The sequence below is a fragment of the Mesocricetus auratus genome, unplaced genomic scaffold (assembly GCF_017639785.1).
Source record: "Mesocricetus auratus isolate SY011 unplaced genomic scaffold, BCM_Maur_2.0 Super-Scaffold_100015, whole genome shotgun sequence".
In the NCBI taxonomy this organism is placed as follows: domain Eukaryota; kingdom Metazoa; phylum Chordata; class Mammalia; order Rodentia; family Cricetidae; genus Mesocricetus; species Mesocricetus auratus.
This window is the reverse complement of record NW_024429198.1, coordinates 56,846,370-56,918,458: the sequence shown is the minus strand read 5'-3', so window position 1 is coordinate 56,918,458 and position 72,089 is coordinate 56,846,370.

The following is a 72,089-nucleotide window of genomic DNA, read 5'->3' as shown; positions in this document are numbered from 1 at the left end:
ATTGCAGGATGAGTGATTTCTCTGTCATACATTCCCACTATAATTTCTAAAGAAACAGGGCCAACTGAACATAGATTAAAAACCCTTAAGTCACCAGTCAAATTAAATTACTTTCTCAAAAATTGTTCTTTCTTGATATTTGATATAGTAAAGTAAATCTGACTAATGGTTATAACAAGAGTGTTCCAGTGAAGGACTATTGGCAAGGAATCACATTGAAAGAGGAGTCATACAATATCAAAATACCTATATTATTAAATCAAACCTCAGACATGGAGTTTGTATTACAAGATATACAATCTTTTCCTTTGTAATTTTCTTCAAAGAACCAGTATATATGTTAAATTCTTGCTATCCTTCTCTACATGCTCCTTCCATTAATCTAAACAGATAAATATTCCACTTGCTTCTTGGGAAAGTGTGTGTTTGTAAAACGTTAAACAAGAATATTTGCATGTAAATATCCTTTCAATCATTCATTTGTTTAGTTTCTTATCCATATAATTTATTTGTTAAATATATTTGTTGAAGGAAATTATGATAGTCATTGAGATTTCTATGTGCCTAATAAGAAGTTTCATACCTCTTGTTCTTTGATTGACTGTGGCAACATTTTTACCTCTTGTAGATTGCACCATCATCCCAGTGTTCAAAAATAAAGAGTAATACACATGAATTCTGGATTGAATTTAAAATTTCTCATCAGTCTGGAAACATTGTTACTTAAGGGGTAATTTACTTTACTATTACTTCAATAGCTCTTCATAAACATACAATTCTCTCATTTCTCTGTTCTCCACATGTCCCAATTAACATTAGTGGTTTTTTTGACTCCTTATTTTACTACTAGTTTTATAATTTATAATTTCATTCTAGTTTATATAAGAGTTTTCTCACTTTATGTTTTTTGTTAAGTATTTTTATTGCTAAGTAAAACATTTGAAAAAAGTGCACATTTTCTCAAAGTTCTTTCTCATGGCATTCCATTCTGTCTTCATTGGTGCAATATCATCTTATCTAAAATATATAGGTTCCAGAAGGGTGGAGTTATACAAAATACAAATCCAGAACCAAGACTAGAACATATGTTTAGGTTCCCACACAATATTATTTGGATGAATAATGATCTCAGATGCACCTGGTTAATTTTAATAGAAGTCTTCATCTGTATCCTGCTGTATCACTGTTTTATGTGGTTTGCTGTACTTGTGAATGTTTCTTTGATTGGCTTTCACACAAGAAATTTTATTGAAGAATACCACAAAACAAGTAGGTGCTGGATCTCTGGTATCACCCCACATCTGTTCCTAAGGACAGCATTCTGGTTTTACAATTAGAAGTCAAGTGAGGCACAGGTAGGTTGTAGTACTTCCTTTTTTCATCTCCATGACAAAGTATCTGGCAAAGGATCTTGCAACTGTTTTACTTTGTCTCAGGCTTTCAAAAGATTTACTTATTATTGTGAGGTTAGGTGCATGGAGCGGCATCATTTCATATGTTGGAAAATAAGCAGAGGGAAAAGAGAACCAGACTTATAGGCTTATTATAGCCTTCAAATTCAAATTTCCAGCAATGTAATTCTTCCTGGGCATATACTGTCAAACATTTAAACCACTTCAAAAAGTTACCCAAATTGGGACAAAAATTGAAAACTACCAATTGGGTATATTTCCCACTTGAAACTTCACACATTTTGTTTCCCTACTGACAGTGATTTGATTGAATTGAAGAGATGTCTCTTTCATTCCCTTTGTCTTTGTTTATATATGTGAGTCCCATTTTCCTTGATGGGGAAGGAAACAACACAGAGGTCCAGTGCAGACTGTCTGAAATTTTATTGTTTAGGGGACAAACAGGCAGAATGAAGGAGATCCAATCAGCATCCTTTCCTTCCAGAGTACCACATAAAATCATTTAGTGTGTCTGCAAACTGAGCCGTGTGTACTATTGCACATATTTCTGACTGTGTCCTCAGTAATATGTACAAGACTCCAGTAAGATTAAAGGGGGTTTCTGTGTTTGCCATCTACATGTCTGTATTAATATGAAAATTTCTGAATCAATGATATTTTCCCACATACGTTAAGTAAAACAGAAAAATTGTTTTATATAAATATGCCACTAAGAGAGTAGTTTTATAAGCCACAGGAAAGCCTGTATTTAACTTTGGAAGGCCCTCCACATCACTGCACTGGCCTTCTCCTTCAACCACCATTTAAGGGGAAATCTGTTGATTCCTTTGGAAACAGCTTTCCAAATTTTGTAAGTTACTAAAATTTTCTTGTGAGATATGTTTAATTTATTTATGAATGGTAAGTGATGGATAGAGTCTTAAATCCAGCCTGCATTTTCTTAATGTGACCTCTGATACTGTTTCTGGAATCCTGAAGATCTACCTGAACTACCCTATCGTAGAATTTCAGTTCTAGAATCAGTCGTTAAAATGGAAATAGAATACAAACATGCGTAGTAGGGAAACATTAGCTATAACATATTTGATAACTGATTAAATACATCTGTTTTCTACACACCCACAAGAGACAGATTATGTGTGTGTGTGTGTGTGTGTGTGTGTGTGTGTGTGTGTTTCTTTTAAAAGGTAGAAAGGCTACCTATATTCGAATGAAAATATATGTTTTGTATTTTATGTGAAGATTTATAATTATGGAATGGATCATGCCACCTGTGATAGGCAGAAATAATGAACAGAAAAACAGAAGTAAAAGGCAATCTGAACATGGAAGGTGCAATTTGGGAACAATAATTTAACAATGATACCTCCTGATCTCAGATGTCTTATTTATTGTTTTATATTCTATTGGTTCAGGAAAAATTGTATCTTAATCTGAATTTAGTTGTATCCCCTGACCATATCTACCGCTTGAGAGACATAACAAAAATATCAATAACAATTTTGTCAGCATCTGCCAAGTGACTTAACATTCCTTGCTTCTTTTATAAACACACACACACACACACACAAACTGTTAAGTAACAGTATCATATACCTTTATAGTTGGCACTAAGTCCTTGTTTTGTGAATGGAGAATAGGAAAGGAAATGAAGGCTGAAGAAATGAAGACTGCATATCTAAGTTGACTTAAATTACATTGAAAAATGATGCTACATATTCACAGGCTAAAAGAAGATGGGAGACATTGGAAAACAGCTTGAGTGAAAACCTAAAAGAGGATGTGATGATAAAAACATGGGAGACTGATTGACCTCATAGGTGTTGGTGTAAAACCTCCACTATGGTTGCATAAGTTAGATAAATCTAAATATGTTCAGAATATTTGAGTGTAGCAAAAAGAGCCCAGAGAAGGGAATTTGTTTTCAATGTTATATAGTGAATTAGTAGTTATAAGTCATAAATCCTTTTAACCTATGCATCCCTTTTAAAACTTTGTATATATGTGCATGTATGGGTATGCGAGGGTGGGTGTCTTAATGCATGTGAATGTGGATATGTGTGTGCTATCATGTACATGTGGAAGCCAGAGCCTAATGTCAGATGTCAGCCTTTACTTTTTACCTTGTTTGAGACATAGTCTCTTGGCATTCAACCAAGTTACCAAGTTAGCTGCCCAGGAGCTTCTGGGGACTGCCTACCCCAATTTAGCGACCTTGGATTTACTAGTGTTTCATTCTGTGACTGTCATTTTGTAAGACCTCACTTTGGGATAGCAAGTGTTTTGCCCATTGAGCCTTGTCCCCTGTCTACATCTTTTAATTCTGTATGCTGCAGAATTAAGGATCCACATGACCTGCTAAAACATTTTTTGTGTAAGAAAAAAATCTACACATACATACAAGCTTACAAACAATTGGAAATTCCAAAACAAATGCTTCTAGCAAATATCACCTAGACCTTGTGAAGAAGTCAGAATCATTCCTGCAGTTTGATGATGAGTTGTGAGAGTCTGGAATTTTCTTTTTATTCCAGTTATTTTAAATTTATTGTATTTTTATAAACATTATTACTTAAATTAATATTTTGTGTATCTTTGTCTTTTTATGTTTTCTTTTATTTTTTAAGTTTAAATTTAGATTAGAAACAAGGTTGCTTCACAAGTCAGTTCCAGGTCCCTCTCCCTTTCCCTCCCCTCCTTCCATGCCTTCCCCATAACTCCCCTATTATCACCTTATTTCCCCAGGGAGGGTGAGGCCCTCGATGGGGGTGTCCATAGTCTGTCATTTCATCCAGGGCAGGGCCTAGACCCTCGCCCAAAGTTCAGGGTGAGAGTGCATCTCACATTGTTGGATGGGAGTCCAAAGTGCGTGTGTACACTCGGGATGAGTCCTGATCTCGTCTGTAATTTCCTGTCTACTTGGCTTGCATATCTCACAAATAACAAATCCCTAATGCAATATGTACGTGTGTACTTGAGTTCGTAATAGAATATAAAAAAACAATGTAAAATACACACATGTTTGATCCCCATATATAGGGACAGCCCTTTAACATACAGAACGCTTCAGAGAGCCTGAAATTTATCTCCTCACTCTGGGTCATAACACGTCCCATTTTGCTTACAATGGAATCCAACCTGTATCAACTAGGAATTCAGAAGAGAAAACCCAGAATAATACTTACTGTGCTGAATGAGACTTACTCAATTGACTTATACTAATCTGTGGTGATATATTGTTTATACAAATAAAGCCTGTCTAAAGGTCAGAGAATGGTTCTTGCCATAGCTAACCATAGAGACCTGGAGGTCTGCACAGACAGACAGGAAGTGAGATAGTTGGGCAGAAACAGGATATAAGCAAGAAGAAACAAGAACCCACTCTCTTGTCTGCAGAAGCGCTAAGGAGGTAAAGTGGTGGCAGCTTGATTCTTCTCTCAGGTCCATGAGCATACACGCAAGATATCACCACATTAATCTGATTTGGGTTATACTACAGTAATTGTCTACAATTTAGAGTTCTATGAGCACCAGTAGCTAATTTGTTCAGCTAATTTGAAGCCACAGGAAAAAAGGGACCAAAGATGCAATGACAGGTTGGGGTTGAATCCCTTGTATGGCCATGTAAATGAGCAAGTGTAAATACATACTCAGAAGCTGAGAAGTCTGTGAGCTGGTACCCATGGGCCACCACAGTAGTTACACACTCTGAGTCAGATGAATTCCCTATGAGAGCAGGGTATCTCCTGTTTTTGTCCTATACTGTGCTGGCCTTCTTCATATATATTACTCAACACAACCCAATCTTCTCTAGAAATATCATTAATGATACACCAGGACCTGACCACCTGACCAAGACATATCTGAATCTGGTTAAGTTGGCAACCAAAGTTAATAACTACAAACACGATTCCTATTAATTTCTCTTTCTAATTTCCATTTTTTTCATTTTAATCACCATTAAAATAATGCTAGGAGAAAGGACTGTTCCTGAATAGTGACTACAGTCTTCACATCAGGGTTTGTCACCTACATTCAGTTGGTTGTATGCTAATGACAAGTGTCTCTTTTCCATTCTCCTGAAATGTACATGTCCCCTGTGAGGCACTCTGTTAGGGATGTGTGGTTGATTCTCCAGACAAGCAAATTGCCCAGCCCAGAATTTGGGCCATGCAGAGTTTAATAACAGTTGATTGATTGATGAATCAATAGGAAGCAAAATGGGTATGACTAACTAAACAATTATCCTGATGGATGAAAGGAGAGAAACTAAAACTAATTAGTACATGCATTATTGTTCCCTTTTCTGCAGTAATTTTCCCTGTTCTGTTTACCCTCACCTCCTGTGGAATGTTGTGCTTGAGTTTATAAGTCTGAGCCCACTCTGCCTCCCATATGAGCTCTTGCCTGTCTTATGTCCTGTGGTGCCTCCTGTGTCTACTTGGGGTTTGAATTCTTAAAAGATCATGTAAACAGTCTCCTGTAGCCAGCTGCCTGCTAGAGCCAAAGGCTTTGTCAGCGACCAGCTAGCAGCAGCAGCTCAGTGCTAGACTGTGTTTTTGCAAGTACAAGACAGAAAATCTATGTAATTACTTCTGACGCCCAAGAATCTGTGCTGCCTGACAGAGCAGCATGTGAGCGAAGCAGTTTGTCAGACCTCCTCTGACTAATTCCCCACTCCACCTGAGCTAGTGTATAAGTGTTTAGTGTGGGGAGTGGTGGGCATGAGTACAGCTGTATTTGTAAGTCTCACGGGCATGACTACCAATATTAAGCTTGAGGACTCTAAGCCTGTCCTGATTTAGTGACAATCTTAACAGGCTTCACCACCATTCAGGAGCAACCTGGACTTTAAAAAGGTAATCATACAACATGGGGAATGTAAACCTACTCCAATGAGGAAGCCATGAAGCTGCCATTCGTTGCTATAGCTTAGAAGCAAAGTAATGTCACAGCAAACCATTCCAAGGCAAATTCAAGAGATCACTTATGGAAGGAAACCCATGTTGCCTGAAACCCAAGAGTACCTAATGGGTTATGTTAACCCTGGGCCTGGGAGGAGGTAAAAGCGGTGATGCATCCACTTTCAGAATATGTCAATTCAATCAAAATATTCAGAAACATCTTCAAGGGAACAACTAACACACATTTACAGCCAAAAGTCTAGACTTCGTAAGAAGTGAATTTCAATGTTGTCTCATGAGTGGTGAAGCAAGAATTCAATGTCTATGTCTTCATGTAGTTATGTGGGTGGTGTGCCTTACAATATGTAAGCATTTTATTGAATAATTAAATTATTCTTTTCTCCTGTAACATTCCTATCTCTTGTACATGTAACACCAAGTCCATCAGAAGACACAGTTGATATTTGCTACATGTAAGTCTGAACAAATTAACAAGACTTTTGAGCATTCTAAGTCTCTGCATTTTCATAAGTAAAAGAAGGCTACTAATACTCACTCTAGCAGGATGCAGCACAGATGACTTGTAAAAAGTAGATAGAAAGCTCTTTATGCAGGGGATGACTTCCTGTTGCATTTTCTCAAAATAAAGACAGCAAGGCTGTCAGAGACAGAAGGCCAGAAGTCTACTTGGAGATCTTAAACATAATAAGGAAGCTACCTGCAAAAGACCACAATAGTACGACTTCCTAAACAGGACCCTAGCAAGGATAACATAAATACACATGCTAATACAGGAAGATGAAATTTTCTGCAGCCCCACCTCTATACAAAAAGCTAAAGGCAACTAATAACTGTTAAGATAGGAAGAGTTAGTTATTCTGAGGGATGATTCCTTAATTGGTTATTTAATACTAAGTTATCATCCTTGAAATCATATACATACCATCAAGATTAAATTGACTCAGCTGGTTGCATTTGTATGCTTATGCATATATATTTATAACTTTATGCATGTACATATATGCATAAATGCATAAGTGTATACATATAGGTATAAATATATAAATGCAACTTGCTGTGTGTGTGTGTGACAACAATTATCCAAGCAAAAGAGTATAAAAAGGGGCATGGGAGGGGTTTCTTGGAGGGGACACAGGAGTGACAGAAAGGAGGAAAGGAAAAGGGAAAAATGATCTAATTACATTTGAATTTAAAGAAATGAAGATTATAATTAAAATATTAAAAAGTGAAAGGACATAGAAATTGCTTCACAGAGTAACATCCTTCATGTGATTCACTCTAAGATAGCTATGAGTTTGTAGTTAGTTTCCAGAAATGGACCTATCCCCCACAACTTAGACTCAAGGAGTTAAGAATGCTCAAAAACCTAAGAAGCTCAGAACATGACAAAATTCACAAGTCCCTCTCCAAGTATATCAGAGCATAAAACAATTGCAGGGAAAAGTCTCTGCAATGGAGCTACGTAAAAACTGGGCAGGGATGCATGCTTTGTCTCATGTCCCCCATGCTAGGGTGGGCTTTTCAGGGATGTATCTGCCCTTTAGTGATCCATGTCCCAGTAAGTGTTCCCTAACACATTCTCCCCATGAAGTTATAAGGGAAGTTCGTAGATTTTGAATGAAGGAAGGGAAATGACAGCACAATTAAGCTCATACTATGTCATCAAAGCTAGGTCTCTTTGTAGCTTGATATCTCAGTTCCACAACCTGTAAGAGTTCCAGTAGGAATCTATGAGCCAGTCACACAAAGTAGGGGGAAGTCAATGGAAGACTTGCTACTCTGGAAATCTTGGCTACAAATCCAAACAGGGAGCTCTGCTTTTCATCCATCCCTTTCTCACCTGACTTAACTGACTTAGTGTCATCTGCTGAGCACATCTACCCTAAGGAGTGGTTGGAGAGTAGAGAGGGGATGTGCTGCTGGAATATTTGCGTTTCAATAATGGCAGCCTTAAATTATAAAGTTGAGTTAGGATGAGTGATATTTATACCATGAGGGAAGAGAAATCTCGGGCTGTCTGTGAAGACATAAGAAATGGCTGCTATACTGCTAAGCATTAACCACCCTTCATGATGCCTGCTGCATCAGTGATATTGGGTGAACTGCATATTTTATTATCTCTTGGAACACTGGATCTGCTCACAAGTTACATCATAAGTGGAAACACTTACTTGCTTTATATTATTCCGTTGATAAGCTTCACTTTTTGGAAACTTCTTGTTTGGAAATTGCAAAACAAGTTTTTCATGTATAACATCACTGAAGTTAGAATTAGAAGGAACTATATGTAGCAACCCAGGTCCTTGCAATTACCGTTGATCAGCCTGTGAGTGTTTTGTCAACTCAATTGTGTATGACTTATGAACAGCACGATGAAATTACAAGAGCCAATAAAGGTAATGTTGAATAATTCATAAATAATAATTCAGTGGCCGCTACGTCTTATTCCAAAAGAAAGGTTTTGCTTCTGAACCAGTTTCAAATTGTCTTTACAATTGTACACTCTGCCTTTGCTTTTTAGGGGGAATCCAATATATACAAGAACTTCTAAACTTGTACAACAAACTTTGTATTAACATTTTCTTCCCTTTGACCCCAGTATCTAATTGAAACAACTATTTTTAGTAGGGATACTTTGATTTAAATACTTTTCTTCTAAATCTTTTTGTTTATAATATAAGAAGACTGGATTTAGAATTCCTTTAAAGACCAAGGAAGGAGCCCTAACCTGCTAATGATGTCCTTATACAAGAAGTGTGGGCAAGCCATTTGCTTACCTTCACTAGGGGGACATGACACTGCCAACACCAGACACCAAAGCTAGCAGCACATAGATCTTTGCCCTTTTTGTATTACAAACACAAGAAATGAATCTCAATTTTAACAGATTGCCCATTTTTGTGATTTTGTTATAGTGGTATAGATGGGCCAAGGCAAGGTCTAAAAATATGCAGTCTTCAGATTAACTTTAACCCATATTTACATATAGAAATTTTTCTTTTATTCTTTTTTCAGGAAGAACTGGGTAGTATGTGCTTTATCATTTTTCCATCTTTGTCAAAGAGGTATCAGTGTAGCCTTGCTTCAGGAAATCATTTTATATACACCCCCTTTGTTTCTTTATTAATTTTTAAATTTTACTTACAGTATAGCATTAAGGTAAATATGTAACTGATAATATTAATTCTGGCTGTATAAAGAATATGTGATTTATTGAGAAATTTTGTAAAGAGAAAAAAGCAAGATGTAGGTTGATGCAAGAAAAATGGTAAGCATACACTTCAACAAAAAATTTCTACCCATGTACTTAAAAAATACTACTCTGGGACCTTACGGGGAAACATAACAGCAGTCATAACTTCTGTTTTAAAGGATATGAGTTGATGGTGAATGATGTTAAGAAATATAATTACCAAGGAGGTATGGAACCATAGAATTAAAAAAAATGAAAGAAATACCAAGAGTAAGAGACAATAATTATTAAATAAAAAGCAGTCTAAAGTGTTACATTTTTAAAGTGGTTAGGCCAATACAAACTTAAACCAGTCACCATCTCATTGCATGCCTATTTACTGAGAATATTCATCTATTTAAGGTTGACATAAGTTCTGCAAATATTGAAAAAGCATCTGGGGCTCACTTAATTCATAACAAATTTCCAAAAGATATCCCGTAGATGACTGAGTTAACATGAGCAGAAGGATCATTTCATTGCACGAGTCTCCACAAAATCACCCCAGTCCCACAACAGCTAGAATATCTCCATAACACACAGGAATTAAGTGTGTAACCATTTCCTTTTCTGTCACTTAGAGTCTCTGTGGTCTTGATGACATAAGCACAATTCTCAACTTATATCCTTTTTTTGAAAAGGCAGAAGATTAACAGCTATACTAAATGCTATTGGAACTTCATGAAATGAGGTAATGTGAGAGTGTATGTGAAATCCCTTCAGTAATTAAGTATAATACATAATTGACACACTATGCTAATAGCTCTTGAACAATGCTGTATTAAAATGAACTATATATATATATATATATATATATATATATATATATATATATATTTGACAGCACAAGCTTGCATGTGCAAGGTGCTGGGTTAAATCCATAGTATCCAAGAGGATGTGGACAGAAAAATACAAGGAAGGACATGGGTACCTCACAAAAAGTTGCAAAATGAGGTGACAGGAAGTACTCCATTCAGTTTTGGTTGTTGAATTGCTTAATTTTTTACTGCTCTTGAAGAGTCCCATGATCAAGAAAACTCTTATAAAAGAAAGCAGTTAATTGGGGTTTTGCATAGTCTTCAGGAGTTAGCCCATGACCATGAGGGCAGGATTGCAGGCATGGCATTTTAGAAGTAGCTGAGAGCCTTTCATCTGATACATAAGTTTCAGGTAGAGAGAAAGTGAGACTGGCCTTGAATGGACTTTTGAAACCTCAAAGTTCATCCTCACTGACATACCTACTCCAACAGAGCCATACCTCCTAATCTTTCTTAAACAATTCTGCAAAGTGAGGGCTTCCAAAATGGGAAGTAAGGATGAAATATGGAGCTCACTCTCTTTCAAACCATAGTAACAATGAACACACCAACATCAGCTAAATATAGCCATGTCTTTCCTTGTATTTTTTTGTTCACATGCTTCTGGGTACTAAGTAGGGAACCCTGCTATTCTGCAGGTCCTGAGTACAATATCCAGAAACAACATGGTGGCTTATAACCATCTATAATGAGATCTGGAGACATTATACATAATGAAAATAAATAAATAAACAAGCGAGTAAATAAGTAAATAAATAAAGTTTTCTAAAAAGGGATACCGACAGAAAAAGTGTTCTCAGAATTAAAACAAGAGACTCTACCTTCATGATGGATTTTGAAATTTTGAGTATTTTAAACTAGTTTAACTTGTATTTCTTTATGTAAGGATTTATTGCGCTTCATGAATTCTTGGGTTTATAATTTTTATTGAATCTGTAAAACTTTCAGTCATTTTACTGAGACACTTTTACACTGGCTACCTTTTTCAGCTTTATGTAAGCTAAGCTAGAGTTATTTGGGAAGGAGTCCCAATTGTGGAAATATCTCTATATGATTAGTTTATAGACAAGCCTATAGAGCATTTTCTTAATTAAAGTTGATGTTGGAGGACTCAGGCCACTATTTCTGGTGGTGCCAATCTGTGCAGGTGGTCCTAAGTTGTTTAAGAAATAGAATTCTGGTTGGAATCCAAAATGAAATTTAAGAAAGAACTTAAAACAGAAAGCAGGTTGAACAAAATATGGAAATAAAGGCAGTTAGAAGAATTCCTCCATTGCTTTTCTACAGTTTCTGCTTCTAGTTTCCTCCTTGAATTCTTGCCCTGACTTCATTGCATGGTACTACAAATGTAAGTCAAATAAACCCTTTCCTACCTAAGTTTCTTTTGGTTGTGATTTCTTATTGCTGTAATATAAAATCTAACTAAGATCTAAGACAAATATATAGTAGCAAAAATATTTTGTGGTGTATCCATAAAACTAAATCTGATCGTACTCATGTATTAATTTATATATTATAAAAACTATAGTACAAAAGTTCATTTTTCATTTCATACTCCAGTCATTATTTTTTTAAACTTATATCCTTTCTGTTTTTGCTCTGATCCAAGAAAGCCAGTCATCTGTATCATCGGCTCTCTGAACTTCAAAATGGAATAGTCTTTGATTTCATATGGGACATTTTCCATTTCGTCCTGAATTCACCAATAATCCCCTTTGTTACAGGTCATGTCTAAGAGGCATCCAGTAGGTTTCTCACCTCAGACACAGACATTTCCAACTCTTAAATTTGATAGGTCATAATGAACATTGTTAGTTTAGCTTTGAATACTAACAATGAGTTATGTGCCAGTTTTCTCCTATGACTTAGTTTGGAGACTCATTTTGTTGTTGTGGCCTCTCCTCATTATGTATTGTGTTTTTATGGTTTTTTGATTGGTTTCCAATTATGCTGACTTTTAACATTTTGGAATCTGGTAGCTCTGTATTATATAGTTATATTTGAATGTTGTTATGGGGATCCAGTGTTACTTGGACCCAGGTTTCTTAGCTCCAGTTTATTAGTGTCTGTGGAAGGCTTACTTGGGAATAGCTAATTTTTTTTTAGTGTTCATCCTAAAGTGAGAGTTACACTCCAGCTACTAGAGACAGCCTTTTCTCTGTCCTCTGTGAGAACTTTACTTTGTTTATTCCAGATCATTCTTTTCCTTAGATTTTGTGGTCCTTTTATTGCACATGCTACCTAGCACTCTTCAGATAATCTGGTGTTAATCCTCTGCAGCATTTCAGTGTTCTCTCTTCATGTTGGGATAGCACTTTTTCTGCCTGCTCTGTCTTCACTGTTAAGACCTTGAGTTCTGCCTGCATTAATCAAGAATGTTTCTGTTATCTGCTATAAGGTCCTCCAAGAACTCAAGGAAGTCAAGTAGTCAGACTTAGAGGCTTCTTGCCTCTGCTACCAATGTCTCAGGATTCATTTTCTGTTTTGATTGTCGCCCACTAACTTCTTTAAAATGAGGATATATTGCCTGTCATTTAGGAAAAAATCCATTTATCTTTCCATGTCTGTCAATGTATACAAAGTTAAATATAATTACTATGAAATTATTAAAACTAAAAATAAAAAGGACTTGTAACAAATGAGACAGATGAGGCACAAAATGGAAAAAGGAATCAAACCTTTTTAAGACATACGCCTCTGTGTGATGCACATGAGAGTCATGGAGCCTGGAGGTGACCAGAGCATACCTTTTGTTACAAACCAGTTGTACCTAAGCTCCTATTTGCAGCGATATGTTCTACACACTGCATCCCATGCAATAATTCTTTTGGACAATAAAGTTCTGTTAACTGAAATGGTTTGGAAGTGAACATCTCATTTAGAAAGATGTGGTAGCTTGAATAAGAATGGTTCCCACACGCTCACATGTTTGAATGCATACTCCCTGGTTGGTTCACTGTTTTGGACAGATTAGGGGAAGTGTCCTTATGAAATTCATAAATCCTAAATTCTTATGATCCCTCCAGAATTCTTGTTTACAGTGGGTTTCTTTGCTTCTGCTTGTGACTTCTCCATATGTGTGATATACCTGAAAGTATTTTTTCTGTGTCCTTCTTCTTCCAATAAAATACTGCTCCTTTGATGACCTTGGACTCTCAATACTAGAGTTAGACTTGCATTTCCTAGAACATATTTCTGATTGCTTTCTTGTATCCTTATATCCTTTACCTATTACATTCACAAACTTTAAATAATGCATTCTATTTATAATCTCTATTCTACACAGTAACTCTGCCAAATTTATTGCTTTATTCCAAGTATATCTGGCACATTTTCTGAGGCATGCTAAATATTCAATAATGTATTTTTTCTTCTTTGGGAACATCGCTTTTATGATAATCACATGCATTACTTTGAAAACATAGTTTCTTTGTAATAACATGGAAAAATAGTGAAAATCCCTCTGTTGCTATCAAGTCCTCAATATTCTTGATATGGTGTATATTAAGATCATGTGCATAGCTCATATGCAGGAAAGAACAGTGAAAGTCCCAATGTTGTTGTTTGTCGTGTATTTCCTGCATAGGTTTCTCTCTTAGTTAGCTTTAACTGTCATTTTGCCAAATCCTGGAGTCATCTAATGAGTAAGTCTCAACTGAGGATTGCCCAGAATAGACTGGCCTATCTAGGTATGTTTCTAGAGGATTTTGATTATTTATTTGATGTAGGGGTACTTAGCCCACTGAGGGAAGCATCATTCCTTGGGCAGATGAGCCTGTGTGGGATAAGAAAACCAGCTGACCATAAGCATGGAAGAGATACAGTAGATAATAGTCTCCGTGCTTTCTGCTTTATTCCCTGCCTGGGTTTGTTCCCTTACTTCTCTTGATGATGGACTAATCGGGAAGTGAAAGCTAAATAAACAGTTTCCCCGTAAATTCTGTTTTGTTAGATTGCTTTATAACAGCAGTGGTATAAAAGTGGAACAGTCATACTTCAGTGTGACTTATACGAATTCAGAGAACATGTTTAAAGACCTGATTGCACTTTCTACCACTAGTTTCTCTCTATTGTGCTTTGTTCTAATGTTGTTCTGATTTGTTCTTGAACACTTGGTCCTAATTGTACCCTAAGTTTTCCCTTGCCCTTGGGATTTTCTTTTTCTTCCCCTTGTGTTAACAATGATTGCAAGCAATCATTAATTGACTTTGACAGTGATAGAATTGGATAGATGGGTCAAGGAGAAATATTTTGTGTAGAGATGGAGGAATGAATTTGGCCATACTTTCCCATGCTTCTGCATATTTTTGCCTGAGGGTTTTTCACATCTCAGGTTGCCAGGGAGTTGTAAGTGGTCTCAATTAATTGAGGTTTCTGAAGCTAAAAATCAATTTCTTTTTAAAAATTCACATTAAGAATGAAGATTATTTTATTATTACATTGAATGTGCTCAGCTAATGGAAAACTGCTCATTCACCCAGTACAAGAAGGACTTGAAGTCAGAACAAGGAAAGCATGATGCAGAGATGATTAATCTGCTGCAGTGCCAGTGGTCAGGGGAGGTTTTCCCTGCTAGACACACATGCCCTCTCCATCACTGTGCAGATAAAGTGCCCTCACTTTGTGTGGCATATGTGCTCTAGGAATTCTTACTGTAATGTTCCTCTGCACATTTACAAGATGACTTAGCATGAACTCTACGTCCAATTCACAACATTGAGCATGCTTTCCTAGTAACTTTCCCTGTATTAGGCACTATAATATCATTCAAAAATATCAAAAGCACCTAAATGTATAAATATAAAAGGCTTATAGAATAGTGTTTGAAAGTTTCAGTGTACTTGTTAGGACAATACTCATTGGCTGTTGTATCATTCTTTTTTTTGGACCTTTTTATCTTTTTTAATTTAACTTTTTATGCATGTCACTTTTACTTCCCTCTCCCTCCCCTCCTCTCCCACTCCCCAATCCTCCCAATCCCCCACCTCACTCCAACCCCCCTCTGGTCCCCAGGGAGGGCAAAGGCCTACATGAGGGATCTTCAGAGTCTGTCAAATCATCCCAGGAAGGGCCCAGGTTCTTCCCATGTGTCCAGGCTGAGAGAGCATCCCTCCACGTGGTATGGGTTCCCAGAGTCCTTCTGTATGCCAGGAATAAATACTGCTTCACTCTCCAAGGACCCACAGATTGCCAAGGCCTCCTCTCTGTCACCCAGGTTCAGTGGGAGGGTGTCTGGATCAGTTCCATGCTGGCCCCTAACTCATCAGTCTGGAGTCCATGTGTTACCCCTTGTTTAGGTCACCTGCCTCTGTGGGTTTAGCCAGCCCGATCTTGATTCCTTTGGTCATCACTCTTCTTTGCAGCTGTGTACCAGGAGTTCAATTGGGTTCACAGCTACCATTTTTTTATTATGTATTTAAATTAGGAACAAGCTTGCTTCCCATATCAGTCCCAGCTCCCTCTCCCTCCCCTCCACAGTCACTCCCCCCCCACCAGCCCCACCAGCCCCCCACCCAATCCCCACTCCATTCCCTAGGGAGGGTAAAGCCCTCCATGTGGGATCTCTAGAGTCTGTCATTTCATTCTGGGGAGGGCCTGGGGCCCTCCCCAAAGTGTCCAGATTGAGAAAGCACCCCGTAGTTTGGGATGGGCGCCCAAAGACCATTTTTGTGCCAGGGATAAATATTGATCTACTACCCAAAAACCACACAGATTTCCTGAGTCTCCTCATTGATACCCACATACAGGGGTCTGGATCAGTCCCATGATGGCCTCTCAGCCATCAGTTTGGGATCCAAGATATCCCCCTTGTTCAGGTCAGCTGTTTCTCTGGGTTTCACCAGCCCAGTCTTGACCCCTTTGCTCATCACTTCTCCCTCTCTGTTACTGGCAAAATATAGCAGGTTTCCAGACATGGATATGAGTGAGTGTTACCAACACAGTTTTAACACATTCACCTTCTGGAATGTAAACTCGTAGCATGATGCTATGATGCTCTTTATATCTAGAGATGAGGAGGTACATAAGGACTGATATTATGGAGGTCTAGCATGGAAACTTTGAGGGAAGAAGCTCAGTATTGGGGGATGAATTGGGACAGGAACTTCTGAGCCTGAACTCCAGAGAATGGAGCTCTCTCTCCTTCTGTGTTCTTGCTGGAGTGAATGGTTCAGAGCTTGTTACTCCTTAGAGACCATGTAGGCCACGAGGTCTACCATCTGGTAATTCCACCCATATTGTCATACCAGGAAATGAGTTTATAAAATTGTCATTGAGAGCAATGATAGCCCCAGCATCAAAGGTGGAAAAGTGAGTGTCAGTGTTAAAGTTGCCTGAGCCAGAGAACACCTAGTCCTCAGTGTAATCCATGATGCCTTTTATTATGCCTTCTGATGCCTGCTTTACTAATTCTTAATGTCATTATATTTGGTTGCTCCCTCCAGGTAGCATGCCAGATCTAAGACAGACACTTCGGGTGGGAACACAAAAGGCCATGCCAGTGAGCTTTCTGTTCATCTCTTGGATGATCTTTCCCACAGCCTTGACAGTATCAGCAAATAAAAGAATGATGTCCTGGGCACCCTCACAGGTCATCACTCCAAATCTTCCCAGAGGGGCCGTCCATAGTCATCTTAGTGACAGTGATGGCAAGGACTGTGATCATGTCTTTCCACAATGCCAACTTTGTCAGCAATGAACTTAATGGGAGAAAATTGTTAAAGGAAGAAGCATTTGTTGAAAATTGTATGTAAATTTTCATACTTCTCTTAGTTCATACTTATCACAAATATGCGGGCATGAGCAGAAGGGACATAGATGACGGCCCTTAAAGTCCAGATTTCTCCATAGTGATGAAGACACTAGTATACTCCAAAGTACAACTGTCACCATCATCACCCAATTTGATGTTGGTGGATATCCAAGTTAAGGTGACTACTGCTGTAATGAAATACATAGCCAAGTTAACTTTGAGAGGGAAGGGTTTATTTGACTTATGTTTACAAATCACAGTGCATCATCAAAACAATGTCAAGACAGAAACTAAAGCATGGCAGAAAACTGGAAGGAGGAGCTGATTCATGGCCATGGAGGGGTGCTGCTTATTTGCTTGCTCAACATAAATTATTCAACGTGCTTTATTATAGAACCTAGGACCACCATCCCAGAGATGATACCACCCACAATGGGCCAGTATCAATCCCCATCAATCACTAACTAATAAAATGCCCTATAACTGGACATTGTGGAGGCATTTTCTCAATCGGTATTCCTTCCTTTCAGGTAAATCTATCTTGTGAAATTTTGACATGAAACCAGCCAAAAGAGTGGGATCTCACTTCTGGAAAATGGTGATGCCCTTCTTATTGATAAAAAGTTTCCTTTTTGTAGATCTTCTGTTTTACTCTTTTAGTCTTTGGGGGCCCACCTGCCAAATAATCACATGGAGACTTACTCTTTCTTATGAATGCCTGGCCTTAGCTTGGCATGTTTCTAGCGAACTTACCATAACTTAAATTATCCTGTCTACCTTTTACCTCTAAGCATTTTAGCTCTCTCTTTTTCTGTATAGTTTTTCTTTCCTTCTTATTCCATGTTTGGTTATGTGGATGGTTGGCTGGCCCCTGGCATCCCCATGTCATTTTCTCACTCCTCTCTTCCATATTCTTCTCCTTCTATTTTTCTTTCTGTATGCCAGTCCCACCTATCCTTTCTTCTGACTAGTTATTAGCTGTAAAGCTCATTATTAGATCAATCAAGTATTTTACACAGGAAAATAACACTTCTTCTCAGAGTCAACCAAATACTGCATGAAAGAATGCAACATAGCTTTGCATCATTAAACAAAATTTCCACAGCACAAACAAATGTCATACATCTTTAACTAACATTCTACCACACCTTTTCTCATTCTTGATAGTGGCTTGGAACTTTCCATGGGTAGAGTCAACTGGAACATTTAGACCATATAGTTGAAATCAATCTAGAGATCATTGGTAGCACAAATATCCACTTTGCCAGAGTATATGGGAGCTCTGTAACAAGACAAGCAATATGGTCATATTTATTTACTGTATCTTCACCATTGTGTCACAGAATCTAGGCTGGCACTACATGACAAAATTGACTGTCTCTGGACTAGGGAAGAAAAGAGAACCATGTTCACACTTGGGACAGGTGAAGACAGAATGATTCCTGAAGCTAACTTGCCTACCACTTTAAATTAAAGTATAAAACCCAGGTTAATACAGGGGTCATGTCAAAGACAAGCTGGATAGCTAAGAAGAATGACAGGAATTTTCTTTTGTCATCTACATGTATATGTGTATTCATATGCATGCATACCTTCTCTCACAAATGTATACCAAAATCAGTATACACTTGTGTACATACATACACATATATGAATATAAATATATACACATATTCTTATAAACAAACAAAAGAAACACATGAGGTAGACATTCAAGAATATCATAATGTGTTCTAAAGTTTCTTCCAAATGGACATTTGTCTTTGATTGCCCTTGTTTTTAGGAGGCATTTGGTGGAGATCCATAAAAATCAAAGATTAGTTAAAAAAAGTTGGGGACCTTGGCTAGATACTTTTATTTTTTTCTTTATAGAGCTGAGCCAGTGTCACATTCTCAAGGGAGGAGCACACAAGGCCTATTCCACCTACTCTCTTGACTACAGTATTAGTGTCACACCTGGAACTTGCAATTATTAGTTGCGGGCACATCTTGCTCCCATAAGGGACACCAGGAGGTCTCATGTAGATTCACAGTATGTGGCAGGAAGATAGGATACCAATCATCCTTGATAGACATGCCAATAAATTGCCATTCTGTTTGATAAAGAGAAATATTCCCTCTTCCTTACACACAATTACAGTTAGAGCCAGGATCTGGAGGCTGGAGAACCAAATGTCACTTTCCTGTCTCAATGACCTGAATCTGGAGAAGTAGACTCTCACCTCTAACCCTCTGTAAGTACTTCACTCCATGTCACTGAGGTAGATAACCAGGCTAGAATCAAATTAGTTAGGAAACCTACTCTGACCAGATGGTGGAGAAAAGCTGAGGGACAGGACTGTCAACTTCGAGTTTCTATTTTTTATACAGTTGTTCAGTGACACATTTGATTTCTCATTCTTACTATCCTGCTATCTGACTTCTTCTTAGTGTTTCAGGGAGACAAAGAGTAAGATATATAGGTAATTACACAGTACCCAACACTCCAATCCCAAATATCATATTTTATAAACCAGTGTCCTGTCCTTAAATTCAATCCCATAATTAGACATTCTTCTTTATTGATTCAATGAAGTCAAAAAGAAGACATCAATGGAGAATAAATGGATTTATGTTTAGCTTTAAAAGTTCAACCAGATGTTGACCTAACTATGGTTACATAAAGCAGAATTTCTCCACAGCTAAAGCTCAGGATGATCAGTGGTCCAAAAAGGCAGTTCTTCAACAGAGGCTCAGTGGCAAGTTGAAAGTTTGTCTGAGTTGCTTTATTGGATCCTTTTTTTAAAATAGTCATTTAATTTCATTTTGTCTGAATTTTTTGCCTCCATGTGTTACCCCTGAAGGACAGAAACAGGCATTGTGCCCCCTATAAATGGAGTTAGAATAGCCTGTGAGCCAACATGTGGATGCTGATAAAGGAAGCAGGCTCCTTTCTAGAACAGCATGCTTTGAACTCCTGAACCTTCTCTCTAGCCCTATTATCAGGTTCATGATTTCAGAAAGCTGGATTGTGTGTTAAGATTCTCAGTTCACTTTTTCTAGTTTATAATGAACAACCTGGAGTTTATCTGTCTTTAAAAAATCATGGCTTCCTTTAACATTTCCCTTAAAGAAATTATCCTACAGCCAAGTACTGTGTGTAAAACTCTGAGTGTAATCCATAGCAATATGCTCTTACAAAGGAATGTGTAATCATCTGATGAATATATTCTTCTTGTACTACAACCAAGTCAGTTTGATAGGGTTTCTGCTCATTGCTTCGATTTTGTTATTGAGGCCAAAAAAGGTTGAATTATTTTCATAGCTGAACTATTCTATGAACCAAATTCTTAGACTTCCTGGCCAAGTTCACATTATGAGTGTTTTAACTTGTTCAAGCATTTTGGTCAGAAGAAATGGGATTTTGTTATGTTCAATACGCATAGTGATATGGTTTGTGCATGCTCAACCCTCACAGAATATTATCTGACTGAAGGAAATAAATATCATGAAAAAAATACTTGAATATTTTTTGCAAAGCACATTACAACAGTGATTCTACCCACCAAGTGTTCTGTGTCTGTTTCCAGATCCCATTTGTGTATGCTCTATGACATTTGCCACAGACCCAATGTTCCATGCTGGCTGAGTGAACAAAAGTGCTACTGGCTCACTCACCAGGACCCCTGGTAGAAAGACCTATCAGTGAACACATGTTCAGCTTCAGTACCCTTTTCTCTTCTAGACTGAGCTGAAAGTAACCACGATTAAAAAAAGATTTGTTTCAAGATAGTCTTCCAAAAACACTAATAATTTTGTGTTAACCACATTGGTACAAGTCATGGGAATATTCCATTGTATCATTTTAAATGTAAAAATAATAAATCAAAATCTTTTGATATAAAGTAATTTTTCATGAATTTATGCACCCATGGATTAACAGACACAGAACAAGAAAGGGCACATATTAAGATTGGGAACTTACACATGTTTAGCATGCATTGGTCAGCGGTCAGCCTATGTCTACTTTGTGCTAGTTGAGAACATAATTCAGTCTCCTACAATTGAATGGTGTTAAAATTGGCATGTCATCTTAATTTCCTCAACATCACGGGTGTAGGATAAAAGAAAAAAATGATAGACACCCTGATATTAATGCTCTGCTGAAGGGCTTCCTCTCCCTTTGCTTTAGGATGAGCGAGCCATTATCCTTGATGAACATGTTGGACATCATCATTTCCCCATTTCCATATCCATTCCATCCCATTTCCTGTGCTCATATATCCACTTGCCTTGTATTTCTACATTGTCTTGTCTCCTACAGTAGAGTAATTTTTTCTTGCTTTGGTGTCTTTGCTGTAATATATACCCTTTTAGCAATTGCTTTCCATGCTTGTCCAACTGGGAGCATCCTAGAACCTCAGAAATGAGCCCAGGAAAATATCTTCTGGTTTCCAGCAAAGCAAGTCTCCAATATGATGAACAAATCTAGATTTTCTCATTGAACCATAACAGAGACAACCTATAACAGAGGTCAGATCTACACAGTACCTTTGTCAAAGAAGATGGTTGATATATGCCTGCAGTAGAGAGGAAACAAATGAGGGTTGGAAACAATATACCCCCAAACAAAGGCAGGAGGAGAAGACAATTATGGAAAGAGATAATATTCCAAAGATACTATACTTATATGATGCCATTGTGGAATGGTTGAGTCATACAGATGAACTGCCCATCAAATGAGAGAGTATTGTACAACTGTTTTTGGTACATAGAAGGCGAGAGGGGAGGAAGGGAAGGAAGGATGGAAGAAGAGAGGCACAGGTAGAATTCTTAATAATCTGCATTTTGTCATTCTGTTGTGTATCTTATAATTGCTACCTCTCCCCCTGCGCATCCTGCTTCCACTGTGTCTGGATGATGACCATGCCTTCTCCCCAGCATTCATTCATATCCTGGAAGTCCTACCTATCTCTCTTGCATAGATAGTGGCTTTTTATTACACCCACTACAGGAATACACTTTCACAGTATACAAATATCTCACAACATTTCTCCTTTTATCTACCTCTAACTCATTAAGACTATATGTAATAAGAACAAATTTGAATAAGAACTATATTGACATTGTCCAGTCCATTTGCATTTTGTAAAATCAGAGAAGAGACTCCATTATCTATCATATCTTTGTGAGTCAAAAGGTTTGCTCCTAATTTGCATTCTATTCTAACTGGCGTTAACAACCAAAACTATTTTTAGTTCTCAAAAAAAAGTTTCTTAGATAAATAATTTAATCACGTATTTCTCCCAACCAACCTTGTGTACCTGATGCCTCTTTTGTGAGTTTATTTTCTAAATTCAGTAACAAGGAAAGGTAGAACAATAATTACCTAGTATTCAACCCCATCAAAGAAAAGAGAAGGATATAATATTGCCTGAGTAAACAGGAAGCACAAATCAAACAACTTCCAAAACTATAGAAATGATAGAGACATTGGCTGCCTGAACAATCAAGTTTCCTCTGCCATGTTGAGGCATCCATATTAAACCTACAGAGCAAAAATATCTGACACACTTTTCTATGAAGCAGGAATTTTGAAGGACTCTCCTATATTGCCTTGACGGAATTTAAAATTCACTTTGTTTTGCGTCTTGCTTTTCCTGTTTGGAGACCTACTGTCAGGAGTCAAGGCAATGGCAGTGGGCAGTTTCTTTACCAGTGGATAACTTTGCCATGTAGAAAGCAAACTCCATGTGGAGGTTCTTCAATGTCCTTCGGCCTTTTATTTATTTTTTTAAACCAAATTGGTACTTCTATGAGCAGACATGTTTCACTGTCATGAAAAACCTTACATATTAAAAAATCTTTAAATGCCATATTATGTGGGTCTTTGAAGTGTTTGAAGACATTTGTTTATCTAAATATATCTGTGTTTGACTTTGAAAACATACCTAATATGCCACAAATTTGACTGTTTTAGATGACCAACTAATAACCTACATTTCTTAATTATCTTAAACAGTTTGTAATAGTAGCCTTAAAGTACTAGAACTTTACATAGTATTTTAAAGTCAGTGCCTGGTACAATACCTTAAACATGAGTAGAAACATAGATACAGTATGTTAAAATAAAAAATACTAATATTTCTATCAATATGCAAGATAGCTAAAAAAAGAGGAGACACACACACATATGTATATATTAGCAGAAATAACCTTAAACTTTTACCAATATACAAACATTCATATCAATGTAAAATTTTTAGTACTAGTCATTGCTTTTTTAGTTTAAAGTAGATTCAATACATTACCCTTTTATACTACCATTTCTATATCTACCTCTTTTCTTTTCAGAAAGAGATCACTGAATCTTTACTCATTTGCCTAGGATTTTTCCCTGATGATCATGGCCAGTAATAACTTGCAACCACCCCCACTAAATGATGACAAACATCCATAGCTCACTCAAAACCAAAAAGCACCCATCCCACCTCTTGTGTATATTGATATAATATTCTTAAAATTACTTCCTTTTGTCTGGGAGCAACAGCATCTTTAGGAAAACATGAGACAAAATGAGATAGGGTCATGTCCTGGGAGACCTAGCTATATTATTTTTTGTTCACTTTCTGTTTAATAGCAAAATGTAGATCTTATCTGAAGTCTTGGCTCAATAGTCTTTGAGGCTGGATCATATGGGCTATCTGCTTTGAAGTTGTTCTGGATCTAGAATTTTGAGGAAACTACAACAGAGGCATTCTGAGACACTGCATTACTGGGCTACATGCCTTTGGTTTCTGGTTCTTTTGTTCTGAAAACAAACTTTTAAAGGAAATGTATGTATTAACACAAGTGTAGAATATACCTGTTCACAAGTCAATTAAAGATTTTTTGTATAATATTTGAGCATATAAAAGTTATCTATTAACTTTATACTTGTGTGGACTGTATAATCAAACCTCTATCCAAGTCATTTGAAAGATTGGCATATAATAATAAGTCATGAGAAGTCAGTAGCCAACAAGATTTTTCATGTCTCACTGTGTCTCAGAACTGTTCCCATAGTAGAGAGCTCAGCATATATTCTGTCTTGTAGTCACTCTTAGTCTTTCTTGGTTTCTTTCTTCATGTCTACAGCCAAGATTTTGAGGAGATCTCACCCAATCAAATCTGATATTTATTAGTTTTAGAGAGAACCATAACTTTTTGTTTCTTGTACAACCAAATGGGAAACCTCTCCCCTGACAGAACATAATTTTGACTTCTATTTGGAAGTTAAGACATTCTTAAAATATATAGTGTGAATTTTGGAGTTTCCATAATCCAATATCTCTCAGCAGCAATTATTTCTTGTACATTAGCAAAATAAAAAATTCAAGGTAAAAAAAAAGCACCAAACAGAATCCCCCAATGCCCTTTGCATTTCCCATCTCTTTAAGGCTTATTTTTGTATTATTTAATCTTTCTCTAAAGACGTCATTATTTTTGAACTACCTGTTTTTCTATGACTGTCTAAACCCATTTTTAGTTTATCTGTTTAAAGGTTTTCTTCAGTCCTTCCCCCTCCCTCCCTCCTTCCCTTCCTTCCTTCCTTCCTTCCTTCCTTCCTTTCTTTCTTTCTTTCTTTCTTTCTTTCTTTCTCTCTTTCTTTCTTTCTTTTTGGTTTTTCAAGACAGGGTTTCTTTAACTGTACTGTAACTCTCACTTTATAGACCAGGCTGGCCTTGAACTCATGGAGTTCTGACTGCTTCTGCCTACCAACTTCTGGGATTAAAAACATCCACCATGGCTTTCTTGGTCTGGACCACTTTACTGCATGCCTACAGCCTTTTCTGACCAAGTGAGCCAAGCCTTAAACCCACCTCTTGGCTGTATGTGTTGTACTTGCTGACTCAAGCATTCAGGAAGCCCCTAGAAGCCACGTTTCTGTACTACCCTGGTCTGGCTGTGTGTTTACATGTTTGGAATTTTGCTTTAAGTTTTCTCACAGGTCCTGTGTAGAAATACATGCCCAGCATTGTACATCATATGTAAAGAGTCTTTTTCTGTCAGACTAGCCAACTCCCAGATAAAGACTTGGAGACTTATTAATTATAAGAGCTCAGACTACAACTTAGCTTTGTCTCAACTAACTCTTAAAACCCAAATTAACCCATTTCCATTAATCTGCATCCTGCCACATGGCTCATGGCTCTCCTCTTTCCTCCTGCATGTCCTGCATCCTCTGACTGCATTGGTGTTTTCTTCTTCCCAGCTGTTTCTCTCTGTCCATAATTCCTGCCTATTTCGCCTTATTAGCCAATGGCCATTAAGCTTTTTGGTAAAGCAATCACAGCGATATTTTCACAGTGTACAAATATCCCACAACACACACACACACACACACACACATACACACAGAGAGAGAGAGAGAGAGAGAGAGAGAGAGAGAGACAGAGAGACAGAGAGACAGAGAGACAGAGAGACAGAGAGACACAGAGAGGTAGAGAGAGGGAGGGAGAAAAGGAGAGGGAACCATATTATATGAAATAGTTAAAGAGAATAACTTGGGAATGTAATATAGAAGGCAAGTATGGGATGGAGTATTTCATATACACATACCCAAACACTACCACTACAACCACACTCTGTGGCCACCAACAATGCACCTGTGACTAATAAACATTTTTGGAGAGCTTGAAACTCTGAACCTCTGACTTGTTTATTCACACTGGTTCTCAAATCTAACCTGAATGGGATTCATCTAGCATCCCAATATTTTTGGAAATAAAAGGAATAAAAATGTCTGTTGAGAAGAAGTCTACATGTTTAATAAAAAGATCTTTTGTGATACATACAATTATTGGAAAGAACAAATTCCAATACACCTATTGCCATAATACTGCTGACAATCCAGCAGTGCTCCCCCATGTGCGAGCTTGTAAAATACCTGTGGCCTGAGAAAAACAGGACTGTTCCACATCCAAAGAATTTTGTATAGTTTCTTAGAAATGAACATGATGTGGGCCAGAATGTTGGGTGATATATATTTTGAAATTTTATCTTATTATAAATATTAAATATATATATGAAAAATGTATAGCAAATCTTCAAGGAAAAAGAGGATTTACTTGTTTTTTCATATTGTTTCTGGGTCAGGATGTTCAGTTTGGAAACCTCTTTCACTCTTTCCCAGACTATCTTCATTCAACAGATAAAACTTTCTGGGAAGATGCATACTTGCACATGGTAGAACCCACTGAAATAGCTAATCAGAAATCAATTCCACAAACAGGAGGAGCCATTTCATTTTGTCTGACTCAACTACTTTATGAGAAAAAGACAAAGCATAGCAAGATATGGACATGATCTCTCTGTAGAGATTAGCAGATTAAACCAATGTCCAATTCAGGTCACATGTTTTCCTCTTCTTGAGCCCTCAGATCTAGACACATAAAATCTGCAGTTAAAAAGATTCTCAGAAGCCATATAAACAATATCAGCCTTTAAATAAAAAGCTCAGTCAAGTGAATTCACCAGTTTAGGAACTTCCTGCAGTTGTTGGGTGGGCAATATGTTCTCAGTGGGTCAAAGTGGACCCACAGCGTTTTGAAAAGACAACAAAGACTTCTGCAATACCCTATTGTAGCCCAAAGCCATTTTGTTATACATACTATGATTGTCAGACGCACTCTTCAGAATCAAAACAATTCTGTTTAATAAATGTTTCCAGCAACATCGAAGGTGGCTTTTTGTGTCTTAGCCCATAAAACCTTGTTTTTCAAATATTTCATATCAATCATCCAGTAACAGCAGCATGTTTATTATTTTTATAAAGATGGAGCAATGGTTCAGTGATTAAGAATGTTTACTGAATAAGATTGAAGCCCTAGGTTAAAATCCCAAACACCCACATAGAGACAGTACTGAAGGAGGGAGGTGGAGACATGAGGGATCTTGCTGAATGTCATCTTAGCTTATGTTTCAGTGAAAAAACTCATATCAAGAAAATCAGGAAGAAGATGATAAAGCAGAATGCCTCTCATCCTCCTCTAGCCGCTACAAATACTCACATACATTTAGCAAGCATACAGAAATTCATACGTTATATACATGTATCATGCCCACTCACCCTTCTCACACATGTTAAAGTTTGTCATGATGTTTCAATAGCCAGTACTATTTATCATCTCAAAAGATGCCTAGAAAGTAATGGCAGGAACAGCAGTTACTCACTGCATTTGACCAGGATGTCAATTGTCTTTGTCTTGGTACAATTTAATGTAGAATTTGGCAGTGAAAGAAGTCTGAGTTAGATGTGAAATCCTTGACCATAAGGAAAACATTAGGCAGATATTGTATCTGAAGAACTGGTCTGCTGGGACCCAGAAGGAGCCAGGTCTGGCCTTATAGTGTTAGAGCTTTGCCCATTGCAGCAATCAGATCTTATTCTTACTTCAATCTTTCTGTGACTCGGATGGCACAGTGAGAGAAAGACAGTTTCTACAAACTAAATCAAATGAAATAAAGATGGCTGAAATGTCTTGTAAATGCTACATTTTGATGAGATATTTATTATACCATGCTTTATAAGAAAATAAAATCATCTCATTCTGAAGATTTGGATTTGAAGATACAAAGCTCACAAGGCATATTCTCACTCAGCTTCAGCCACTGGGGGCAGGGAATACTGCCTTTTTCCATGCAGCTTCTCAAGGGCCTCTATCCTCACACAGGATTGCTGCTAGTCGCTGCCACTGTAGATCATGGAAAAATTAATGAGTATTAATGAGTATTCATTTTAAGTATTAGTACCTAGTTTAATATTATAATATAGATTATGAAAATGTCATTCATACATATATACATATATATGCTTATATGTATATATATATATATATATCCTGTGTAATTCTCTTTCTCTGATCATAATACATGGCACTCACGATGTAATTAAATACAGCACCCCTAAGCTATCAGCACAGTCTAACAACGAAAACAGACAGCATAAACACACACTGAAGGCCCATACAGATATCAGTGCTCTGAAAACTGGTGAAGTGAGGATAATGCCCCAGAAGCACCCAGTCTACATGATAAAATAGTTCAGTTGAAGTAACTCTGATACTCATTCTTTGTGTTTCAGAGAAAGGGACTTGATTTCAAAAAGAAGCTTACCTTGAGAAGAGGCAGAAACAAGGCATGTGAACTCTTTCCAGGAGGATGGAAACATAGATGCTGTGGTCTAAAGTACAGATCAGAGAGCAGGGCTTTAAAGAGGAGGTGCTGTTTTATGTACAATGAGTACAGGAAATAAAAAAGAGGAAACAAAGGCACGTGGAGTAGAATGATGTAGGAAACTTGCAGGAAAGGAGTGGATATCACAGAGGCATCCTCTGAAAGACTTTTCAGGCTACAAGGAAGTTGTCAGGATCACCATGAACCAGGCTCTGAGAGGGAACTGGATAGAATTAACTCATGTGCTTCACATCTGGAAGATGAAGAATGCTGGGTAAGTTCCGATTGAAACCATCTACTTTGCTGTCAATCATTCAAATTTGAAACTTTATTTGCACCCGACCTTGTATTTGTATGGCTTTGTACTTTTTTCTTTTGCTGTAAAGTCCTCAAATTTGTCAGTAATATCCAACCTCCAATACACACACACACACACACACACACACACACACACACACACTAAGCTTCACCTGACAAACCATTTCTGCTCCCTTATATAAAGAAGGAATATATTTTGCTTTTATAAAAATATATAAAATTCCAGCTTTCTTTAAATGCTCATGCAGAGAGGAGGAAAAAGAATGCATTTTCACAAAGCTCATCTTAATTTATTTTTTGAAAAAAACATCATCCTTCAGTGCACCAAGTCATAAGGAGGCGTAACCGGCAAAGGCTGCACAGTTAATGTTGCTCACGGACCCCTGTGGAGCGGAAGGATTTTACTAGAACTCTATGAAGTGCCTTGAAATTAATTTTCCTATAATAGAAACTACTTAAAAGAATTATCTTGCTGTGCAGCAAATCAGTTCATGTGGCAGATTTATGCTTTCATCTAGAATGTTCTTAAAGGGGGCAAAGGCAACAAAGAGATGGTTTGGATGAACTTAAAATCAGTCTGCTCAAGCGCAGAGTTTTGTTCTTAGGTTTAAAGGACTTCAGAAATGTTGAGTCCTAAAGAAATGAAAAACTGTTTTGGATAAACTTCAAGATATTTTCAAAAAATATTTCAAGCTGAAAGAATTTCTAAGGTCACAATTACTTTAAAGATGTATGTTTGGAACTTGTGGGAAGAGTGTGGAGAGCTAGTCATAGATGCACAGGCATGCATAAGCAGAGGTGTGCATTAACTTGTCTGTCATGGAAACATCCCATCTCTGAGGATGTTGTCTAAATCTCTGTTAGAATGTGCTCTCTGTTTTTATGTGTCTGTCATAGGTATTTGTAGATGGAAGTTTCTGTCCCACCGAGTCTCTTAGTCCATCAGTCCCAAATAAACATAAACAGAGGCTCATACTAATTATAAACTATTTTTTGATGGCTCAAGCTTTTTATTAGCCAGTTATCTCTCTTAATTATTAACTCATTTCTATTAATGTGTATATCTCCACGTAGTTTTGGCTTACCTGTGAATTACTGGGTAGACATCCTACCTTCCTGGTAGCTACATGGCATCGCTTTGACTCTGTCTACTACATTTCCCTATCTCTGTTCCGCTCTCCCACTTGACTAAACCCTGCCTGTCCATTGGCCAAAACAGCTTTATTCATCATCCAATAAGAGAAACATATATTCATAGCATACAGAAGGACATCCTCCGTCAGGTATGGGTAAGAGTAAACTCAGCCCAAGCATAACCCAATGAAGTTCACTGAATCCAACCAGCCATATCACCTTGATGGCTTTGCTTGGATTTGTGTTCAATGGATGCTGGTCAGAGAACCAGTACAAAACTCTGGCATCCCACCATCACGTGACTTCAGTAACACAGAGAGTGGGCTTCCAGAAGACTAGGCATGTAGGGACATTCACACAGCATGCTTTGTGCCAGAACAAGGAAGTAGAGGTCATTGCTACTGTCACTGGTGGTCACAGGAGGCTAAAATGAGTGTAAAGGTTACTGGGAACTCTATGGTGAGTTGTTCTAGGAAGAGGTAGACCTACAGAACATTTGATGGGTCCTACAACTCATTGAACCCATGTTTACCATTGCTTACACATATCATCTTCCTGATTCTCAGAATAACACACTCTCAAGCAACAGAAAAGTTTCAAAGCATGATGACGTCTTCAGAAGATACTTGCATCTTAGAAACACTGAATAGAGAATATTTTGCAGGAAAGACAAGAGTCGCATTTGTTGATGAAAGGCAAAATAATGTAACCAGTCAAAAAACAGCATATTAACAAAAATATGGCTGCCTGGCTATGGTTGTGAAGAGAGAACAGGATGGTAAATGAGGATAGGGGAAGGAGACACAGAGATCTTCCTAATGCAAACAGATTCTGAGGGAAGTATATCAATAAAACAATAGCTGTTGATTATCAAAGTCACACAAAAGAATCTGTGTCCAAATTGCAAAGGTAAGCTCAAATGTCACAAGAAGAGATGAAATATGTAGCTTGCTGCTTAGCAGATCAAAGAAAATAAGCAAGTGAGAGGCAACATCAAAGAAGTTATATTCCAGAGAGCTCAGCTCCATGTGTTCTGATTCCCCTGGTTCACAATCCTCTTAAGAGGAAGTAATTCAAGCTTGCAACACTGATAGGTCCTTTGTTTTAATTGCTGTGCTCACAAGGTAGTAATATGCAGTATCAGGTTGTCACATATTAAGACTGCAACCCCAGTCAGAGTGGCTGTCATCAAGAAAACTGCAAATAACAGAAGCTGGAAAGGGTATAAGGGCAGAACTCTTAGCCATTATACTGGAAGTATAGCATATTACAGCCACTGTGGAACTAAGTATAGAGATTTTCCAAAATTTTATATTTGCCAGGTTGTTGTGGAACATGTCTTTAATCCAAGAACTCCAGATGCAGAGAAGGTGGATATCAGAGTTCAAGATCTTCCTTATCTAAGGAGCAAGTTCCTGGAGAGTCAGGGATACACAGGGAAGCATCATCTCAAAAACAAAAGTAAAAAAATTAAAAAATAGTTCTTTGAATCAGAAGGCCACTTGACTTTCCTTGAAAAAATAGAAAGCAAGTTCTGTTTTTTCTCTTTTTAAAAGAATTTGTCCTTTCATAAAAATATCAAATGTCTTGCTGTGTGATTACAGTGCACAATATATGTGGAAAAGAACAGAAGCCTCTGATAAAGATTTTAAATATAATTCTAGTTTTTTAAAATAACCTAGTTTTGTGTGTCAACGTACAACAGGATGTTTGCCTACATTCATAGTAACCATCCCAAATCCTCCATCTTATCTGATGCATTATGAATGAGTCTTCTGCACATCTTTGACAGAACAACATTTTGTTAACACACAATTACTGCAACAGGAGTCTCCTCCTCTTTTTCTCTCCTTCTTACCCCATTGGAAACTATAAAAAATATGTCTGGCATACATACATACCATTCCTTAAATAAACTATCTTCTTTTAAATATAAAACTGTTATATAATCCCTCTCTACCAGTTCTCAGCAAATGTCTAAAGCACTCCATACCCTACCACTAAGATACTTGCATATCCAGATTCCTTACTGACTATTTACTAGAGCAAGAACATGGAAATTGCCTGGTTTTCCATCACCACATGAATAGATAGTGAAAATATGGCATCTATGAATAAATGGAATTCTATTCAGTCACAAAGAAAAATTACAGTATACCATTATCATGTAAATAGATGTAGTCATAAATTATTACATTGTGCTAAGTGACCAAGGCTCAGAAACTACAACTTTTCCCTAATGTGCAGGGCCTAGATTTCAATGTTAGACACACAAACACAAAAATTATATGGGTGTGAGTATGGCCATACATCATGAAACATGAAGGAGTGTCATAAGAGGGAAAAGAGGAGTTGAAGGAGATGTGGCAGTAGAACACATGTGTCATGAAAGTGAAAAGGGAGCTCCTAAAAGTGGAAGGTTCAAGGTAGGGAAGAGTTGTGGAAAAATGGTGGAGGAGAATCAATATTTAAAAAAAGGAAATTGTGTTTGAGAAGTGAATAATGAAAACAACTACTTTCTACAATTATTAGGGAGTAAAAGGGATTTTGAGGCAGGATGTCCAAACTGGCCTACCCCTGTAATCAGATTGGTAAATGCCCCAACTATCATCATAGTGCCTTCATTCTGTAATTGATAGAACCAGATGTAGAGATCCACAACGAAACACCAGACCAAGCTCCAAGAATCCAGTCGAAGAGAGAGAGGAGGGAATATAAGAGCAATGGAGGTAGATTGTCATGGAGAAATCCACAAAGACAGCTGAACCAAGCTTATGGAAACTCATGAACTCTAGACCGACAGCTGTGGAGACAGACTCTGTGGGAAAGAACTACACACTTTCCATGTGGCAGACAGCTGTACAGCTTGGACTATATGAGGGGCACATGGAAGTAAGACCAGGAGCTAACCCTGGTACATGAGCTTGCTTATTAGAGCTTGTTCCCTGTGGTAAGATGCCATGCCCAAACTTAATGCATGAAAGAGGAGCCTGGTCCTGCCCCAACTTAATGTGCCAGACTTTGTTGATTCCTCATGGATGTCCTTACCTGTGAAGAGGAGTTGACTTTGGGGTTGGCTGAGGGAGGTAATGGGGGTAGGGAGAGAACTGAGATTGGAATGTAAAATGAAACTTAATAGTAAACTATAAAAGAAAAAGAGGTTGTATACACACACACACACACATGTATATATATATAGTTGTTCTTCACCATATTAAAATATTTTCCCTAGGGCTGAGAACTAAGCTTTATTTTCCCAAAGGGCTAAGATGCAAGCCCTCTTACCTCAAGGGCTGTTTTTCCTAGCCAAATTTCCACAATGTCTCTACATACCAAGACAAGTTTCTGTTTTTAAATTTGCAGCTATTCTACCTTTATATTTCTTTGCAAATACATTTTGGTCAACAATTATTTTAATATAGGTATCTCATGTTTTAAATAATGTGGTAAGTTAAGAGTAATTGTCTCTCCTTTGTTAATAGGGTTAAGATAAATCTGTATAATAGACATTTTATTATTTTTCTCATATAAGAAATTGACACCTGATAGGATGAGCTTTACCCCCAGAAATCAAATACTAATCTTTACCATTCTACTTGAAAATAATTGCTAAATTTATTACTCAACTTCTGTATAAACCTCTATTCTCTCAGCTTATTGCACCTATAGTCAACTAAGACCTTCTGGCTGTTTTGACAAGTTACCATGTGAAAATATTTGCTGAACCTGGCTTCCTGATGGGAAATGTTATCCAGTAGAATCAAATGTATTTGTGAAACATGAACACATTTTCATTATCTGTAGGTTATAATCAAAGCAAGGTATTTTTGCTTTGACAAATACAATGTTTATTTTGGAAACAGTGCAGCAAATCTTTTGCTTTTGTTACTTGTACACCATCCTTTAAACATTAGCTGACAATTTCTGGTTGAGTCTTCAGAAAGTTCTCTGCCCAAAGAGGCGCCACACAGTTACCACTCTTGAGGGCTCTGTATTCAGACTCAGCTCTAATTTTTGAAAGATGCATTTTCCCCATCAGCAACCCTAATGTCCCCCTAGGGAGGAATTTGTCAAAAGAGGAATTTGTCAAGTCACCATCTTCACAAAGGCCCTAGAGAAGAAATCTAGCTGATGTGTTTCTAGGCTTCTGAAGGTGAAAAATGGGGCCGAGTAGCCATTGGTGCCACAGGGACTTTCTTGGAAATGTTGGCATACCTTCTGTGAATTAAATCAGAGTAGTTCTTCTAGAGAGGAGAGTCGTTTTCCTAAGACAATTGCATGACATCACATGAAGGCCAAAAAGCAGCTGCTTAGAAGGAATGACTCACTAACTGCCCGTATTTACTCACTTGAAATAACAAGGTGTTTGAAAGCAAGACAAAATTAGAAACCTTGAAATTTACAAATGGAAATAATTAAGGGGTTCAATTAATGATATTCCAAGTCTTTGAACAGAAACTGACCCTTGGTTTTGCAGAGAAGAAAGTACTGCTATAAGTCCTAAACTGAGAAGATGATTTCTGCATCGAATAAAGAGTAGAAAAAAATTTCCATGGCTCTAATCTGCTGTTTTAGTATTAGATGTGTATTTCTAAGAATTAGACATCCATGATCAGAATTATTTTTGTTCTGCAAAGTGTGTGTGTACATGATCGTGTTTGGGTGTGAGTATATGTGTGTGTTGGATGTGATTTGTGCAATCAACACTTTAGTCATTAATTAAAATAGTAATTATGGTTTTTATGTGGAATGTCCATTTGACATTATATATTGTAATCCTGGAATATTTAAATGGAGGAAAATATGTAAAAAACAAATGAATAGACCGACTTTACATCATTCTTTTATTTAGAACATGAACATAAATTTTAGATACCTGAACTATTAAGCTCCCCCTTTCCAAGTCCTGTCTTTGTCCAGTATTGAATTCATCATGTAATATTTATCCTCGGTGGTAGAACCAGCATAGATATAGCCAGCTAGGGTTTTAGCTTGTTTTGTGCAATTCTAGTAAAACAAAAACACTGGGGGAGACTGGATTTTACTCCAGCTGAGATCTTTCCAAACCTTAATTTCACAGGTTGAGGACACATAAGTACTAGTGGTGCCTCCTCGCTACATTTGCCTAATAGTAAACAAGTGTAATACAGTGCATAAATATTTGATACGCAGTCTTAAATGAAAAAATATGTATTCTATAATGAATATTTAATTAGGAGTGCAAACAGAAAATAAGGAATGGAGCCCCTACTGGTTCTGAGACAAAGCAGAGTAAAATGAATTACCATCATGCAGGGAATGATATTAATAGTGTCCAGTTTTATAAATGAATCCAATTTTAAGCCACTTTAGTTGCTATCATACAGAGAAAGAGTGGGACATGCCTAACATATCATTTCCTTTCTGGCAAATGACAAGATTTAAGCAGAAAACAATTTTAACTTACTGATGTTTGCCTGCATTAAGTATTTCTAATTACTGAGCCCTCACAGTCCGGCATGACTTGGGAAACAAACGACCATGCTCTTTTCAGGGCTAAAGCACTGAGAGGTACCGTTTTTCTTCACTTCTGACAAAAGAAACAAAGTAACTGAAAAAAATTTAGGGTGACTTTACTGTGTAAGTAAAAATTCTGCATTTACTCCTGTGAGTGAAACTTGAGGGAAGCAGTTGGTGTTCCACTGTTTCTGTCAACTAAGCTTATTGTGCTGCTTTTGTTATTCAAAGTCACCAGGAAGTGAGGAAACAATCACCAGGAAAGGCACCAGTGAGCTAGCTCACAAAGAGCCATTTTCCATGTGGTAGAAGTAGAGGCTACTATATTGGCTATTATAGTAATGAGAATAATTTAACTGTAAAAATTGGACATCAGATAAAGAAGTAATAGACTTCTAATATTTTCAGTGCTCCTGATTGAAACATTCAATCCATTAGCTTATCACTGAGTAATTTTCTACTGCATGTTTGGATGGTCCTAGTCATTGATTAAACGGGAAACAGCAAAGTTATAGTATTCCAATTTTAAGATTTACTCTTTTATGTGGCAGAGAAGACCATCCTACCTAGAAAATATTGCTTAATTCTAAGTTTAACTACACAACTATTCCTTTATTCATTTAACCACAGACTCCCAGGGCAAAACCAAGCTTCACACATGCTATAGTATATATGTACATTTTGTATGTATAAACATGTATGTGTGTATACATATATTTATACACACATTACAATATGCGCATATATATATATACATATAAATATACTCACATGTACTCACCTCTTTAGTCAGATAAAAATATGGTTAGGTTAGACTCTATCCAGATTTTTCATTAATAAGTTTAATATTTAAAGACAAGATATTTTATCTCTTTTCTGAAGCCTTCCTTGACTATTTGTGAAAAACACATATGAGGGCCTAGGGAGTTCTTTAGCAGTTATTAGCACTGGCAGTTCTTCCTAGAGGACACTTCTTCCTAGAGGACCTGGGTTCAAATCCCAGCACTAACATGGCAGTTCACATCTATGTGTATCTCCAGCTCTAGGGCTTCTGACAGCTTTACACCAATGCACATAAAATAATGTTAAATAATTAAAAACACATATGAAGAAGATGGGGTAAAAAGTTGTCATACATATTAAATTTGGTCATGAAACTAAAATGGATGGATGGATGGATGGAGGGAGGGAGAGATGGATGGAAGGATAGATGGATGGATGGATGGAAAATGGGAGGATGAGTGGGTAAATGAATGCTAGGAATCATAGGTGAATGTATAATGGAAAAGATAGGTGGATGGGTAGACTGATGAATGGTTGGATAAGTGGATGGGTGGTTGGGATGGGTTGATGGAAGGTAGTACTAATGAATGGACAATGATTACATAGACAAATGATTGAGTTGAGAAAAACATGTGGGTGGACAGGAAAAGAGACAGTAGATGATCATCTTCCTGTAGTATTTTCTGAGCTTTATTATGTCTTCTAGAGATGACTTTTGCTTGAGAAACATTTTAGTTACTGAACAAAAAACTTCAAATTATAGATTTAATCAGGATATCGTAAGTATAGCCTATGCAAGACCAGATGTCAAAGTATTAGGCCAAAATTCTAGCAATGGGTTTCATTTGTATTTGCTCAGTTATTCTTCACAATCATTTAAAGAAGTACTATTTTTAACATAGTATGCATTTTAGTAATACTGAAACTAACACTAACATTGTTCATCACTTTGGCTGGTTTATGCTGGTAGAAAGTAATGACTGACTAGACATTTGAGCCAAGAGAAAGATGGCCATTAAGAAATCTTCTTAATAGCTACATTCTCTGATTATAAACCATACAGCCCTTGAAGTATTCAAAAGAATATTAATATAACACATGTAGGAGACCCTCATCTCTCACTTCTTTCTTAAATTTGTAAAGTATGTCCCCTATATAAAATAAAATTCCCAAAGTGATGACAGACTCTGCCCCTAACAACATGTGATCTCAAGAAGGGGCAAGGCAGCCTGGACAAGATTGCAATCATGTAGCTATGTCTTATTTGGGAAAGGGTAGTGGCAGGATAGAACAGATGCTTTCATGTATGGACACCACTTTCACTCAATGATATACTGACACCAAAGACACCGTACATCATGGTGACATTCACTTAAAGTTAAAGCTGGTCAAAGCACTTCTGTGTTCTCTGGGGAACCTGACATAAACCGTGATCTATGAAAGGGCCCAGGGCTGTTCCATACATGAGGGTGGATGCAGCTTTGCAGTGTTACAATAGTCCCTCAGGTGCAATTGTTGCCTTCACTACAAACGTGCATTGTTTCTGCAAAAATAAGTGATATACATTTGAAGACCATGGAATGGAAACAAACAAAACCCATCTATTCTCTTTAATACAGTGTGTCTAAAGCTAGGATTTGGTGATAAGAAAGAGATTAAAACACCAAACTTTAGACTTCTTGTTCTTCAATGAAAGCTGCCTTTCTGCTCCTGAGTAAGTCACCTAACACTCTGAGTCTCTGCTCATTCCGACAAAGTTTACAAGTGACATTCAGGAGGGCTCAAGAGAAACACAAGGGACTACCTGAGAAGGGGAAATCAAATAGACTTAGCAAGTGGATTGTAGGCAGTAGGGTTGGAAACAGGAGGGATCAGCCACAGTGCAGATACAGGGATTTCAAATAACTGCACATGAGGGTGGGGGAAATTTCAGGGGCAAGGTGGAAATCTAGTGCAATGGAAATTCCATGGGATCTCTGAGAATGACCCTAGCAAAGACTCTCAGGAATGGGGGACAGATAGCCTGAAGCAGCCATCTTCTGTAACCAGGCAAGGCCTCAAGTGCAGGTATAGAATTACCTACCAATCCAACCAACCTTCTACCTATAGTTTGTTCTGCCCTCAGCTTTCTGAAATCAGTGCCTCATATGATTATCATCAAAGAGACCAGAGAGACTTCATCCAGCAGCTAATGGGAGCAGATACAGAGTCCCAAACCCAAGCAAAAGGTGATGTTTAAGGAGTCCTGCAAAGAAGAGGAGGAAGAATTGGAGGAACAAGAGGGGTCAGGGACAGCTTGACAGCATGGCTCACAGAATGAACTGAGCTGGACTCACAGAAGCTCACAGAAATCAGGGAGCCTGTAGGGGTATGACCTAGATCTTACACATACATGTCAGGACTGAGTAGCTTGGTATTATTATGGGATTTCTAACAGTTGGAACAGGAATCTTTGGCCTACTTGTTGAATTATTTTCCTCATACTAGGTTACCTAGTCCAGTATTGATATGATCATATGGTGGGTTTTTTTTTTTTATGTGTGGTTGATGTTCTTGGGTTACCTTCTCTTTACTGAGGAGATCATGGGTGGGGGTTGGTAGAGAGGAAAAACTGTGGTTGGGATGTAATATATTGAGAGAATAATAAAAACAGCTCATGGATTCTTTTTAATTTTTAAGTTGTTTTATCCTTTGAGAACTTCATGCAAGTACACACAAGTTTCAGTCATTGTCACTACCATTATTCTCTTCATCAACCACTTTCCTCCTCTAAGCCTCTGAATACTTCTTCTTGGCTCAGAGCATGGTGGGCTGGACTACTAAGCTTATATGCCTGTCCCGACTTCCTGACATATTCTTTAAGTTCTCTTAAAATTGTTTATAAAAGAAAATTCACTATCAGGAAACACTTTGGTTTCTTTCTTATCCATAGCAAGGCAGGCAAGTTATTGAGTTAGAAGAAAGTGTAATTTATCTGCACAGTTACAAATAATTCAGAGCCAGAGGATGAGGGCCTCTGCTCTGAAATGTGCACTTGATGAATTTGTCTAAATTTCTCATTAGTCTTTACTGTAGCTACTTTTACAAGAAGTCAGCAAACAAATGAAAGCTCTTCTCTTGTTCTTAACCAGTTATAAAACCCAGGGTTAGCCAGTCCCCAGCGATGGCCCACAATCATTGGTACACTCATCTAAAGCTGAATGTTATAACTCTGCTCCAGAAACTACTTCAAAAAATTCAAAAACATTATTTTTCAATAGTCAGAACAGTAAAATTGTAGGGATGTGGCTTTAAATATTATCTAAACCTCAGATTTCACTGAAGGGAAAAAGAAATTAAAATGTCTCTTCATCGTACCAGAACTACTATAAAGTAAAATAAGGATAAAGTTAAAGCAAGTTAAAATATGATGTCACCTTGTATTTTTAAAGGTAGCTTAATTTTCCATGGTGTAAATACTTATTCTTTGCCAAATTTAGAAATCCCTCCTAAAACATAAAAAACATGTCACTCCTACCATGTTTCATGATAAAGAGACTTGTTTGAAATGACATTTCCATGGCACGGATAGCTTGTTTATTGATGTAAAAAAGCCCTTTCCCTACCACCACACAGAGTGTTATGAAAGTAACCGGTGACCAGAGGTCACCTGGTAACTTACACATCTTATCTCTAGATGTTTACATATGTACTATTGAAGTTTGAAGACTGCTTTGGAGATGTTTTCTATTAATATTGAATGTCCATATAATGTGAGACTAGAAATTTTAAATGTTCTTGTAGTCACATTAAAAAAGTTAAAAAGAAAAAAGTAAAAGTAGTTAATATTTAAGTATGATTCAACACAAATTATACATGTAATATTCATTATTCTTGACAACTGATATAAAACTACAGATGAAATCCTGAATGTTGATTTTTTAAGCCACTTTGAAATCTAATCTAATAGACTCAGTTACAATCATACTAAAAAGGTATTTTAGTAAGGACCTGCCTAGGGCAGTTGTTTAGAAGCCTGTTGGGGGCAGACATCTCCATGGAGCCCTACAGCCTCTCTTGTAAGGACAGCATTTGCTTGGCTTGTTTTACTATTATTATTTTGTTTTTGTATTTGCTTTTGTTATTTTAGACAGGGTCTTATTGTATAGCCCTATGTTGCCTGGAATTCAGTATATAAATCAGACTGGCCTCAAACTCATAGAGATCCTCCTGCCCATGTCTCCTGGATGTTGTTATTAACATTGTCAACCACCACTCCCCTACTATTTATATTTTTATTTGTCTGCTAGCTTTACATATTACACCAATTCTATAATTTTCTCAGTGTTCTATCCAACTCTGTTGGCTTTCCTTTACTATGAATAGCTTTGTAATTGTCTATTTTTGCTCACCTGGTTTTCTTTCTTCATTATTGAACATAAATGCCCTATAATAACAAACAGAAAACAAAGGATCTTCTTTGCTGCTGAACAATAACATCCCTGTGTGTGTCTCTGTTCTTTTTGCAATCTTCCCTTACTCTCATACATAAACCATTTCCACTAATTACAGAGAAACTCAAAATTTTCTTCAAATCCAGGATTTTCCTTTAGTTCACTATGAGATAATTTTGCATGTTCCTAAATGTCTATGACATGAGCTTTTGCAGGAATCGAATCATAGCAAGAAGACAGTGCAATAGGATGTTCTCAGTGTCCATCAGGAAAATTTTTTTTCAGGAGAATTACTTTAAAAATGGCAACATTTGGTTGTTATGGATCTAAAAACAGTCTATAAATTCTCTGGCAACTATGGGATCTAAGCAGTTAAGAATCATCATAAGTACTCTCATCTTTTCCTGTAATACCACTCAAATGAGCAGCTGGCCCTGATACTCTTCATTTATACTAACTAGCATGTTGAGGTCTAGGCTGTTTATTGAAATATGAACTTACCGCATTCAATGAAGTACAGAAACCTACTCAGGATCCCACTTGGGAAGATGTGAGTCCAAAATACAGCACCTTTTCCTCCAGTCTTCTGCTTTTTATAGCTGCATTTCAGCAACTATATTTAAACTATTTATAGGTTAAGGACTTTGGAATTTAATGAGATTTAATTAGTCAATATTTTTAAGAAAGCACAAATTGTTTAATATTCCATTTTCCAAGATTGGCAGCCCTCTGGAGAGACCATTACCCTGGCAACTCTCCTGTGCTCATACCATTTCCCGTGGAAGCATTTTCTGCCATCCTCTATCATATGAGAACTCAGTTAGTATACTTGTGGGATGTTCATGTGTGGACAGTCCCACTCTTCAGGGACACATGGCTTCATCTGCTGTGCTAGGCAGAACACAAGCATGGATATGTTATGAGGGAAGTCCTTCTGTGCATGTTATCTTATTGGTTTATTAAATAAAGCACTGTTGGCCAATAGGGAAGCAAGATAGGTGGGACTAGGAGTCGAGAAGGACTCTGGAAATAGAGGCACAGTCAATCACGATGTAGGACACCAGAGTAGAAGACCATGTGGAAATACGCAGATTAGCTGTTATGGGTTAATAATTAAGTCAGAGCTAGCCAATAAGAGCCAAGCAAACGGCCAACCCTTCATAATTAATATAGTGCCTCGTGTTTTTGCTGTGATCTGACTAACACTGTTACATTCTTTGATTCTCATACTTACAGCCTCTGGTGACATTCTAGGGCACTCATCATGAACACTGTCCAAGGCAAGTAGAGTCACTCTTCTCTCTGTTTGAGATGGGTTTCTAGAAGGGGATTTCATGGAACTCCCTGCTGTTTCATGTGCGTATGTGTGTGTGTGTGTGTGTATGTGAGTCCAAGTACACATAAGTCTATGTATTTTTGTGTTTGTATGTGTGTATATGTGTATCATTGTATACATGTGTGTTATAGGAGTGTATATGTTCATTTATGTGATTGTGTAGTGTGTGTATACATGCATGTTTATGTTCATAAGTGTATATTTTAATGTGCATGTATATGTGTATGTCTGCATGAGTATATATATATATATATATATATATATATATGGTTGAGTATATGTGTCTCTAGGTATGTATGAATGAGTGCACATGTTTATGTATGTTTTTATATGTGTATGTGTATATATATGAATGTACAAATGTGTACCTATATGGATGCGTACATTTGTATATATGTTTATGTCTGTTTGTATTCACATGCATATGTCTGTGTGCATATGTGTGTATGTGTATACATGTGTATATATATGCATGTGTATATATGTGTGTATGTGTATATAGGTATTTGTATGTATATGTATATTTCATGTCTGTGTGCACATACGTGTATGTATGTTATGTATAGATCTGTTAATGTGAGTGTGTGTGTTTTATGTCAACGGGATTTGAATCAGTGGTAGTGTTCATGCTAAGCAAGCATTTTATCAATGAGACATAGCCTAAGCTCTTTGATTATTTGTAAAGTTTATTACAAGACAAGGTTGTGCTCATTCTATAATCCATACAGGCATTAAACTAACAGTCCCAATGCCTCAGCAATCCCAGTAGTTAAAGTGCCTATTGTGTGTTATATTACAGAGTAGGCATATCAGCATGGCTGTTATTTTTATTAGAATGAGAATTGCCTAACTAGTCAGTAATCAGTTCTCTACATCTGGAGAATATTTGCAGAGATTTGGGCACTAAGGGAGAAAATCTTCCCTGATTTGGGTAATACTGATTTCTGTGGGCCTACACAGCAGGAAATCAAGATAAGGAAAATCCTGATATGGTAATTCACTCCCCTGCCTCCCTGCTCTCTGTTTGCTAGCCATCAAGATGTGAGCAACCTTTCCAGGGGAAATTGAAGGCCTGTCTCCAGACCACTCTTACGTAGACAGGGAACTCTGAACTGAATCCTCTGAAAGTGTGAGCCAAGGTAAACCTTCCTTCTTAAGTTGATCAGGTGTTCCACCACCATGGAAGGACTGACTGATATAACTATGGCTTCAGTGATAGGACTATCCACACTTCTTTGCCTTTGCCAGGCTGTACCTACTCCAAAAGTGTGTACTAAATAGGTTTGCCTAAAGATGGAGGTCACTAGTTGCTCTTTTCAAGACTATGAACTAAGTGTGTGACTGACTCTCTGAGTGACCACACAAGAAGGCTGCTAAGGAACAGTTAGCAAGAATGTGAAGACAGATCTCCCATGGCCTGACACTGAATTCTACCCTTGGACTTGACCTGTTACTCAATCCCATCACTCTGTCACTTGCAGCTGGAACTGTGGTCTGAAGTGTATATCACAAAAGGTCATCTCATCGCTCTGGAGTGTCAGCATTGCCAGGGGTTGTGCAGCATTCTTTGGAGGGAGGGCAGCAGATGTGCAGTTTCTGAATTAGTAAATGCAATGTTCAGTGGAGCCTCACTGAGTGAAACTAGAACAGACAGAGAAGGTCATGCAGACAGAAAACAGTACAGCTTTCCCACCCTACAGGCACACTCAGTCCCCCTTCAGGTGTGCAGTGGTGGAGCCATCTAAACTGGATATTTCCCGTTTAGTAAAAAGGTCCCACCTTTTATGCAGCATCCCAGCTGGACACCTAGAAACCTCCTTCACTCATGCTCTCTGTGCCTCCTAATATAATGGCTGACACCTGTCTTAGTGATTCGACCTTCTGGATGTCTTACAAATCTGTGTTTAACCATAGAACATAGGAAATGGCACAAATTGGTCAGGAAACAAACCTTGATAAAGTGCTACATGTGGTTTTGCTCAGCTGGGTTGAGAAGTGTTATCGAATGCCAGCTCTGTGGGGACCGTTCCTATTGGATGACTTCCTCCTTACAAGCAAACACCGTTGAATTCTGTAATAACAGAAGTAAAAACAGAGACTTGAGAATCAACTAAAAATCCAACATGTATTTATATTGCCTCTGAGACTTGTAGAAATGTTTGTAAATAGGAAATTATATAAGGGAGTTTGAACCCTCTATCCAATTAAGGTTAGTGTGAGCATTCTGTATCTCAGAGGTGATGGAGCCTGGGAGTTCACATCACAGCCAGAAACCCAAGGGCAGCTTTTCCTTTCTGGTTGTTATTCACTTGTTGGTCTCCCTTGCAACATGTGGGGCTGAGGGAGGTGAATACATAACAACATGAATGGCCTTAGAGGCCAACAAACAGCTGAGCTCTACAGACCTTGCAACAACTCAGACATCCGAAGAACTGGAAGTGCCCAAAAGAGGGCACATGAGGTTATTGAAGCTCTCAGATCCACAGCCACTACCAAGAATTTGAATGCATACTAGTCCTGAGTTTCCTGAGATTTTTAACTATGCTCCCCATCGGGTGGCCTTGGATAGGGACACAACCACATGCTATATCATAAAGTGCGCAATGAGGTTGGAGGACTGTCAGAAATGCCTTTCAGAGACTTTGGAGGTTATAGCCGTTAACATTTACCCCAGACTTTCACCCTATTTTGGATCTGTTTTCCTTATACCAGCAATACAAGTGAGCTTGACTTACACCCACATTCATTACACAGATTTAGCTAGTTATTCAGTGAAGCCAGAACACACAGACTACTACAATTACTTTCTGAAGACAGACATGGGCCTTACAGCTTTCTGTAGGCTGAGAAAGCAAACAATAAGAGCCATAGCTACACCTCAGAAGAACTCCACAGGAGAATGAAAACTGATTCCTGGATCATCTGAATCACAGAAGCCGGAGTTCTGCCAAGAGAAACTTGATAAAGCTCTGCATTGCTTCTATTCAGCTAATTTGACCATTTCCATTGGGTGACTCCATGCTTACAACCAAACAGAGTTAGATTCTCCACTAGGGCCGGAAGCAAGGGTCTTGTGTTCCTAAATCCCATGGCCTCTAGCAGCAGTTTTTCCAGAAAAGTTTATGACTTCAGCCCCTAACCAGAAAGGCCTAACTGAAGTCTCAACATCGGCCTCTCCCTCTGTCTATTTCTCATCTCAAAATAATGTGTTCAAATGCCCCAAACAAGCTTTCAAATATTAATGAAGAAATGTGTTACTTTCAAAATTTTATTCTTCCTAGAAGCACCGGGGAAGCTTCAAGCTACTGGAATAGTACATAACAATAAAATAAAATGAAGTACTAGAAACCTGGGCATGTTGCTGCGATCATGGATCAGGAGTTATACACAAAGTCAGCACTGACAACTTTTGTAGACAGGGTAAAGGAAACAATCCCTATATACTTAAGATGCATGTTGCAGGGTCACTAGGTGTAGTGTGAAAGAAAACAGAACCCCGTAGTGGGCAGTAGCTTCCTTCTGTGTGTGGAATAACAAATCCAAAGACACTCGCAGTGACCATTAGGAACTTCTTTGCTAACAATAGAAGAAAAAGAAAAGAAAAGAAAAACACTTGTGACCCTTAACATAGAACTTCACTGTAAAGGGTTTCAGAACCCTTAGGGAAGTGAGCTTCCATGGCACACCCTGTCATCAAGTAGTTATTCACACCAAGTCAGGAAGCTAACAGAGGATCTGCCCATTCCATCTAATATGTTTCTGTAGAGTCAAAACTAATGGAGGTAAAAGCCCCAAAAGAATGAAACAGGGTCCTGAAAACCAAGATCTTTATAGGAAATAACATGCTGGGATAAAAGTGTCCTGGCCCCTGGCATTAGGAGAGGGATTTAAGAAAATTCTTCTTAACTAGACCTAGAGCTAAATCTACAAGTGAGAATTTCCTGACTTTATTTTTTATGTGTTGTAACACTGCTGAAGGAGGTAGAAGAAAATGGAGAATTGTTCTCATTTCAAGGTAAAATCTGTCTATCTATCTATCTATCATCTATCTATCTTTCTATCCATCTATCATTTATCTATATACCTATCTATCTGGATGTCATCTAGTTATCTAGTTATTGTCTATTTTTCTGTCTGTCATCTATGTGTAATCTAATATCTATCTATCACCTATTATTTCACTGTATATCTATCAATCTGTATACCTGTTCTTTCTCTCCTTCTCTAGCACATCATTTTGTCTTAATATGAATATGCATTAGGGCAGAATGAGGTCTTATGATCAGGTTTTCTATATGATCAATGATGTACAAGCACAGTGCTACCCACTATGAGTCTTGTAAGGAAACTGTCATATTCACGCAGCCTTAAATTTTATACTTCAGTCTATACCTACATTGCAATTTCCAGAACTCTGTGCTCTGTGACTGTTATTAAGGCTGTGTAGTCCTTTTCTTAAAATATACAATAAAAACTTCTGACCTTATGTTTTATTTATTTGTTTGCCTATGTAATGCATTTTCTGATTTGTGATTACAACCACCTCAAACAATTGGGATTCTGTAAATACCGTTCTTTATCTTTTGAGAAGAAACTTCATTTCCCCTAAATGGAAGCCAGTCCCTTGCCTGTGCTGTCCAGGACACATTTTCCTGGCTTCAGCTTTTGCTGCATTCTGTGTAGCTCGGTGGAAGCTCTCATCTACAAAGCCATAAACAAACCCTCAGAACACTGCGGAGTGCTTTCTGCTATTCTCTTTTTTTCTATGAGTTTTTTCTGTTGAATTATAATGACCACTGTTTCTTCTTCAAGGCACTTTATGCTGCTTCCCATAACTGATTATTTTTATCATCTCTGTCTATTGATATAAGCCTTGGAAGTTACTGCCTTGGACCTTTGCTCCATTCCCTCTCCCATCATGAAGCCTGGTGATTTCTCACAGTACCTGGTCAGAGACTTGGAATACAGAACTATTAAATCCTCAATTGGAGACTGTGAAAAATCAGAAGTCATTCTCTGATCGTTAATGGCATTTGGTGTGAGATTAAACTGCATGAAATGAAGCATTTGGGTCATTGAATAGATGTGGAACATAGTAAAATAAAATAAACAGACTCCAGTCTTCGAATCCAAAACCTTTTATACAAAGGAAGTGTTTTGCATGACTTCCATAGACATGTAGATATTTTTCCATTTCTGAATATCTGATTGATCTTTCAGTGCCTAGGGCTCAAGTACACCCCATAGCATCATTGCCCACCGAACTTCTGGAAATTCTCATATTAGTTAAGGATGACATAATCTATATGTTGCTGATTTTGTTATCCTTAACACATCAGATTGTTGTTTTTTTGGAAGCTGTTTGTTACCCCTGGAGCTCTGAGTTATTTTAACAACCTATTTCTACTTCAGATTTTCTATGCAAACAAAAGAATGCAAGTGACTACAAGATATTTTCTTAACTGCCATCTAATGTGGGTTGTGCTTTAGAGTCAGAGACCATGTACAGCAAGCCATAGGCACATTCTTTTCATCTTTTAAACTTACTGTTTAATCTGAGAAAAATAAAACAGTAAGGCTCTGTTTTCATGGACCTTACCATGAAGACATGCTTTCATTTCTTTGACCCCTCAAATAACTATAATATGAGTAGGCTCCTTGTTGCCAATCTTTGAATGACCCAGTGCTCCCTGGTGCTCAGGTGAGGTAAAAAAGTATTATTTGACAGATTATTGTTTTTCTTTCTCCTCACCCCTCCTACTTCTTTCCTTACCTTCTCTGTCTTTGCTGTCCTCATTGCCTCTTTTATTCCCCATCATTTCTATCTATCTTCCTCTTTGTCTAGCAATCATATGAGACATATTTCTGTGGTTTTGCCAGCAAATTTCTTCATATAATGACCTAGTCTTATTTGTACTTCTTTTCAAGATCATGTGCAACTTCCAAAAATAATTGTTCTATGTTGTACAGTTCATGAGGTCACATCCTTTCTTATTTGACAAAGAGCTATTGCACCCTGATGACAAATTAAGATAGGGACAGGTCTGTTGGCACAGGGTGATCAGAACTAGCTTCAGAGATGGCAGCCTGAGCCTTGTAACTGAAATTCTCAGCCCAGTGTAAATAAGTTCTCCTTTATCCATGGTCTGGATATGGAAGGGAGAACCAAGGGATACAAGGGATATAGCTATGAAAATACCCTTCTCAAGTGTTATTTTTTCTTTTAATGTGTTTTCATTTCTTTCATTTTTTAAACTTTCTAAACAGAAAAGAGCTGTGTCCACTTGGCTGCATTCCTATTTCAAAGATCCTAGTGTAGCATACTGCTTTTATTTTGGCAGATAATACATGTCAGTGATCTGACTAAGCCACAAGATGCTGCTTAGTGACCCTAGCACTCTGTTTTTGAAGGAAAGGCTCTTAGATAGGATTCCATGACCTGATTATTAAAGATCAGATAAAGAGAAGAAAGTGCATGGTCCAACTGAAGAGCCCTGTTGTTTCCATCATACAAACCTGGAAAGCAGATGAGTAGTGTGAGAGAATTATGTGTTCCCCTTATTGCTACAGATTAGCTGCATATTCTAGAAATTTCAAAGGACCTTGCACTGGGAACAGAATATCAAGAATTTCCAGCCACTTTTGGAGCCTTCCATGCTGGCTACACTGGCACTCACTTCAGCACCACTGCTTCCACAACTGTCCCTTAGAAATCTCAAGAACAAAGTAGTGTCATCTGCTGTTTGTCCATTTTGTGGCTTTCAATATATCAATGTAGGTATTCAAGTAAGGAACACATCAACACTCAGGCATTGGTCACTAATGAGGAAAGTCCTTCTGTGTATATGCTTGTCTTATGGGTTGATAAATAAAGCACTGCTTGCCAATAGGGAAGCAAGATAGGTGTGACTAGGAGTGGAGGAGGAGGAGTTTGGGAAATGTAGTCAGAAGCAGAGAGTCGCCATGTGATCCCAGGAAGAAAGGACACATGAGGCTGGTGTCCTCTGTAAGATAAGACCTCACAGAAATATGTGCATTAGTAGTTATAATTAATACTTAAAATACAGAACTAGCCAATAAGAGGCCTGAGACACTGGCTGACAGTGTTGCAACTAATAGAGTCTGTATGTTATTTGGGGTTGATGAGGCTCAGGGACCAGGCTGGCAGGAAGAATGCTTGCTATGGTCAATAACACCATCTGTGGCTCTGGATGCTAACTTAACTACAGTATGAAATCCTTGGTCCCTTATCTATGCAGTCGAATGGTAGCATTACCTACTCCTAGGGTTATTGTAAGGATTAAAGCAGATAACACTAATGCTTAGAAGAGTCTCTTGCACATCTTAAGCCCTCAATTAATGTTAGCAACCATCATTTTTATTAAATAATTGCAATTTAATGTGTAACACCTCCCAAGGGAATTTAAAGGGATATCAGCCTTTAAATTCCAAAGCACTGAGCTTTAGTGGTGGAATTTTAAACACCTTAAGAAGCCTGTGTGGCTGGAATGGAAGGACTTTCTGTGAAGTAAAAACATAAGCCAAGGCTCCATGTTTAAACTTACTCATGGATTCAGTCTGCGATGAATTTCCTTTTTTAGTCCCATCTCTCTGAGGAAGAGAGCTTCTAGTTTTATTTGTAATTTTGAGAATATGTGGGTGTTAATACAATGGCATCAATCAGCTTCAACCAACAACAAACTGTAATGAACACACTGAATCCTGTTCCAGAAGCAGTCTCCACTCCTTGGGAAAGGACTCAAATTCATTCTTATGCAAGGAAAGCTTTCCTCTTTATTAATGAATATTTTTAATCCTTAAAATATCACTCTGAATTAGTCACACATGGCTGCTCTCATTTTGTTTCAGTATTAAAAAACAACTTTAACTATGGTTAAGCCCTTCTGATTTCATTTGGAACAAAGACGGTCTAGTGGGTTTTTTGTTTGTTTGTTTGTTTGTTTGCTTTTTTAAAGTAAAGACTAGTCACAGACTTTATGCTGGATGCTTTCAAATAGCCACAGTATTTTTAGGACAAATGGTCCTTCTTCCTCTCATGTGTGTATATTAATATCTGTACATTTTTTCATTCTTATATTCATCCATTTTCCTATTCATTTTTATTTGTGCACATTTGAGTTAGGAAGAGCTACTGTAAAAGGTGATGACTACACATGGAAAAATGGATGATTTTTATCATAAGGGCACTTAAAATGATAAAATAGTTTAACATAAGAAATACCAATAAAGTCTATATCCATGTAGATGAAGCTTATTTAGATAAAGAAAGTAACTGTGAGGAAGGTAAACATATTATGATTTCACATATTACTTGCTGTTATGTTAGAAAACTCTATGACCAAAACCACAGAAATAGTAGACAGTTCACTGTTTTTTGGATTTTTTGTTTTGCTTTGTTTTGTTTTAAATGATAAGCACATTATTCTTATTACCAACATTTCTGTCAATGCATCACTAAACTGTTCTGAGCACCATAGTTCTTCCTGTGTGAACTAAAACACACACTCTGCAAGAAGATCTTGGTTGCAACTCAGGATGCATATCCATACCTGTCTTTATGGCTTTGTTCACCAGTTAACAAAAAACACAACTATTACAGGCAAACATATTATTATATAAGATATTCTAACTTACCTATCCCCCCAAAATAAAAGGCACTATTGAAAACATTTCACTAATTCTGATACTAAGATATTTATATTGACCTATGATATATCTTGAGATTCTCACATATTTTAAATTACATAACTAACATGAGACTGAGATGGGGAGAGAAAAAATGCAATCTTACTGCAGCCTGAAGTGTTATGATGTAAATGCCTGACTCAATGATGTCAAATACTCTCTCTTATGGGAAACACTTTCTCTCCCCAAAAGACTATTGTTTTGCTCCTTGCTCTTGTTTGAAATACAAATTCAAAATGCATTTGTTTTATTATTTTGGTTTTTAAATAATTAACCCTTGCTTGATAACTTTGAACATCAATTAGTCAGTGTATCATACAGGGAATTCACCTTATTACCTGCTTTGGCAAATACCAGAGGGCAAATTAGTGCATTGCTGGCATATAAGAGGAGTACTAAAAATGACAAATAGGGAGTCAAAAGCAAATTGCATCATTTTAGTGTGGGCTAGGAGACTTGCCCTTCCCCAAAATATGACTTCTCCTACCCCATCATAAATTTCTAACAGCTCCCAGAGGAATGGTGACTTATGGTCAAGTAGAGAAGGGCTGTCAATGCCGTTTGTGTTTTTGGAAAAGATAAAAATTCCTCTTGTATTTGTGTAGTCATCATTTTCCAATTTCCTGGGATCCTGTTATTTATGAGCATTTTAGTGTGGCCAGCATGGGGCTGAGTTCAGCCTCTAGAAAAATGTGGTTATAGACCTTGATGCCTGCTGGTTAAAAAGACACAGACTCTGCTGCCTGTCACTCACAGAGCTATTACCCAGACATGCCTCTGCTTTACCTTGAAGATGCTCTTTTCAGATTACAGACTTTCTGTCCTTTCTCTGACCAGCTGGAAACTTGAAGAAAACCTCAGAATGAAATGGAAAGTGGGCGAACACCTTAAAATCACTGAATTCATGATGAGACAGGAAGGGTAGCAAAGATGGTGGGGTGCATGCGGATGCAGGAAAGGGAGGATGGAGGAGGCAATGACAACCACATAGAAATACAGACCAGTGAGCAGCTAGGCAATAACCGGGAAAAGAAGAGAGTCAGTTATAACAGTATGATCTTAGACATATCTTCCTTTTCCCCTCCTTTCTGAAAATATCAGTATTTCTACTGTTGTTTTCATTTTTACAGTTATCTGAAAGGAACACACTAAGTAAAATAATCATAAGAAATAAAAACTTTAATTTTATTTAGAATTGGAGAGTGATTTCTTCAGGGTTGTGGAGTGTGGTGGCACTGGTCCTGGAGGGAATCACATTCAGGGACTCTCCATGCTACAATTATTCTTTCCTAGGCACAGATGGGAGCCTGGTGATACAGCAGAGCCAAACTCACTGACACTTTCAAGGCAGGTATTGCCCACTTGGAACTCCTGGTAATTTGCATATGGTATAACATATTATGGGTTGTCTGAGAAAGTCCTGAGTGGATGTGCATTGTTGACATTCACAGTCATACCAAAGGCCCAATGCCTTAGACCAATAAGGTGACAAGGACTCTCCCCTCTTAGGAAAGCTCAGAGGGATAACAAGACTTTTCTCTGGTTAAGTGTGAGTGTTGACAGTGTTTAGACTTATGAGAATATGTGCTCAACTGACTAGTGTGTGTAAAAATTAGCCATTACTGTCATCAGCAATTTGATCTTCGCCGTTCTGATAGATGTTAAGATGGTATCACAGAGATGTTTTGGGTTGCATTTCCCTCATGGCTAAGGATGTTGAATAATTCCTTAAATGTCTTTCAGGCACTTTGAGTTTCTTCTGTTGAGAAGTCACTGTTTAGATTTGTACCCCCATTTACTAATTGTATTATTTGTTATTTGGGTTTCCAGTTTCTTAAATTCTTTATATATTTTGGAGATTAGCACTATGTCTGATTTGAGATTGGTAAAGATCTTGTCCCATTCTTAGGCTCCCATCTTGTCTTTTTGACCATATACTTTGCCTTATAAAAGCTTCTCAGTTTCAGCAAGTACCATTTATTAATTGTTTCTCTCAGTGTCTGTACTACTGGTGTTATATTTAGGCAGTTGTCTCCTGTGCCCATGTATTCTAGGCTACTTGCCATTTTCTCTTCTATCAGGTTCAGTGTACCTGGACTTATATAGAGGTCTTTAATCCATTTGGACATGAGTTTTGTGCATGGGGATAGATATGGATATATTCACATTCTTCTACATGTGAACTTCCAGTAATGCCAACACCAGTTGTTGAAGATGCTTTCCTTTTTCCACTGTACAGTTTTGGCTTTTTGTCAAAAATCAGGTGTCCATAGGTATGGATTACTATCAGGGTCTTCAATTTGACTGCATTGCTCCAAATGTCTGTTTTTATGCAATTACAAGCCACTTTTTTGACTATAGCTCTATAGTAGATCTTGAAATCAGGGGTGATGAAGCCTCCAGAAATTCCTTTAATGTACAGGATTCTTTTGGTATCCTGAGTTTTTTTTCTATATGAAGTTGAGTATTGTTCTTTTGAAGGTATGTGAAGAAATGTGTTGAGATTCTGATGGGGATTGCATTGAATCTGTAGATTGCTTTTGGGAAGACTGCCATGTTTACTATGTTGATCATACCTATTCTAGAGCATGGGGCATCTTTCCATATTCTTCTTCAGTTGCCTTCTTCAAAGACTTAAAGTTCTTGATATACAGGTATTTCACTTCTTTGGTTAGATTTACCCCAAGGTATTTTATGATAATTGTGGATATTCTAAAGGGTGTGGTCTCAGCCCCTTTATCATTTGTATATAGGAGTGCTACTGATTTGTTTGAGTTAATCTTCTATCCTGTGACATTACTAAAGATGTTTTTTAACTTTAAGAGTTCCCAGCTAGAATTTTTGGAGTCACTTATGTATACTATCATATAATCTGCAAATAAAGAAGTTTTGATTTCTTCCCTTCCAAATTGGACCCCATTGATCTCCTTTGGCTATGGTAGAGAGGATGGAGAGTAAGGAGAACACTCCCCGTTGCTGATGTGACTACAAGCTTGTACAGTCATTTTGGAAATCAATATGTCAGTTTGTCAGAAAATCAGGAATCAATCTACTTCTATATCCAGCAATACCATTCTTGGGCATATACACAAAGGATGCATAATCATATCACAAGGCCATTTGCTCCACTATATTCATAGCAGCATTATTTGTAACAGCCAGAACCTGGAAAAATCTAGATGCCTCTAAACCAAAAATTGATAAAGAAAATGTTGTAAATTTACACAATGGAATATTTCCCAGTGGTAATAAACAATGACATCTTGAAATTTCCAGGCAAACAGATGGAAATAAAAAATCCCGAGTGAGGTAACACAGACCCAGAAAGACAAACCATGGTATTTACTCACTCATAAGTGGATATTAAACATAAAGCAAAGGATAACCAGACTACAATCCACAGCATCAGAGAGGCTAAGTAACAAGGAGGACTCTAAGAGGAACACACATGGAGGGTCCCAGGAAGAGAAAAATAGTTAAAATCTCCTAGGTAAATTGGGAGGGGGATATAGGGGTAGGAATGGGGAAGGGGAACATGATTGATCAAGAATGCCAAATTGGCAAAAGGACTGAGGAGAGCAATGAAAGAGATATCTTGATAGAGGAAGCCATTATGGGGTTAGGGAGAAACCTGGTGCTAGGGAAATTCCCAAGAATCCACAAGGATAACTCCGGCTAAGGCTCTTAGCAATAATAGAGAGGGTGCCTGAATGGGCCTTCCCCTTTAACTAAATTAGTGACTACCCAAGTTGTCATCATAGACCTATATCCAGTAAATGATGGTAGCAGATGCATTGACCCACAGCCAAGCACTGGGCTGAGGTCTTAAGAGTTCAGTGAAGAGAGGGAGAAGTGATCATATGAACATGGTATAAGGGTCAAGATCATGATGAAGAAAAACTACATAGACAGCCAACCTCAGCTAGTAGGAGTTCATGGACTCTGGACTAACAGCCAGGGGATCCTGCACGGGACCCAACTGTGCCCTCTGAATGTGGATGACATTTATGTGGCTTGATCTGCTGGAGGGGGTTCTGGCAGGGGAACCAGGAGCTATCCCATGTGAAGGAACTTTATTTTGTTGGAACCCACTCCCTTTGGTTGAATACCATGTTCAGCTTTAATGCAGGGAGGAGGGGCTTATTCCTGCCTCAACTTGGTATGCCAGACTTTATTGACTCCCCAGGGAAGGCCTTATTCCCTCTGAGGAGTGGATGGGCATGAGGGGGGTGGGTAGAATGGTGGGAGAAGGGAAGGGAGTCATGACTGGGTTTGGCATGTAAAATGAAAAAAAAAATGAATACAAATTAGCTATTGATGCTTTCTCCTTCCAGGTCTTTACAACCTCAGAGTACTTGCCTACAGGAACCTTGTTGAGAATCCAGGTATCTCCTCCCATATTACACTTGATAAACGACTGTGCTGGGTGGTTTACTCCCTCAACTTGACACAAGCTAAAGCTTCATCAGAGGAAGGAGCCTCAGCAAAGGAAATACCCCATGAGATCCAGCTGTGAGGCAGATTTTCACTTAATGATCACCAGGAAGGTCCCAGTCTATGGTGGTTGGTGTTATCCCTGGGCTACTTGTGCTATGTCCTATAAGAAAGTAGGAGGACAAAAACCATGGGAAGGGAGCTAGCAAACAAGCTCTCCTCCATGATCTCTGCATCAGCTCCTGCCTCTGGGATCCTGCCCTTTTTGAGTTCCTGTCCTGATTTCCTCCATTAATAACCAGCAATACAGAAGTGTAAGCCAAGCAAACCCTTTCCATCACAACTTGCCTCTTAGTCATGGTGTTTTGTTGCAGCAATAGAAACCCTAACAAAGACAACCACTAGTGTTCTAGAATGCTGCATAGGAGTTGTGTACGCCATCCTAGTAAACAAAACTCAGCTTACTCCAGCTTTTCTGCATGCCTTTTTCATTCTTTGGCTACCCCAGTCATCCAAGTGCCAACCTGGGCATATAGCAGATATATGTTTATATAAAGCCTTGGATACACTGGTATTTGTCTGTATGAATTATTTTAGATAACTTGATGACATCTAGTTGTACACATTCTTTCAAGGCAGTACATGATTTTATTCATTATAGGTGACTAAAACTGCAATATCTATCATCTTATCTTTAGTGATTCATCTATTGTCAGATATCTAGATTGTTCCCACAACTCATAAGCTGTCCAAAGTGCAGAAATAACGCGATGCAAAGTACCTCTTTGGTGTATTGGCTTGGAGTCCTTTTACTATATTTCCATGATGGGTCACCTGGCACTTTTATTTTGTAGAATTTGAAATTCCTCCATTCTTCTTTTCCATAGTGGCTGTATTAATACAACATTGCAACAACAGTGCTTAAGAGTACAATTTTAACAAGTAGTCAAAACTGGTTTACTGGAGAAACTTTTAGCGACTGTCCAAACTACTTAGGATAAGCAACAAGCAATTCAATTCACAGCAACAGGACTCATAACAATGTGATACCAGGACAATCCTGTCTCTAGGGAGTCCAAGATGAAGGTGCTGGCATTTGATTTCCAGTAGAAGGCTGCTTGTCAGAGAAAGAAACATGTAGATTTCTTCACACAGTAGAAGGGATGAAAAGGTGAAAAAAGATGGGTACCACTTCCCCACTGCACAGAAGGCTAAAGAGCATGAAGGGGCACAGGCTACCCCTCCAGCTATTCATGGAATGGATTAGTTCAAGACAGCAGAATCACGCTGATGTAGCCACTCTTCAAAGGACCCTGTGTGTACAGATCACAGCAATGAATTTTAACACTTTTATCTGAGGAAATTTGATCCTACAGCAGGGATCACTGTGATATAACTGTATCTAGCTCTTTGGTATCCTAGGCTCTGACCTTTTACTTTTGACTCTGTTATGCTTTGGATATAAAGTGTCTCCCTGAAGCCCTCCCATATTTAAGGCTTGGTCAATAGTTGGTGGTATTCATTTAGGGAAATTCTGAGAACTTCAGACCTTGGTGGAGGAGATAGGCTACTGGTGACAGGTATTTTTTTCGATAGAACTTCCAGTTCTCCATCCTCCTCCAAGTAAATCAATGAAAATCACCCTCTGCTACATGGTCATGCTATTCTACCCTTATAAGCTGCTCAAGAGCATCAAGCTTGAATTGTATCATAGACTGAACCCTCTGAAGTCATGAACTGAAAATCAATGATTTCTCTTCTTCAGAAATTCTCATCACAGCTACAAAAATTAAAAATTAAAAAACAGCTATCAAAGTCTTCCTTTGGCTCAATTCAAATGGAAAAATATTGGCAAAAGAGACCTGGATGTTAGCAACAAAGAAGGACAAATAAGAAATGAAAAATAAATCAGGTAAAAACAATACCACCTGTGATGTTTGTAACACAACAGCAAAGACTGACTAAAGAGTGTATAGCTGACAACTTAGGAATTCTAATGGACAGGACATAGCAGTCTCAGACCTGTAGGGGAAAAAGCAGCTACTGAGAGGATGCATGAATTGGGGCCACTGGCTGAGTAGCACAGACAGAAAAGGCAAACTTCATTTTCTCTGCTCAAAATGTTTGAGGGCTGAGTAGCAGCAGTGAGGAGAAGGTGTCTAGAGACCATGACACTCTAAGCTGTGCTATTTCCAGCTGGCCCTGAAGCCTGAGTTTTATCTCAGATCTGCAGCATGCTGTCATGTTCGGAGATCGTCATAATAGCAGCAGAGATAAGCGCTTTTGAGACAGATTACAGTGGAGATGAGTAGACAGGATGGTGTCCTCGCTCTTTTCCCTTCCCAGCAGCTCTCATAGAAGCCCAGGTTTCAAAGCCGGTATTGCCTTTGTCTGAAACACAGTGAAATATTAAATACAAAAGAAAATCGTATTTATCTGGACTTTGACCTAAGAAACAGGTCTATTTCCATGGACTTAGGCAGTTGCATTTTTAGGGATTATAATTTCCCCAAATTTAATGACTATTACTCAGTTTGTATGTGGGTACATCTTAAGACAGACTCACAGCAATGAACTGAGCAATGCTGAGTCATTTTTTGCTGGCTTATATAACATGTTAAGATTTAAGTAGTAAATTATCTGTACTAACCCAGGAAACACATGTGTTTAGTGGATGTCGGGAGTGCCATGAGATCCAGGCAGCCCCAGCCCCTCTCTTAATAAGATGGAATGCAATCCAATCTTGATTATCATTTATCATGAGGTACCAAGCTACAGGACAACTTTAATCCCTACTGATTCAGTTACTGGAAACCAGACACATGGAATTGGGCTCTGTCACAGACTAATAACCTCTCAGCTGCACAGAACCATCTTCAGATTTCACAGTGTGCCTCAACTCCCAGAGAGATCAGTAGGAAACTGCCTTTTGCTCACAGATGGCTTGGATCCATCAATCACAGAAAAATCTACATTGGAATATAGGTCCTATAGCAAACTGAATGTATTAACTATTACATTAAAACCTAAAAAAATAAAACACAAACAATATTTCTTTGTTGTAGGAAGCATGTGTTAGTGTTGGTTGGATTTCATCTGAAAGCTGACCATTTGTCCTCTCCATCATTCAACTCCTCTCCTCCAACAATCATTCGATCCTAGAGGACAACTTTCTCTTTTCCATTCCTCTATTTTTCTTGCTTTTTCTCTGCTTATTCAAATGAATTAGGGTCTCTCACCACTGACTTCTTTATTGATATTAGCAATTGTCATTGATATTTCATTCTTTAAAAGGCTGGCTACCCACTGACTGTAGAGGAAGGCAGAATTGATTACCTTTATTTATATGGGCTGCCAAAGTGAACCTCAGTTTATAGTAAATTTTAATAGCTAGAAGGTATGCAAAGGGCAGAGCCCAGGGGAAATCTTGCTACTTTATGTCCTTCTGGAAGCATAAAATTCAGCAAGAATCCAGTCATGTTATTGAGTGCAGAAGAGATAGGTTCATGTGTTAACTAGAAAGCCAGAGCTTCTTCAGAAAAATTACCCAAACCAATTTTAGAACCATATTGAGACACAAATCCTGGTGATTTCACACTTTTCCTCTTAGCTTGTTTGTGCTCTATTACTGTGCCAGAGGAATGTGGCTATGTTGCATTACAGCTAAAGTTTTTGAGACCAACAAATCTCCCAACAGGTACCACCACTTGAGTTTCTTGAAGTTGTGTGAAACAATGATAAGCTCAAGACAGTAAGAATAAAATGCTCCCAAAGCACTGCTTGTCACATGATTGTTGTTTGTCACATGATTGAAGTGAAAACTAGTGACTAAAGCATAAACATTGGTGTAAGAGAATAGTGCATTAGTCGTTCAAACAAATACAACTATGTGATGACTCCTCAGTGCTGCTGACAACAATCTTCCTTTTTTATCAACTGAATAAGCAAACAGTTCTCAGGTGCTCTTTAGTAAACTGGCTGCATTACAGTCACCATGCCTTGAGTATGGATCCCAGCACACACATACAGAATTGGGAACAGCTACTGATTTCCCAGATATAAGGAACATTGGGAAATAGGACTTTTCTTGTCTCCTTTAAGAGGTATGTGCCTAATTTCCATGTTCCCAACTCTGTGTTACGTACTTAAGAGATTCCTTACCAACATTCAGCCATGACAGAAAGCACATGTTGGTCTCAAATGATGGAGAATATGCATTTAAGTGGAAAAAGGACAGGTAGGGCATTTCAGAGCAGAAGAATCAAATCACCCACATGTGGAGAGCCACCTGACCAAACAATTCACCCTGAGAAAAGCAAGAATCGTGTTTACAAGAATTCTCCATTACATTGTGGAAAGTCTCTGTGAATTTTTATCTTCTTCCAACAAAAGCTATGGATATCTTTTAAACATATTAAACATCTACATCTTACTGTTTCCCCCTTTATTGCCATTATGTAAAGTGAAATGATGACAATTATAAGGATAATATTTATTGATAGTAATACCTATACAATAATACCTTTAACCAGACAAACTTCCACAGTCTACATGTCAACTGCTATCTAAATTAAGATGTGGATAGTGTTATTACTATCTTTACTTAATCACAGAGTGAAAATGATAATAAAATAAAGTATCCTATTCATTTAGAAAAACATTGAATCAAATTTAAGTGGCCAAAATTTTAGAACTGTACCTATAAAGAAAGGCAATATTTAGAGGAACAGAAAAGAATACGAAGTACACAACTATTGGAGATTTACTAATAATCAAATGAAAATCTCACTCAATTTATGCTTTCATTTTGTAAACTTTACATATAAATATTATAGTCTGCCAAGGATGACTTTTTATTTTAATTTTCTTTTCAAGCTCTGATAATTTCTTTTTTACTCTTAAACACTTAATTTGGACGAGATTCAGATTCAGAAGTAGGAACTCTCAGTGAATATACCCTACATCTCTTGACAATCTGTTCTTGGCACTTTTCTTTGGCTTCCTCATCCTCTTGGCAAGAAGTTGAACATATTTTGCAGCCTCCTCTTTATTTTTCTTAGTGCCTTGCTCTGCAGTGCATTGCATCTATGTTTGTGTTGTAGGACACATGAAATAATAAAATTCTGAAACTTGGGTGTCATGGTTCTGAGGTTCCTACTCTCTTCGTTTAAGGTCTTCTGAGTATGGATTGGTTGGTATTATCTTTAGAGAGACTGAAAAGCATCAGATTCTGCTTGATGTTTTCAGCCCCAACTGCCAATGCACAACACTGTCAATCCAGTAATATTCCTCTGTCCTTTTATAAACAAATAAGCAATGTAAAAATACTCAGATTGTCCTCCACACTGTATCTCTGAACAGACTTGTGCATTCTCTCTTTAGTTCTCCTTGGTCTAGAACAGGAATATTCCTGAATCAGCATCAGGTACACTCTGCCATGTGTCAAGATGCCTCATTTCTTAGGAAGTCACATTTGCACTCCTGCCACTTATTTGGACTACATAACCCACCAATTTTTTACCAAGAGCATCAGGAGACATTTCTGTGGCATTGTGTTTGTATTAATTGTCCAATTCGATGAGTTTTAGGAATTTGGCTGCTAAGAAGAATATAATAAGTCTCATCTTTGAACAAACTAGGAGCCACTGCTCTAAGAGGAGCCAATAATAGTAGTAATATTAATAATAGTTGTTGTTATTATTATTGTTGTTATTGTTATTTTGTGTGTGCATGAATGTGTATCCACCAGAACAAGCATGGATAGGGACCAGATGAGGGTTCTGGATCTCTGTCACATTTGAACCATCTAATGTGAACGCTGAAAACAGAGCTTAGAAATTCTGAAATAACAGTAGGTGCTCTTAGGGTTGAGCATGTCTCCAGCACAGAGCATAACTTTCTACACTCCTGTATAAGAAGTGGTTTTCTTATCTCCTAGAAGCCAACCAGGCTCCATTACCTTAATTTTATAACTCCACTTTACTAGTCACCTAACATTTCCTCTTTTCTTGATATAACATGTATCAATATTGGAAAAAGCTTTGTAAATCAGAAAATTTGTATCTTAGTTCAGTTTGACTAAAAATATAACAAATTATTTTTTAAAAAATCCATATAAGGTAGTTAAAGGTGGGAGAAGACTGAGAGTTCAATAATTCTAATATGGGGGAAGATGTTATGGGAATGATTAACATAATCATGAAAACCAAAGGTTTCAGTGTGAAAACGCTCCAAGGCTAAGCTGAAGTCCTTACTTCTGGTTGTCTTTATGGAAAAGATTTATTTTCACATAATATGTGTATTGTCTCTTCGTGGAAAATGGAATATAATTAATGATGAAACTGTTCATGCATTTGGTAAAATAGTTTTTTTTTGCTTGTCTTCCCTTAATTTACCAAATGAGTCAGCATCAAAATCATGGCAGTAGGTTAATACATTCTAATAAAATAGGGTGCATTCTGGGAAAACCCCTTGTTTGTGTCTTGATTAAATTATGATTGATAATTGTATTTTATGATAGAGGTTAAAGAAGAATCTTAACATTCCTCTTCTCCACAACAATGGGAATCTACCTTCACTCTCTTCTACATCTTTCACTGGTATTTGGCAAAACTTAAAACCAAGTTTATTACATTTTAGAACATTCTAATGTTATAACCCTTTAAAACAGTTCGTTATGATGGGGTAACCCCCAACCACAAAATTATTTTCATTACTACTTCATGACTTCAATTCTGTTGATTGCTGCAACCTCTGTGAAAGAGTGGTTGACCCTCCAAGGGATCATGGCCCACTGTTCTAGAAGCTACATTAAGACCAATTTCCTTGTTGTTGAGGACCAAACTGGAGTATTCGCTGTAGAAGATTGTATTGGTTTTGAAAAAAATATGACCAAATGCACACACCTGGAGACAGAGGAGAATAATATAAAAATGTCAAGATAAAAAACATGAGACAGGGGCTGAGAAATAACACAGCATCTAAAAATGAATAAGCCATATGGATTTCTGTAGGTATAGGTAACTCTTAGTATACAGTCCTCAAGGAACTTATTTCCTGATTTTCCATTCATACTTACAAAATGACCAGTAAGTTCTTTCTAATACAAAATAACTTATATTACAAAGGAACATGCAACATTGTGGATAGTGCCCCATTTTAACACAAAACATTAATTTATAATCAGATAACAACAATGAAATATTTATTTGGAAACCTATGTATTTTACAAACTAAACTTTTTGGTAGACTCGTATTCTTGGGCCTAATCAGAAGAAGGTGGACAATTTTGACACATCCATGAAATCTCAACCAGAGACAGAGTCATAATTGTTTCCACAGAAAACCGAAATATTAACGGAATTAATACATGAATTCTCACTTTATCAGTTCTCTTACAAACATACATACACACAAAATCACACACCCAAATATAGTTTATCCACTGAAAGAAGAATCTTCCTGAAGAGAACAGAACAAAGAGATCATTGTGTACTATCTGCAGTATAGGGCTACCCATGAAGCAAAGGTCAGAGGAGTAGCATCTAACACAGTGTGTGTTCCATGCTGCTTCACTGTTTTCCCCAAAAGCAATGGCTAGGGCCTTAGTCATTATCCCTGTGCTATACACAAGCAAACGTTGTATAAATCATTAATTCACTTGCTAAATGGGATGCAACTCCTACCTGGATGCAATGGGTTATAATCGAAATGGTCTTGCTTTTTGGATAGTAATTACATATCAGTCTTTCTGTAAGCTCGCTCCCTTAAGAAATCCCTCTGAGGTCTCATGCATTAACGGAACACTTACTATGTTGTTGTCTTTACTCATCTCATGGTGTAGATAGCCCTTTGGTTTGTATTTGTATTATATGGAGTACATGAATGAGTCTTACAACTGCTGGAACTAAACATTTAGACACATGAACTGTGCTAGGTACTAATGCCAGTCTTAGTGGCAAAACAGGCCCACAGTCTTCTTAATCATGCATATTATATCCACGGAATATTGTATAAAGGAGGCAATGTCCACGATAATTTTGACTTTTCCTGATTTTTAAATTCTGCAATGATCTTATTATAACCATATTCATTAGCCCCTGGAAGCTACAGAGCCCACATGACAGATTCTAACAAGTCTCTGTTTATAAGTCTCATATTTCCACATAGACAACATAGGGATCAGACCCATATCTCTATGGTATAATTTGTAGATTTTTACATCTTGATTTCTTGGTCTCTAGAATGACATTCAGTGAAAATGAAGTGTTTTATTAAAACGTTTCTTCCTGTAGGAGGCTCCTTTTTGATAATATGTTGCTTTCTGTTTATATGTTTCACTCAGTTCCTCTTTACTATACCTATACCTATAATGGAAGAGCACTGTGGACTAAAAACACAAGCTAAAATTTTTTATGTTACCAATATTCAGGAAGACAGCTTTGCTAGATTGTTAACACCGTAAATTATAACGACAAATGGAATTATATGGGTTTTCTATGTTAAATCAATCATTAAGCAGTGCTATAATTATTTGCTGTTGGGAACACTTTTTTCTATTGTAAAATTGAAACAGTTTATGGATGTAATTGTGGTGTTTTTATCGTAGGGCCCTTTAAGATGGAAGTCTGAGAGAGAGAGAGAGAGAGAGAGAGAGAGAGAGACAGAGAGAGAGAGAGAGAGAGAGAGAGAGAGAGACAGAGAGAGAGAGAGAGAGAGAGAGAGATGTGGCACATCCAATCCTTGTGTTTTAGAGGGACTGTCCTGTTAGGGACAATACACACACCATGTAATCAATCAGGGAATTTTTTTCTGATATGTGAAACTCATATTTCCTTCTTCATCTGAGAAACAGAGCTGTCACTTTCAAACCTTCTGTAGCTTTAATTACAATGTGGTGTTGGGCCCAATTATAGCTGACCATCATGACCTTTTCAGTTTAGTTATTCAAACCATTTTCCTGCTTATGGGTAGAAGGTTTTAGAAGCCAATATATGTGAATTTTAGAACACTGGAGAGCTGTTTCTTCATTTCCATGAGTGGAAATAAAAGTCCGCAAGAGCATGGGCTGGTAATAATGGCATTAAATTTAAAAAAAAAAAAGGGACCTGTATTTGCAAAATGGCATGTCTTCATCTTCTATCTGATAAGGCCAGCCCAGGAGGAACCTTTGCTAAATTCAATCTTGTTTAGTTTCCCTGTCTCCACTTCTCAGTGTGTGTGTGTGTGTGTGTGTGTGTGTGTGTGTGTGTGTGTGTATGTGTGTGTGTGTGTGTGCGTGCGTGCAGTGTGTGTGTGTAGTGTGCATGAGTATGAAATGGTCATATCCCAATCACTCTTTCTTTGAAATACATTTCAAACACATCAATGAAAAGAGAAGAATAAATGTGCACACATCCGGTGTCTATCACCTTTTCCTCAATAATATTGCAGATTTCACGGAAGCACATAAGATAGAATGATATGTGGTTTCATCTTTGCATGGAATTACCATTAAAATTAATGTCACCAACAAAAATGTGATATCTCTGTGTAGTATTGAGACTTTGTATACAGTAGGCAAGTTGTCCATCCCAAGAACATCACCATCTCTAGAAAGACTTTCATTTGTAGCGACATAGCTCAGGTAATATGGGAGATGCCCTTCCTGTGCGTTCCAAGTCTCTAAGAATAAAACAGAGAAAGGCACTATCAAGCATCAGAGAGAAAATATGACAGGAACATGGGAGATTTGAAAAAAATGTGAATTAAAAATGAAGAAAGAATTATGTCAGTTGGATGCTTAGTTGTGGTTTCTTCAAAACATTTGGGCTTTATTCAAACCTGTTCTTTAGAAATATAAAGAACTAATGGAAAATTTTAGGTGGGAGACATCTGTTTGACAAGTGAGGATTTGTGAAATTAAGTTGAAAGTGTTTGTTGAGTTTTAATAGGGGAAAGAAAAGGAAAATGCTCCATGTAGTTAGGCTGCCTCTGTGTATTATTTCGTTTGGGCTGTAGAGCTCTCTGATGACTTTTGGTTGATGGAACTAATTAAGCCAAAAACAATAAAAGTTTTTCATTGCTAAAACTAAGGGCAAACACTCCAAGAAGATACCAACTACACCAGTGATTACAAAAACATCCAAAAAATTACAAAATTACAAAAGGTGAATGGCTACTGCATGTAATTTCTCTCCTACCTGCCCTAGCAAATATTATGATATTTGTATGAATTTTTGGTATTTAATTTTGTTCTCTTAACTGTGTCAATTCATACTACTTTTATGGTTTAGCTATGGACACTGAGACCCGTTCTCCAAGTCAGATCAACAACAAGAGATATAGCGGATATTTAAGCTCAGATCTACTGATTCCATATTTTTTCCCACTTACAGTTTCTAATCCACATTTCACAGGAGGAATATAAGGCAGTGAATTTGTTATGTCTCTATATGCAAATGCATAAGTTTTCATCCTTTGTTATTTTTCAAATCTGTGCTAATGAGAAATATTGGGAAGGAAAAACAAGAGCTTAATTGCAGTTCGCAGGGTGAACGCACACAGTCACTGCAAAGGTTCCTGTGTGCGGCAGGTGCTGCTTAATGATTCATCACCCATTAAGGCAAGGCTATGGAAAAATACAATAAGGCTGTGATGTTCAAGAATCATAATTCAATTTTTCAAGGAAATAGAAGAGATAGTGTGGACTCCATGAGAAACTCAGAAAATATTTATGAGTCTTTATTTGGTTGACTTTTGTTTATTTGGTTGTTTTTCACTTCAGCAATGCCCGCCCCCTTCACCTTCGAGAGACATGTATATTCATGTCCCTCTTATTCCTGTCAGAACAGCCACAAATGGCACAGGGAAGGCCTTTGTTCCTGAAAGTCTTTGAAGTTTATGAACCTAGTGCATCCTTTTCTGTTCTCTTTTTTTCCAGGACCCTCACTGCCTCAGATTCACTCTCCATTTCACATGTATGTCTGCCAGTCTTCTTTCTTATACATTGAAATCCCAACCATTGAAAGACTAAGAGTTTTGAATGCTAGGAAACTTACTGGATCTTCTTTTAAAAAAGCGTTTTAATTACAAACACACTTTATGTTTAGTTGACAAGAATCTAAGCCCGCCATCGTATTATTATCTTTCAATACCCAGTTAAAGCTTCTTCTATAGTGCACTGGATCTTAGGACTGAGCTTGGGACTCTAGTGCCAGGTCTGGCTGACTCTGCTGTTCACAATATAGGTGAATCTTTAGTTGTTTGTTTAAGCCAAACTTTCTGTAAAAAAGCCTAAAAATGTTTTGTCATGTTCATCCCTTGGATAAGTTGTTTTAGCTTTCTTGTGAAGTCTCGTCGAGGGACTACAGAGAAACACATGTTGAGTTGGACAGTTACAGCAGTCTTAACAGGGTGACCAAGTATCTCTGTCATCTATCATCCATCAGCCTATCTATCTACATATATATATGTAAATGTTTTGTGCATATTTATACATATATATGGCATAGCATCAGCCTTTTGTGTTTGGATACTACATGTTTTGATTCATCTAACTATAGAAGACAAATATCTAAAGACACAACTGAATTTTTATTGAACTTGTATACATGTTTTCTTCTGATTATTACATGAACAATGCAATACAACAATTATTGACATGCAATTTTTTTATTTTAGGTGTTATAAGTAATCTAGGGATATGCACGTACTTGATGCCTCTTTTCTGAAGGGCCCCAAGTTTCCCTGCATTTCATATCTCTAGAAGCTTTGAAACAACCTACCCAAAGATCCTGAAGGCTGACTGGATTCCTCAATGTCTCTACATAACTTTGACTTTAATGAAATATAAAACCAATCCTTAACTCTATACATCTGTTACCAACACAGCAATACTAATTAACTTCCATGAAAATATTTCCTGTATTTGGTCCCTGGAAAAGACATATAAAGACTAGTGTACACACCCAGTCTACAAATATTTGTTGAGGACTTATGGTCACGATTCGTCCTTATCTGTGTGGTGTGATATTACTGAGTGAAAACTGGCATATTGGAAAGTGAAAAATAGGCAGGGAGAGAGACAGAAAAAGAGTTGATTATCACATTTCCTTTCAAATTTCAATTTACCTTTCAATTCTAATTCACCATTTAAAGCAGACAAATTCTCTCTATAAATATAATCAGGGGATAGTCATGCCACATTAATAGATTGCTTTAGTTTTGTACCTCTTACAACTTAATTATTTGGAGCCCAATTCCCCCACTCAACATTAGCATATTAAGGCAAAATCTAATTTACAGTAAGCAACTTGAGGCCACAGAGCCACAGAGCCACAGAGAAACGTAGATGGAGGCTGGTGGGCATGCTGAACTTCTGTCTCACAGATGTGTGGAGGATTCACTTATACATAGACTTTTAGCTGTGTCAGACAGTGAATAGACTTTGCAAACACAATGTTATTTAAGGAAAAAGGTTTGGCTTCTAAATAAGGAAACAAGTCTACTTTGAACAATGTCTAGGTTGAAGTAGGAAAGATAAATAAAACATGCAAATTGGACAAGTGAAAACACTCCACATTATTTTGTCTTCTGGATGTTAATTGGAAAATTCACAGTCTTTGACATTTATAGGACACTTCTTTCTGAGTCCTTGTTTGAATGATCCAAGCTGCCCATTTCACCTCTCTAATCATATTAATGCATATTTATGTATCAGGATATATCCTTAGACCAGTATATAGGAAGGTAAATTAAGTAAAAGGGAAATTGATGTTTGTTAGAAAAGATTTATATAGAACATGTACTGTAGGCTCTTTGCCAGATACTTGATAGTCATAACTGGAAGAGAATGGTCTGCCTTCCTCAGATATAAATGAATAGACTTCTCTAAACAGTCAACAAGTATTCAACCATTAATCTCTCTACAATGAGTCAGGAAGGGCTGCTACCTTAACACCAGACCCTGAAGTCTCTGAAAATGTAAAGCCAGAAAGAACCAGGAAGCCATCTCTGAGAGAAAAAATCTGTTGGGTTTTTTTTTGTTGTTGTTGTTTTTCTTTTTTTTTTTTTTTTTTTTTTTGGTTTTTCAAGACAGGGTTTCTCTGTGGCTTTGGAGGCTGTCCTGGAACTCGCTCGGTAGACCAGGCTGGTCTCGAACTCACAGTGATCTGCCTGCCTCTGCCTCCCGAGTGCTGGGATTAAAGGCGTGCGCCACCAATGCCCAGCTGAGAAAATCTGTTCTTAATTCCTTAGAAAGTGGAGAAGAAGAAAGAGCATTATTTGTGTACATGTGTCCTCAGGTGCACATGTGAGAGCTTACTTGTGGCAGCTAGGTGTTGTTTTCCATTTTATTCTTTGAGGCTGGGTCTCTCAGTGAAATTGAAACACTTATTAAAATAGAATGTCAGGCCAACACACTCCAGGGATCCTTGTGTCTTTATGTTCCCACACCTGGAATTCTAGGGTTGTTTTCCTTTTTAATTTATTTTTCATTTCTCTGCTTACATGGTTGGTTTTTGTTATCCTCCCCTTTCAACACTTAACAAATGCTAAGAATCTGAATGCAGGTCCTCAGGCTGACATGTTAAGTATTATGCTTACCAAGCCATAACCACAACCCCAGAAAAGAACAACTCTTACGGCTGAATTTGGGGAGAGAACAAAAGAAGAGAGATGAGCTTGAGGTCTCTTCAACATTTTATGGAGCCATTTAAACGATAACATTAGTATGCAATAAAGTTGGACCCTTAAAATGAGATTTGAGCTCTAGTTTGTGGCTAAAGTAATGGGTATCTCAGGGGGAGCTGCCTGAGGACTGATTGAGCCATCAACTATGAGACAGTTCCATACTCTACTAAGACAGTTTAATTGGCAAAGAAATCCAGATTTTGAGTGACCCTTAAATAGATCATTAATGGGAAAACTAAAAAAGATTTTTAAAGCAATGTTTTTTTTATTCTAATTACAAGAGTTTACACTCAGCAAGTACTATGTTTAGTTGGCCATTTACATGTCAGTGAAAAGGATTAATGTAACCTCAGCAAGTGGTTCACTGACAACATGAAACATGTCTCTCATCTGATACTCAGATTTTGAACCATATCCATTTTCTCTGTGAAAATACAATGATGTGCAGTAAAATGAGGTGGCTATGGACAGCATCACATTGAATCTCAGCTCCACTTTATGTGATTTATTACCCATGTAAAATTGGACATGTCTGCTCACGTGTGGGAGTTATAATGCACCAATCTTCTGAAACATTATCATGTTTACTAAACACATAGCTATGCTTAACTCTTTGTCCTATGTCTCAACTCGAGTAGCCATTTAACAACCGTCAATTACTATGATGCCATAATCTGTTCAGGCACTCAAATCATTACATTTATCTTGCAGACAAAGATCCCATTTTGTCTTTGTCTTCTTCCATGACTTAAGCAATTTCCAATGATCTCAGTAAGTCATCCTGATGGCCTTCTTAGACACTAATTTAATCTGTTTTGACAATGGACCCTTTGTGGTCTGTAAAGAATTGAGAGGTCTAGCTGGGAAATCTTTTGAAAGTTTTGCTCAGTTCTACAAGGGAATACAAGAAGGAAAGAATTCATACACTCCTGGATGGCAATTAAAACTGAGATAATCATGGTATCCCCAAGATGGACATAAGGCAAAGACAAAGGCTACATGAGATGCCATATAGAACTGAAGGTCTGAAGCAACCTAGGTTCATGATCTGAGCATTGTTTATTGTCTATATTAATATAATACATGTTTTCTTTTTACAACACCCAAATGCATGGAAGGAATCCATTATTAGATTTCATAATAATAAAAGAGTGAGCAAAGATTGATTAGATTGATATGGAACATCTCTATCCTTAAGAAAGTCTACTAGCGAGTGTGAACTAGTAAGGACAGCAGTATGCTGTAGAGAGTAGATTCTCTGACAGAGGTATTGATACAAACAAGGATTATAGGAATCCTTGGAAAAATGATAAATTTATACAGGAGAAGAGAATTTCTTGTAGAAGAATGGATGTATCCATAGCATACAGAATTGCTTTAGGCAAATTTCCTTAAAATATTTCCCAAAAGGAGTATAGGTTTACTTCATCCAATGATGCATCATGTAAAAATTAGTGGGGAGTGAACTCTGAGCAGGAGCTATGGTAGAGTCTATGAGCTTAAGTCCTGTGGGAACATTCTACCACTCTGAGTTCAGTGTCTCAGTTGCACCAGCTTGAGCCTATGTCGATGGAAGATGGGACAGGAATGGCATAGATATAATGTGAAAGGCTTGCATTGTTTTATGGCTGGTATCCTTTTATTTGTATTCCAAAATGAGGGAAACATCAGAACATGAACCTTTGTAAGGGTTCACTTTGTCTGTGTAAGCCAACGTTTCAGTGCTTTGTGAAAACAATTGTATTTCCTCAGCTCTCTTCACTTTAAAACAGAGATTTCCTCATGTTCGCTCAGGTTCTTTCTCCCAGGCTTCGACAGCTCTTTAGTCAGTCATTTGAAGAACTGTCAGAAACAAGGGACAAAGAGCACAAAAAGCTGACTGGGAAAGCAGAAAGCAGTGAAAAAAATGAGAAGGGCAGGTGTGGCTAGCCATTGTGACACTTCTATGCTTTCGCACCTTTGAATGAGTGTTCAAAAGGTTTCATTTTGGGAGCCTTGGACAGTGGAGCGTGGAAGGCAATGGCTTCTGGCGTTTCCAAGCACAGCTGGCCACTTGGCTAGCCCTGGGGTCCACGTCAGTTTCCTAAATATAATGGAAATAAAGTATATATTATTCTCAGTTATGAATGTTGAACCTCACTGTGAATAACTTGAGGATCAGGGCTTCTTCACACATATACTATTGTTTTTCTTTTTTTCAAATACAGTAAGATATGTCATAAAAGAGGGATATGATTTGCTTCCCGAAGAATAGTTAAAAACAAACAAGAGACAGATACTGTTTTTCTTTTTTTTAGTTAAGGTTATTACTTCTGTGATGAAACACTATGACCAGAGAAACTTGGAGAGGACAGAGTTTATTTGGATTATACTTCTACATCATAGTTCATCTTCAAAGGATGTCAAGGCAGGTACTCAATCGGGGTAGGAACTTGGAGGCAGTATCTGAGATAGGCAACACAGAGCAGTACTGTTTACTGGCTTATTCCTTGTGGTTTGCTCAGCCTGTTTTGTCTGTTCGTTTGTCTGTTTGTTTGTTTTATAGGAGTCAGAATTAACAGCCCAGGGTTGACACCACCCATGAGGCCTGGTCCCTGGTCCTTAAGCATGAGTTAAGAAAATGCACAACAGACATTCTCAACTTACACTCTCTCCTTTGTGATAACTCTATTTTCCGTCAAGTTAACATAAAAGTAAAAAGAAGATAATCAACTATGAGCATTGGTTTTTCCCATGGACTACCTAATCTAAAACTCTGTCCCTATGAATCAGAGAAAGTCAAGATAAATTTAGAATCATGTATGAAGAAGGGAAGATAAACATTATAAAAATATCAGTTGATATGCCATTTAAGTATTTAAAAATATATTTATGATAAATTATTAATGTCTTTAATTTCAATTAAATGTATTTAAATGTTTCCCCATATTCCCTTAAGGGTGATTAATGTGATAAATAGGATTCTCAAACTCTCTCTTCTGGTTTTTCCTCTGAGGAAAGATCTGTCTAAATTTTTCAGTTCTTCACTCTTTATACTGCTCACCAGCAGTTAAATTTCTCTAAAAACTCACATTGTTTATCAGCAAGATGAAAATACATATTTTCTTTAGAACATAAAGTCATCTAATGACCTAAAACTTCAATATCTTAAGATACCTTATTTCATTTTAAAGCTGAAAAAGTTGCCAACTTTCAGCTGTGGTTGGTAAAAAAAGACATGATGGGGGTGAGCTATCTTGGTGACTGACCTGCCTGATCTTAAAAATATTTCTTTCTTTCTTTATTTTATTTTCCAGTTTAAATTTAGATAAGAAACAAGGTTGCTTCACAAGTCAGTTCCAGGTCCCTCTCCCTTTCCCTCCCCTCCTCCCGTGCCCTCCCCCCAACCCCCCCTGTTATCCCCTCATTCCCCCAGGGAGGGTGAGGCCCTCCATGGGGGTGTCC